A 72089-nucleotide genomic window follows, 5' to 3' on the forward strand; every position below is an offset into this window, starting at 1 on the left:
GTATTGGAAGAAGCCAAGAATGGCAGATGCAACATGGAGTTTGTTACGGGATCCGAAGAGCTAGACAAGATACGGTTTCGAGAAGCCTTGCTAGAGTAGGAGCTTGGAGGGCTTAGGTACATCAAGTAGATTAGGCTTAGAGGGTCTCTTACTAACCCATGTATCCCAACTGATTGTCTAGTGGATCGATTACCACTTGGAGGGTGGCAGAGAGGTTTTTCGCCGAGTTCTTTGGTTTCCTCTTTGATAACACATCAGCGTGTTATCTTGTGTTTGCATCTCTCTTCCCTACTCTTTTACATTCCTTTTTACTGCTGAGTTGTCTTGATTATGGATTAGAGTAGCTTGTTTGTTTATCCGCTCGCATTTACACTATTTCGCACTTAGAATTAAGTTAGTGTAAAATCTATCAAACCGTAACTTTAATTTGGGGGTTTAAACAGCTCTTGTGTTTTTAACACATTTTCGAGCTTTCAATTGGTATCAAAGTGGGTACACTTGATTTGGTTCATTACTTAAATATGATCCTTGACCCCTTGTGTGTTTTGCCATGGATAATGCTTTGTATGCTTCTATGGATGTTGTTGATTGTAACATGCCACGTGTTTGTGAAAATGCCTCTATGAGTGTTTATCCTCATGATTGTGATGCCATGTTACATGAATCTATGGGTGTTGTTGATATTTCTAACATCAAACTCTTGAAGAAAGATGATAAGATGTTTCAAAAGAAGTTGAGCAAGTTATTATATGAAAATGATGATTTGATTGCTAAGCTCAATGAATCCAACAAATTGGTTGAGATATATAAGAATTAGAGTGGGCACACTTGATTTGAATCCAACAAAGGATGATTTGACTGTTAAGCTCTTGTGTTTTTAACACATTTTTGAGCTTTCAATTGGTATCAGAGATAGTACACTTGATTTGGCTTCATTACCTAAGTGTGATCCTCGACCCCTTGTGTGTTTTGCTATGGATAATGCTTTGTATGCTTCTATAGATGTTGTTGATTGTAACATGCCATGTGTTTGTGAAAATGCCTCTATGAGTGTTTATCCTCATGATTGTGATGCCATGTTACATGAATCTATAGGTATTGTTGATATTCCTAACATGAAACTCTTGAAGAAAGATGCTAAAAAGTTTCAAAAGAAGTTGAGCAAATTATTTTGTGAAAATGATGATTTAATTACTAAGCTTAATGAATCCAACAAATTGGTTGAGAAATATAAGAATCTTGTTGAAATTTCTTTTGAAAAGCTAAAAGAGTTTGAATGTTTGAATATGGACTTGGATGCTAAATTTGTTTTGTCTAACAAACTTGTTGATGATCTTAAATCTGAAAATAAATCTCTTAAGATGCATGCCAAGTGTTTGATTGCTGACCCTGTTGCTAAAATAGAAGAAAATATATGTTGCAATCATGTTGTGGTACCCGATTTTGTGTCTATTGTGTGTTCTACCTCAAAGGACAAATCGGCGTACATTCCTCCACACAAAAGAAATAAAAAAGTGGAGAGAAAGGCTCTTAAGCCTAAGCCTCTGTTTAGGTCCCATCCTAGGGAATTGAGTGAATCTAAGTTTGTTCCTACTTGCCACTATTGCGGTGTGATCGGTCACATAAGACCTCAATGCTCCATGTTAAAGAAAGAACAAAAGCATGGTGTTAGATCCCTCCCTAAAAAGCCTAGTAGACCTAAATACATTTTTTGTCACCATTGTGGTGCCTTTAATCATCTAAGACCTCATTGCTCTAAGTTTCATGCTCTTAAAAGAATCAAAAGAAAAGAGAAACTTGAGCTTCTTGGAAGTTGTACTAAAATGGGTAAACCAGATTTGAGTGAAAATAGCATGTTGCTTAAGAAAGTATTTAATGCTCTTAACTCCTTGTCTATGTGTATCTTCGGTTCTCATTCTTCCAACTCTCGTCTCACTTCTCATTAGACACTCATTTCAAACAATTGTTCCGTTTGGATGAGGAAGGGTTCTTATGGTTGAGCTTTTGCTCTCTTGGTCCTTGATCTATGTTGGACCCCTCATGCATTAGATGCTTCATTGTCATGCATTTGTGCATCTTGCATTTCTTTATATGCATTGTTTTTTGTTGTTGTTGTTGTTGTTTTTTTTTTTTTTTTTTTTTTTTTTTTTTTGCATTTGATCTTACTTTTATGCTTTTGTTTTGTGTTAAAAAATTAAAAAACCCATAAAAATTGAAAAATCTTCAAAAAGTTTGATCGCTTGTGTTGTGTATATCACACGTGAGTTTGGCCTAGTACCTTCGTACTAATGGTGTAGTGCATTTATGAGCTTAGCTTGTTATATATTCACATATATCTTTATGGAGAAAATCTTAAAAACTATGTGTGATTACTGTAAATAGATCTTCAAGCTTATCATGAATGATTGGTCAATAGTCTTGATGGTCTTGATACTTGCATAGACTTGAGCCTATATCTCTTCCCACTTTATTTTTTATGTTTTTGCTATAGAGCTCACCAAATGTAAATCTCCAAATGAAAAGAGATAATGAGCTGCAAAAACTTGTCGCACATACTAATATTTGACTACGAAAAAGGGAAAGCAACTTTTGTATCAAAATGTATGGTGCTTAAAAAAGCAAAAGGCTAAATCTAAAAGTTGAAATATCAAAAATTTCAAGCACCGATCTCAAAAAGAGATGTATTATCCAAAAAGGACCAGATGTTATGATTTATGCAGAAGCCACATGAAAAGCTTCTATGATTTGTAATCATTCTCTTGATGGAGGTCATATATGCTCATTTCTATAATTGAGATAGTCCACTTGATTTGGTACTAGTTGTGTATGACTTGATTGAATTGATCATTGAAACTTCACTTTGGTCTAAGGACTATTCCACATTTGATACTCACCCACAACACACAAGATTTCAATTCAATTAATGCTTTTCTCATTTGTGTGATTGTATATGTTCACATGTGATGTGTATGCTCAAGTACTTACTGATCAAACCCAAAAAGACTTTTTAGTGTTTTATATGTTTTTGAAAGTGATTTTATACTTTCGTGCTTTTAGTTTTTGTTCAAAATGCATTTTTGTGTTTTTCTTCAAAAAACTGGTTCAGAGGTATTTTCATGAGAAGCTCGCGATTTAGAGCTTCCCGCGAAATGTGCTTAAGGGAAATTACAAAGTCACATTTTCATACAAAAAGTCTCGCTATTGCCTCGCGAGTATTTCGCAACTAAACTCTTCTCGCGAAATGTTTTTAGGCAAAAACTAGAAAATTTTCAAGTTCATACAGAAGGTATCGCGACTGTTTTGTGACTAAGATCTTCTCACGAAAGCTTTAGTGTGTCTCGCGACTAATCTCGCGACTTTCTAACCCGTGAAAAACGCGTGTTTTTAGTTTTATAAGGCAGATGTGACAGGTTTTCAAACCACTCTCATTTCCCTCGCTTAGACTCTCTCAAACCCCCTTCAACCTAAAACCATTTTTCACTCAAACCCCATCACTCTCAAGTTTATTTTCTACATTTCCAACTTCAAGGTATGTTTTCTAAAACATTTTCTTCATGTTTTTCTGAGATTATGCAGAAATTTAAGTTAGGATTCAAAAATTGGGGATTTTTCGAAAATGGTTTGGGGTTTTGAGTTTTTGTGAAAATTTTTCAAAATCCTTGATTGGCTGAGTCCCATTTGATGTTTGTGTATCTGTATTGGCCCCTTGAGGCATTCTAAGCATGTATTGAGGCAGATTTCTCCATGTTCATGCATTGTTCATAGTTGGAATTCAGTGTTACATGTTAGGTGTTTGACAGAATGTCCTAGTGACATTCTTGTGTTGAATTGGACTAAACTGAGTTCCAATACTTGGTTTTTATCTTGATTGATCATGTTTATCTTGTTTTGGTCAATGTTTGTGTGTTTTACACTCTATGTCCATTTTGTGCCTCAATGCCATGCCATGCATCACTAGGCATACCTCATGCATCTCATGCTGCATCCCCATGCATCACATGTTGCACACACATGCATCAGCACATACTCAGCATAGACACACACATGCACAGTAATTCATTTTATGCATTTTGCTTTTGTTTACATTGTTAAACACTTATAGCATGTTGTTTTTTGTCTGTTTGCTCTGTTTTGAGTTGTTTTTGCTTTGTTTTTAAGTTGTTTTACTTTTGTTTTGAACTAACTTGAATTTAATCAAGTTTTGTGTTCTATGTTTGTGTTTTTGCACTTGTTTTTTTTCTATTCTGTGTTCCTTTGTGCAGATATCTCCTACTAAGCATACAGCTCCTAAAAGATCATCCTCCAAACGTGCACGCACTGATTCTGATAAATTTAGGTTTGCTGAGGCTGATATGAAGTATAATGACTGCTATAAGGATAAAACAATCATCATGGAAAGGGTCGTACAAATGGAATCACTTGAGGACACTTTCATACCTGAAGTGTTCAAGGACAGGACATGGACAAAGCTCTTGAACCCAAGTGGAGTTGTGTACTTGGAGATCATCAAAGAGTTCTTCCCCAATGCCAGTGTAGAAGAAAATCAAATAAACTGCTGGGTGAGAGACAAAGAGTTTGTCATTACTAGGGAAAGTATTCAGGATTTCCTAGAAGTTCGTCCTCCCTCACAGCCAATTACAGTGCAATATGATGATAGATTGGGTTCTACTGAAGAGATGATAAGGATACTTGGTGGCACACCTAAGAAATCATCCACGAACACAATACCATTTTCACCGGAGATGAGGGCTTTGGCATATGTGATCATCCATAACCTATATCTAGTCACCAACCTTACCACTTTATCTGCTCCAAGGACAAAATTTTTGTATGATCTATTTACTCATAAAGAGATAGATTTTTTTGGACATATCTTCCATTTGTTGAAAAAGAGCATTAAGAAGCAAAATTCAAGGACTGTAATGCCCTTCCCCACTCTCATTATGGGCCTAATTGTAAAGGAGCAGCTCAAACTTCCAAGTGGCCTAACTGTGATTCAGAGGGACTATCCTATTGGTGCACACATAGTCACTAGGAGCACAGCTCACATCAAGGGCTCCAAAACAGGTGTGCATACGATACCACAGGATTGTGTTGAGGACGAGGGTGGAGATATAGAGGAGGAGATTGATAGATTCACTTCTGCTCTAGAGACTTCAATACAGCCACCCTCTTCTGCACCAGCATGAAGACCAGACAGACTCAATCGCCTCCTGGATAGAGTGGACCAGATGTTTACAGTGCTTACCTCCCACGTGCAGCACACCGCGGACCAGTTTGCATACGTCCAGGGACAGATCACTACATTGTCTTCACAAATCAACAACTTGTCCATGGCGCAGGATCAGATTCAGAGTCTGATCAGTTCTAGCCTCTTTGGCCATTCCGGTCAAAAAGGGGGAGAAAATTTTGAGGGGGAACCTATACATTTGAGGGGGAGCAGAGCATAGACCATAGCCTAGGCATAGAATCTTTGGTTCATATAGGCGGTTTAGCTTTATTTATGTTTTGGTTTAAACTGTTTCAGTTTTTATAACTCTTGAATAGTTGTGTTTACTGCTTTCATTAATTTCAGTTTATATTCAATATGTTATGTTTACCTTATTGCTTTGTAGCATTTTTTTTGTACTATTAAGATATTGCCAATATGTCTTGAGTACCTCACTTTTGTGCCCTTAGTAGGACTTCGTATCCTAGATGCAAATACTTTGTGTATTTTGCATTGGTTGAGTGTTGGACATGCAATTGATCCGTGGGATTGCTCTTAATTGCATTGCGTTTCCGGATGTGCATTTACTTGCTAAATGTTCATTATAGTCATTCTTTAAAGATTGATCTTGTTTGATCAAGATATGCTTACATGTTCTATTGTGTTTACAAACTTGATCGCATTTTACTTGGTCATTACGTACCATGTATTCAACTTGCCATAAGCTTAATGAAAGTTTTGTTTATGTGCAAGCGTTTCAAGTTACAGGTACATACATGCAAGTGTTTCATAACTTCTAGATTAGGTGTGAGTGAGTTTTGCCACTATTCCCAAACTCATGTTTAAGTCTAGAGTCTGTTTTAGGGGTTTTGTCACGGAATAGCCAAAGGGGGAGATTGTAAAGTTGTAATTTACAACTATGTGTTTTGTTGGCTTTAATTCCGTGCCAAATTTGATTGTAATTTTATTCAATCTTTTGTACCTTGTATTTATTGTGGGATTTGATTGTAAGGGTTGTGTGATAGAGAGAGAGAGTGTGAAGACTTAAGCAATTGAAGACTGAAGAGTTTTCGCGACTAAGCATCCCGCGAAGTGACCCATGTGACTTGCACATGCTGGAATGTGAAGAGTCAGGACAGGATAGAGACAGCTGTGTCTCACGAGTATATCACGGGTAAGGCCTTCCCGCGAGACACCTACAAGACATTTTGTTTTGCCAAACTGTCAATTCTGATACACACTTTCTATGCCTACACTATTTATACCCACATTACCTACAAATGTTGAGGAGTGCTTCTGAGAGAAAACCCTAGCCAAATACCTTGAGACTTAGAGATTGTTATACCCACAATTCTCTACACAATTGCTTGTGGATTTTCCTCAACTCCTACCTCTCCCTTTCCATACCATTGAGAGGTTGATAACCCAAACACTTACCACACTTTTTCAGAGTGTCAAGTGAGGTTTTGGTGATGTTGGGAAGCATTGGAAGAAGCCAAGGATGGCAGATACAACATAGAGCTTGTTGTGGGATCCGGAGAGTTAGATAAGACACGGTTCCGGAAGCCTTGTTGGAGTAGGAGCATGGAGGGCTTAGGTATATTGAGTAGATTAAGTTTGGAGGGTCTTTTGCTAACCCATGTATCCCAACTGATTGTCTAGTGGATCGATTACCGCTTGGAGGGTGGCGGAGAGGTTTTTTGCCGAGTTCTTCGGTTTCCTTTTTGATAACACATTGGCATGTTATCTTGTATTTGCATCTCTCTTCCCTACTCTTTTACATTCTTTTTTACTACTGTGTTGTCTTGATTATGGATTGGAGTAGTTTGTTTGTTTATCCACTCGCATTTACACTATTCCGCACTTAGAATTAAGTTAGTGTAAAATCTATTGAACCGTAACTTTAATTTGAGGGTCTAAACGGCTCTTGTGTTTTTAGCACATTTTCGAGCTTTCAAAACTAGTACTACCTTTAGAATTTTTTCCAAAACATTATTAATGCACTTCTTAAAGTATTTTGGCCGGCAATCAAGGTCAAGGTCAATTAATTATTTAAATTCAAGTTTTTGTAGTTTAAAATAACCCATAAAAGATAAGTTTAAAGATCAAATGGTAAATTACACCAATATGTCACCATACTCTTTAATCCTAATGATCAAGATTTGAATATGAATTTCACCAAGTCTAGTGGTATCGAGACCATCTATTAAGTTTGATCGGGTTTGACCAACTTTGACCATGCCTTTCTCTAAATCCAACCGTTTAATTGTGACCATAATTTACTAGAATGAACCTTTCATTACACTCTTCAAATCCAACGGTTAGATTTCAAATTTAAGAATGGCATGTGATGGACATATGGTGTGTACTTATATGGCTATATATATTCTCTTAATCTGACCATCCAATTAATCATATTTTTTTTTTAAAGTAAACATAGTTTTTTTTTTTTTTCTTTTTTCTTTTTTTGATGGGAAAAGTAAACTTACTTAGTCCCATATAGGCTAAGTTTATAAAATATTAAATATTACTCTTTATAAAATATTTATGTATATGGATATTTATGTACAAGTACACTAGTTTTTTTTTTTTTTTTTTTGAGAAAGAACAAGTACACTAGTTTAGTGGGAAGACACACACGTGATAATATTTTACCCAGGTTTGAACCATAATAAGAGCTTTTTTTTATTACTATCTCTAAATTAGATATTAAATATTATTTTGTACAAATCATGTCAAGAATGTTCTTGGTGGCCAAGCGGCTAGGATACACGCGCATTCTCACCGGTCAGCCCAGGTTCGACCCATAGTAAAAGCTCCAGATTATTCTTCAATTTGTATTTGATTTTCATTTCGAATTGCAAAAGTTTCTTTCGGATTTTTTATTTATTTAAATCTAATGGAAAAAAGGTTTGGATTAATTTCATTTTGAACCGCAGAAGTTTCTTTCGGATTTTTGTTTGTTTGTTTGTTTTTGTTTTTGAATTTGTTGGATTTTTGGGTGCAATGAGACTTCGTGGATATTGTCTGTTCTGAAGTGAGAAACAGAAAGGGCTTACATGTTCCATATAGAGCTGGTCATAAAGGTATTGCACTTACTTTATAAAACAACTTCTTTCTTATATTTGGTCGATCTTTATTTTTATTTTTACTCTTTTTAGTCTCTCAGTTTGTTGGGATTCGATTCAGATCTCTGAAATTCTATAATTTTGGTTTTTTACAGTGAAACCCATCTGGGATGTTTCTCAGTTGGCGTTTTGGATTTCTATTCTTGGTGGTTTTTTTTTTTTTTTTTCAATTGCAATGAATTAGATCTAGTCAGAGCTTTCAGACAAAAAGACGGTGGGAATTTCGTAGAGCTAGTGTCATACTCCTTTTCAAAGATAATCCTTTATTATTAAAAAATAAGAATTGGGTTATGATTTTGCTGCTGAAATTTTACAGAAGCTTTCTAAAAGTTTTTAACTTTTCCTTGTCTTTTTTAGTATATTGAAAACGGGCCCTAGATTCCTACTTATTTATTTTATTTTTGGTAAATTTTTTGAAAAGGAACAAAGTTAGCCAATAGTTTTTTTTCCCTGTGCCATGGAATCATTTAATTGTTCTATTACTGTTAACACTTAATTTATTGGAAACGTGTTTGTTTTTGTGGAGAATTTTTTTGTTACAGTTCATTGGATGCAGTACACTTAATTTCATTTAACTTCTCCCCCACCAAAAATAAAAAGATTTGAAACTAATTACATAACAAAAGTGATTGACTATTTCATTGTTTCAAATGTAGTCACTATTTTGCCAGGATGGTTTCAATAGATATAAGGTTTTGACTAAATAGATAATTAATAGATTAATTGCTAGTAAGATTCAAACGATTTTGATTTTGATTTTGATTTTAGGTCTTGCCTAAATTGTTGATTAATGTATAATTGACTGAAAACTTTTGAGTGTTATGTGCTTGCTTATTGGCTCAACATAGTGCTGGAGTATCTCAAATTGTAATCAAGTTAAAATGTTTTGTTTGCAGTAGAACTCAGACAACTTATAGTAGCAAAAATTAATCTCTATTGTTTCAATGTGAGAGCATGTAACCAAACTAAAGCAACTATGTTAATGTTTCATATTTATATTGTTATAGTTATCACTTCATCATTGATTTCATTGGGCATTTTGAATTGAATTGGTTGATTTATCTTGTTGGAAAAGATTGGAATAGTGTATGTTGGATTAATTGGATCAATGGTTTAATTTTGTTTTATTAACTAAAAATGGGTTTGTTTTAACCTAACTAATATAGCAAATTTCGTACGCCGCTTTTGTGTTTCTTTGGTTCAATTTTTTTAGGTTCTTGCAAGAAGAGCCAAGAATCAATATACCTGGAAAGGGTTTGGTGCAATCCCTATAGCCATAAAGGAACTCAAGTTTTTTTTTTTAATTATTTTTTTTAATGTAAGTTATAGTTGGAAGCTTAAATATTTGGAATAGAATTGTGATTTTTGTGTTTGATACTGTTTCAGGAAGAGGGTGTGAGAGAAAATACCAATGGCTTTGATGGCAATGACTATGCCAAAGTATGTGAATTTATAGGGTTTTAAGTGCTTTTCCTTCTCTATAATTATTTAGGTTTTGAAAATTGTTTTGGGCAATTTTAATTTTAATTGTTGTTTGTATTTTGGGTTTGGTCCTTGCAGTGTCTGTACACTCGACTTAATAATATATCTTTTTTCTTCCACTATTCTATTCCTCCTATCAACAGGTACGGTTGAAAATAAATGTCTCACTTTGACCAACTCCTCATATAAATGGAGTGCTATATGTGTCTTGCAGTATTGCCGACCTTGAAAATGAGCCTGGCCTATTTATATCAAACAAAGAGGTGCTTATATTGTTAATCTTTTTCTCAAAATTGAGGTTTATTATATGGCCTATGTGTTGCTTCCATCCAATTTCCTTAACAGAAAAATTCATTCCTTTTGGCAGAAAGTATTTGCTGAGGCTGATGCAATGGCAAGGAAGAACAGGGAAAAGCTACCTTCTGGTTTGCCCCTCATAAATCGGGACTCCCTCCAACCAATGCTTTACCCTTTGAGAATGAGGTAAGAATGTATGCAGATTGGAAGTGGTTCAAATTTGAAAGAGAATATGAACCAGCGTGACCCTTAAGGTTGCCCTGTGACACCATCAAATTAGAAAAAAAGGGAGGGCTCAGACCTTGCTATCCTCCCCTAATCCATACACACCCCATAATGAAAAAAAGTAAATATCTCTCAAGTCTCAACAAGGCCATTATACTCTTGAATTCACAAATATCAAGTTATTTAGCATGTATTGCACTTAGATCACAAGCCATTGAAAATCTATGGAGACATGAGCATATGTTCTTGCTGTTGACATAGTTTTCCACTTTATTATTCCATACAAATATGTAATATGATGATCGGTTGTAGTTGCAAACCTTGTCCTTAGTGTTGTTTTTGTTTTCCTATGGAAATGATTAGATTCAGTTTCTTCTGATTTAGTTTGTAGTTGTATATAGAAAGCATCGTTCTCCATTGTATACCCAAACAATGTATGATTTTGTTCTCCGTTGTATACCCAAACAATGTATGATTTATTTCAAGGCCGTTGTTTGACTGGAATTAGGCTGCTACTTACTATTTGGCCTACCCAAAAAAGAAAAAAAAAAAAAAAAAATTCATTTTGATCCTAACTAATTGGGTTGAGTCTATGTTGAATTGAATTTATTATTTGGTATTATTTGCTGTTCAAGATAAATTTTAGTCAAGTCCATTGCCATATATTTTTAGTATATCGAAACAACGGTTTCTTTGTCATTCAACACAATAGAGATGGCAAAGACAATAGTTTAGTGACATCTTTTGCATTATCTTCTAAGCAATAAGCCCATAGTTCGCAAAGTGTGGCCTCCCTTTTGTAGAAATAGGCTCCACCTTCAACTCAGAGCAGTACTAGGGGGTATGAATATGATTTCTAACATCAGTCTTATATCTCAATTAAAGCCAAAAGTGTTTTTTTTTGTCTTATTCCATAACTATTAGAAGATGATCTTACTATTGCAAATCCTTAAGGAATTAAACCTTCAAATCAGCAACTATATCACCTATGCCATGAGCCTCCTTTACGTATCTCTCTCTCTCACTCTCTCTCTCTCTCTCTCTCTCTCTCTCTATTTTTTTAATGTATTTTTTGCATGGTAGTGTTGCCAAAACCCTAGGTAAATCTCTGTTTGGTTGCCGAGAAAGTGAAAGTAAAGTAAAAGATTTTATTGTTGGGACTTTTTTTTTTTTTTTTTGTTTTGTTTCTTAAGAAAGTCAAAATCTCAAGTAGATAATATATAGACAGATAAAAGTGGAGAATATTCGTGTGGAGAAGAAAAAAAAAAGTTTTCTATTTCAGATTAATAATAGTGAAAAATTCAGTTAGTTTTATTTATTTTTGCTATCAGTTTTTGTAAATTTTCTGGGTGACCAAACGTGGAGGATCTGATTTGGTTTGTGAATTTGGTCCCATTTCTAAGGTACTCACATGTTACGGTGTGATTGGGTACTTTTTATTTATTTATTTATTATTTGATTCTTCTCTATGTTCTTTATTTTGGAATTTTACGTTTTGGTTGGTTCCATTTTGAAATCTTTTGATTTTGCAATTGGTGTTTGGCGGATGAATTGGGAAAGGCATGTGGAGAATAAGCAAGATTGAGGGAAAGGAAACTTTAAAGCAAGATTGGTGAGGGCATTTCTTCCTCTTCTTCCATTATTTGAAGTTGAATTGTGTGTTTATGCCTTTTCACAGCAGAGAGGTGTGGAGGAGCTGAGGGGGATGAGCTTTTTGAGACACTTTTCTTTTGCTTTACCTTGTGTTATATGCTTTTGTGTTTTGCTTTTGATTGTTTTGCCTTTGATAAATTATTTGGCTTGGATTGATAGAATCATAGAATATGTATTTATGGTTGAAAATGGGGAGTGATGGGTTTATAAGTTACAAGCATCATCACTCTTATTTATTGTTTATGATGGTATGATTCATTGTCAAGAAAAACATTAGCATCTGACATTGTAGTATGACAGCTAAATTTGCATACTACTACAGGCATATGATTGTAGAAAACCATGTGATTATCTTTTATTTTTTAAAGTTTTGAGCTTTATAACTTTGACCAAGTAGTTGATACAATTATTGAGAATGTGAATATGGTAAAATTGTGTGTCATTAATTTTTCACCAAAAAGTAATTGGAGTCCTATAGCGGCGTTTATAGTCCACCGCTAAAGCTTCCAACATATAGCGGTGGGTGAAACTGCCATTAAAAGGCTTGTAGAGTCTGCTTTTTGATAAACCCTATAGTGGCGCTTATTGACCGCTACTATAGGTGACAACCTATAGCGGCGGGCCTATCTTGCCGCTAAAAGGCCACTTGATCCAAGTGGCAAACCTCATATGACGACGGTTTTTAGCTCATCGCAATAGACCAAAAGCGTCACTAAATGGCAGATTTATGGTGCTTTTTGTGACCGTCGCAATCGACCTATAGCGGCACTGCAACTCTGACGGGACGGCCCGCCGCAATAGCACCCATTGCTATAGGTCAAATGTACCTTTAGCGGCGCTTTTGGCCCGTCACAATAGACCGTTTTTCTTGTAGTGTTAGGGGTAGTTGGGCATGGAATTATGGTTCTGAGGAAGGGGTTAATGTGATTGACTGAGGTTGTTGATGCGGTGTAAGTTGAGTGTGTAGAAGACACTTTTGGATGGGTCGGTGAGGATTTTTAATGGCGCTGGGTTGAGTAATCAATGGCATGGTGATCCGTTGTGAGGGAGAGACCTTTGACTATGGTCAGATGGGTCGGTGAGGGGAGTTATGGCGGTGGGTGAGATTAATGCCACTTGGTTAAGCTCTGATTGTGTGGGTGAGATGAGATCTTGGTAGGTGCAGATGGATTCGGCATGAAGAGATGAGAGGAAGAGAGGAGATAATACACTGAGATGTCTGACCAAGTGGGCCCATATAATGTTCAAAATAATTACCCAATTGCCACTGAACACTAGTGTTTGTTGTTTAAAAACAGGCCGGAGGTGATTTCAAAACCATCATTTTGAAAATGGGTTTTTAAACAATGTTTTCCAAACAACCCTGAATAAGAATGGATGACCAAATGTGTTTTTTGGTTTTTGGACACTAGTGTTCAGTGTTTAAACACTGAACACTAAATGTTTAAAATGGATGACCAAACACGCTCTTAGTTACTAACATAATAAATTGTGATTAAAATAATGTCATTTTCATGTGGATTTATCACTAATAATTACTTTTATTAATGTTGTAGACGTATACTTTTCTTAGAATTAATCATAAACATTTTATCTCACATTTACTACCATTGATGACAAATATCACTTCACTAGCATTAATAATTTTTTTTCTTATCAATAAAAATTGAGAAGTGCTATGTCCATAACATCTTCACAATATTTTTATAACATGTTCCTAAGTGGTAAGTTGTTACTAGTTCTAATTTAAACCTACCTTCGAAATTACTTTTTTACTCACTAGTAAAGCCAATAATAACCTGTTATTTAAGATTTATTATAAAAATATTGTGGACATAGTATTTCTTATAAAAATTTTGCTATTCACTTTTTAAAAAATTGTAAAACAAATGATAAGAGCTTTCTTTATTATGATTATGATCAATATCAATATTAGGCCTAAAGATATGCCATAGTTTTGGTCAAAAATAAGTTCTTCATGCAATTTTGTAGAGAGAGAATTATCTACCAAATCTAAAATTTGAGACTCTCTCTGCCGCTTAGAGATAGAGGTTTTTCTCTCTTGTCTAAGGCAATAGAAGTGTGTTGGTCCCTTCTTTGAGAGGAGAGTTTGTTCTTAGTAGGTAACAAGTGTACCTTTTGAGCTGGTGGTATTTTGGTTCTTTCGGGGTTGTGGGGAGACTTTATTTCTTGGTCCTTTTCCAATTCTCATTCTCAATGAGGAGTTAGCAAATCAATTGACCAACTTTTCCCTTTCAGAAAAGGAAACCGTTGGATTCACCCTGTCCAAGGAACAAAGATCTGGTGAATATTTGCTAGCTACTCGATTCTTTACCCCATGTTTCCTAAATATGGAAGCCATGGTGCGAACTTCCAAATAGTTGTGGAGATCTACAAACGGGTTCACAATCCGTAACCAAAATGAACACCGAGTGTTGTTTGTTTTTGATAATCCCAATGATATTGAAAGAATCCTTAAAAACCAACCTTGGAGTTTTGATAAACATCTAGTGATGTTACAAAGGTACAGTACAGATTGTCCAGTGCGCGATCTGGTTTTTTCAAAAACCTTATTCTAGGTTCAGGTTCATGATATACCAATTTGATATATGATGAAGGAAGTGGCAGAGAACATCTGGGACATTGTTAGGGAAGTTCAGAAATCAGCAGGAGCAGTAACTGATGAGGACATTTCATTTGGGTTTGAGTAATGATTGATATTACACTGCCTTTATGTCGAGGTAGGGTGATTACACCAGAGAATGGGTCAAAACATTGGGTCCGATTCTGATACGAGCGCTTACCAAATCTCTGTTTCTGGTGTGGGTGCTTGAACCATGCTGACAAAAGTTGCGAGCTTGCAGAGTAAGGGCACGCTTAAAATGGAACAACAGCAGTATAATTCCACTCTAAAGGCTGCCCCGTACATGTCTAGTGGAAGAGATGTTATCGTGGTACCTGGTTTCTGACACCCATTCACGAGAAAAGAATTCCAAGAGGAAAGGGAGAGGGCAGAGATAAGGGTGAACAATCCAATGGAATCGGAAAACCAACCGGCAATGGAAACTCAAGCGGAGACAAATCAGGCAAATATGGTAACCAATGAAGGAGTTATTCCGGTAATCAATATCAATGAATTACCTGTTACAAATGAGCTTGCCATTAATGCCACATTACTCCCTGATGAGGATATTGATTCAATTCCTCCAACGGCTGTCACGGTGTTAACGGATGCAAACAATAATGGAGAGCCAAAAACTAAGGAAATAGAGTTAATTCCGGACTCAATAACTCCCGAGAATTTATTTGATATTCAAATCAAACAGATTGATACAGATTTGGCTCGATATGATAAGGATTAGACTATTAGGGGTAATTCGGTAAGGGCCATTAATGGGAGAAGTAATTCTGAGGTTTCCAATTTTGTTCCACCTGTTAGAAACAGGGGCATATGGAAGTTGGCTGGAAACCAAGGAAAAATTTTCTTTGCCGTAGAGGCAGCTTCTATCCATACCCAAAGCTCGACAAACCCTAATCCAAAGTGTTCTAAAAAACCAACAACGTGGACTAAGCAAGCTCATAGACCTACACAGGGCCCAGGTTTCTCCTCCTTCTCTTCGGGGGGGAAAAGAAGATAAGGGTCTAGGTAAAAGAGCAATGGATGACAACACAATTCTCCCCGAGCTACCAAATAAGAGGCAGCAAGTTTCCAAGGAGGATGTCTTTCAATCACAAATATTGGCGGAGGTTGTCCCACAGCCCCGCCAGATGCAATGATCCCTTTAGTAATGATCTGCCATGGGCTTGGGAACCCATGGACAGAGACAAAGCCTGGTGAAATATTATGGGCAAAAGATCCCTCTGTCATGTTCATAGCCAAAACATGGGCAGACAAAGCAAGGCAAGAGCACATCCTCAGTACGACTAAGTCTTTGATTAACAGCAATTCTATTATAGAAGCAGCTTTCATGGATTTCAAAGCGTTGCTATCGTGGATGATCAGAAGGAAACAAAATAAAAAGTCATTCTCGGTCATGTTTTGGATATTAGGGACACATCGGAATCGAGTTAGAACTAACCAACCTTGTTGCATTTCGAAGCAACTTGTCAACATGGCCAACGAAATCCCGCCGGATTTCCAGGCAGTGCAACTACTTCCCCAACGACAGTCCACCCTAATCCGAGTTCATTGGAGAGCTCCTATCCTGGACATGGTTGAGCTTAATCTTGAGGATGCACTATTCAGTTGGAAGCAAAAACTAGGGTTGGGTGTGGTTTTGGCAAGATCTTTAAGTAAATTACACTACTCTTATGTTAAGAGAGAGGGTAATATGGTTGCTTTTGTTTTAGCTCTTTTTGTTTTAATTGTTTTAGATTATAGGGCGTGGATGGAGGATGCTCCCCCACAGTTCCTTTCTTTGTTTCTAGCAGACTCTGATGTTTTTCTTTGAATAAAAGGCACTTCGTTGATTCTCAAAAAAAAAAAAAATATATATATATATATATCAGGCCTAAAGGTGAAAAATTTTAGTGAATTAATACTAAATATCAATTACATACAATTTACAGCATTTGACTTTCTATTTTATATCCATTTTTACTATTAAAACAGTTCTATTTTTTAAGATGTAAAATTGCTAATTAATTTTTTGCATTTAGATTTTATTTACATCTCTTTCATAAGTTGTTAGAAAAATTTTGTCAATGATTATTCAGTTTTATAGTTTCAATTGGGTTGGATTTCTTTTGGCTCAATATTTCAGGGGCCTTCTTTGAGGTGGGAAGGAAAAATGCACAACCAACCTATATTTTTTTCTTTAACAAAATTATTATTTTACAATTTTAAGACATTTTAATACAATTTTGGAAGCATTTTACTTATACAAATTGTGGGCCTTAAGACCCTTTAAAAATATTTTTGTACAAGTGGGGCCTTAAGTCTAGGCCTAAGTGGCCTAGGCCTTGAGCCGACCCTGATTAATATGAACAAATCCAAAATAGATTGGTTATGTGTTTAATGATTCTCATAGATCAATGACCTATAAGTAGAAATGACCAAGCCCAAAAGGTAAAGGGTACCCTACCCGACCCGTCCCGAAAATATTGGGTATTACCATATTACCTAGTTCATCATAGGCAAATTGGGTTGAATTTTGTTCGAACCCAAAATTTGTGGGTCGGGTTAGGATATTACCCAAACCCGATCCATACTATTAAAAAGCAAATCCCTAAAACAACCTGTTTTTGGCCTTCTCCCTTCAAGTTCTCTCTTCAACCTCTCCACAGGACAATAAAGCAAAAAAAAAAAAAAATTCAAAGCATTAAGGAGAAGCAGGAAAAAAAAAAAAAAAAAACAAAGAAAATTCAAGTAGAAAGGAGGAGTAGAACAAACCCAAAAATTATTTTCTCTAAAAAAAACCCAAGAAAATTCAAGTAGAACACTAATAAAAGGGTAATATCTATTTCCCTTGCTCGTCTCACCTGTGATGCTCCTTGATGCATGTTGGTTTACGTTGACACAGACAATCATTTTCATACTCATACACATGGTAACATGCACTTAATACTTGTTTTACATATATTTTTGCTTGGACACATCACACACGACCACGAAATCACATGCTCATACAATCTGATCTCTTCACATTTACGTAATCTGAAAGAGAGCGGGTGGCTGGATAGAAATGTCTAGAAGTTGATGTGAGATACGTGGGTCGCCCAACCCAATTAGTTAAGGATCTAAACCCTACCCAGTTTGTTAGGTCTAACCCAAGATAGCTTTATGCTGAACCCAAAACTAAGTCCAACCCACTCCTTTTGCATAAAAGCCCAGATTTCCAAACTTATCTCTTACACTCACAACACTCAACCCAAGTTAATTTCAAACTCCCTTAAGCCCAATCCAAATACAATTCCTAGATGAAAGCTCAATTAGTGTGAAAACACTGAAGCTTGTTCAGACCCCCAATTTTAAAATTACGTCTAGATTACTTTTACTCTAACTTATTTAAGTCTGGAATAAGAGTAAATGAGCGTAATAAACCAATAACACTACTCTAAGCTATATGCAACCACAATGAGTAATAAAGGTAAAGCTTAAAGAGTAGGGAAGAGAGATGCAAACACAAGATAATATCGAGACATGTTATTGAAGAGGAAACCTAAGAACTCGATGAAAAACCTCTCCACGACCCTCCAAGTCAAAATCGATCCATTAGTGAATAAGTTGGAGTACACGAATATCAAAAAAACCCTCCAAACCTAATCTATCCAATGTACTTGAGTCTTCTACTCGGAGTCTTGTCTTCATTAGTTTTTTGGATCCCGCAATTCAACCAGATTGCATCTGCCACTCAATGGCTTCTTCCAATGCTTCCTAAAGGTACCAAAACTTCTCTCAACACTCAGAATGGGCGAGGTAAGTGTTTGGGCTAAGAACCTCTCAAGGATGTATAGATGGAGAGGTAGGAGTAGAGGAAAACCAAGAGAAAATGCGTAGATGATTGTGGGTATGAAAATCTTTAACTCTTAAGTGTTTTGCTAGGGTTTTCTCTCTGAAAAGAACTCCTTACAGTTTCATGGGTAATGAGGGTATATATAATGTGGGTAAAGGATTTGGTAAAACACTTTTTCATTTTGCCAAACAGAGAGTTTCGTGGGTATCTCACGAGATGGCATTTCTCACAAAGTACTTTTGAATTGGACAAGCTAGCATGACTCTTCAGCTTCTAGTCATGTGATTCACATGTGGCCTTTTGCGGGTTGTTTTACTTGCGAGTTTTTCGAGAGCTAGTCGCAAACTGCATTGATTCTTTTTTTGAAGCTGGATTCTTTACCAATCTCTCACACTTATCCCTTATAAATAAACCCACATAAATATAGGGAAATGATTGAATGAATTACAACCAAATTTGGCACGGAATTAAAGCCAACAAAGGCTAGTTGGTAATCACAACTTTACACTAGAAAATCATGTTGTTAACTATTTTTATTTTATAAAAAAAGCTATTAAAATAAACTAGGTTCGAGTCAGGTTTGGGTATCCATGGATAAAATATTTTGGTTGGGTTTGAGTATGACCGAGACAAACTTGGTCATTAGCCATCCCTACCTATAAGATATAATTTTCCTCCCTTCAAACGAAGTTTCGAGTCATACTCATAATTAAAGAGTATCTTTGTCTATTTGAGGAAGAAAAACTCGTAATGCACTAAATATCACATAAATAATAATGAGACGGATAACACGATTGACTCACTTTTAAAGTAGCTTCTAACGAGGACCAAAGTCTTCTAATCATGCCATATTTAAAAAAGAAAAGAAAAAGGAAAAGTAATACATGCTATGGGTACTTTAAAGTAGCTTCCAACGGGGACCAAAGTATTTTAGTCATGCCAAATATTTAAAAAAAGAAAAAAGAAAAAAGAAAAAGAAAATGTGATACATACTAGGGGTATTTTTAAAGTAGCTTCCAACAAGGACCAAAGTCCTTTAATCTTGCCAAATATTTTAAAAAAGAAAAAAGAAAAAGTAATACATGCTTTGGGTACTTTAAAGTAGCTTCCAACGTAGACCATAGTCGACCAAATATTTAAAAAAAGAAAAAGTAATACATGCTTTGGGTACTAGTTACAAGTTTTACTATATACAACTTACAAATTATAAAGAGGTAATTTAAATATTCATTTATGTGCTTATTGAAGCCCATAATCATATTTATTGTGACATCAATTTGTAGGACAAAATGGGCTCTTGTTCTTTTTGGGCAAATTAATTAGCTTTATACCCTCTTTCTCAAACTAAGTAGGGAAATACCCTTCTTTTAAAACTCGATTTATGATAAATTGAGTTAGAATTTTTTTTAAGCCCTATAGTGGCGTTTTAATGAGCCTATAGTGACGTTTTTTAACTCGACTTCAATGAAATCGAGTTATAGGCAATTTTTTTACCTATAACTCGATTTCATTGAGATCGAGTTAAAAAACGTCACTATAGGTCTTTAAAAACGTCACTGCTCCTTAAAACTCTACTATAGGGCCTAACTCGATTTATCATAAATCGAGTTTTAAAAGAGAGGCATTTTCCTACTTAGTTTGGGAAATGGGGTATAAAGCTAATTAATTTGCCCAAAAAGGATAGAAGCCCATTTTGTCCTCAATTTGTATGTTTGATGTGGTACAACTTGTAATACTTTTCGAGAGTGTTTGGTTTGCCGTAATGTTACATTGCATTATAATATTACGTTATTGTAATCTTATATTAATGTAATTTCAATACAAAAATACAGTATTACATTATTTAGGAAGATGGTGAGATTAAAATGATGTGATATATTTTGTAATTTTAAATTGTAGAAATGGTAGAAAAAATAAAATAAACAAAAAATCTTAATGTCACATTATCATATTGTGCATCATATTAATGACACATCACAGTGAACTAAACACCGTCTTTAACATTTTTTGCCAAAACATTATTAAAGCACTTTTTGGGCCGGCAATCAAGGTCATGGCCCCTGGCATAATGACATATGTAAATAACAAATATATACTTATGCCATCTCCATCCTTATCTCTTTCTTGCATCGATTAAAAATAATAATAAAAAATAAAATAAAAACTCCTCAATGTCTCTTAATGAAAGAAATATGGGGACGCTCCTTATGGCTATACTAAGGCCACTTTCTTCTTTCTTACTCTTGCTTTCTAATCTTTTTCTTCCTTTTCTTATGACTTCACTTGCTCCTCTTCTTTTTCTTCTCCTTCATCGATGCCATTATCATTATGGCATCCAAAGTTCTGCTTTACTCCAATTCAAGAATTCATTTTTACTTCTCCATGACAAATCAACTTCATTTCATTGTGATTTTTTTCAGAAAAATTTCATTTTTAATTCTATTTCATGGAATTTAATCATATGCCAAGATAGATTCCTGGATAAATGGTACAAATTGTTGTCCACGGAATAGGGTCACTTGTGATAAATGTGACCATCGTGTCATTGCACTCCCAAAAAAAAAAAAAAAAAATACAATATGTATAAAATAAATAAATTATAACTAGTTATGTATAGAAAATATTAAATTATATGTATAAATAATTTAAATAATATATATATGCACACAAATTTGGGATCAGGGTGAGAAAAACTTGTCCCTGTCCTATTATCTCTTTGGGGTGGAAAAAAATTGTGCAAGACATGATAGGCTAGGCGGGGCAAGATGTTAATTCCAAGTTCCAACCCTAATCCAAGTGCACACTAAATGAAATAATTTGAAACTAAATTGGTTTTAAAAAATACCATTGAATATGACCGGTGGCCTTCATATTAAATTTAAATTTTAAAATGTTTTTTTTTTTTTTTACATTTTCGTGAAAGAAAATTAATTTTTTCTTCTTACGGTCAGATACAGAAAAAAAGAAAAAAAGAAAAAAAGAAAAAAAACAAATATGTTGTTTCCAAGTTAATTTATCTAAGTTCCACTTGTATATTCCCTTTTTCTTTTATTACTTACTGACATATTTTGTTCCAGTGGCAAAATTTGCAACGGTCACTGTATTGACCAAAAGGCTTAGGTTTAAATTGAAATAGATTTAAAACTTTAGGGTTTAATTAGAATTTGTAAAACTATAAAGTTTAATTTGGAATATCCCTTAAAAGTGTAGAGTTGATTTATATATAACTTGCGAAAGTACACGGTTTAATACTGAACGTCATTCTTAACGTGGCAAGGGAGAGAGAATAAAAAAACGCTGATAAAGATATTTTAAAATGTATACTTTGCTTCAACAAAAAAAAAAAAAAAAATGTACACTTTGCTTCATCAAAAAGAAAATGTATACTTTGCTTAGAAAATTTGTAAAGCAATGTGCGCGTCAAATAATATCTTTGCCACTCCTATCCAAAACTACTACAAAAGAAACCGGGAACATTCACAAGCGCACTTGCTAAACACTTTCTGTTTCTTTCTTGTGTTGTTCAATCCAACTCTACTTTCATTCTCCATTAGCTATGGCTGATGCAATACTCATTGAACTCTTCAAGGAGGTGGGTTCATTCGTTTTTCAGGTTGCTAAGCAAGAGATCGAGTCGCTAGTTGGCTTTGATGAAGAAGTCCAAAAGCTTCAAGGCAATCTCAGAATGATCAAGGCAAAGCTGGACGATGCTGAGGAAAGACATGCTGTGAAGCAGCGTACTGAGAAGCTTTGGTTAGAGCAGCTCCAAAATCAGTACTATGAGATGGATGACATCTTGGACACCTGGAACACTGCAAGGATCAGAGCAGAGATTGAGAAAGAAGAAGGAAAACCAGCTGATACTAACGCTTCTGCTGTTGTCAAGAAGAAGGTATGCTCCTTCATCCCATCTCCATCATGTTGTTTTAACCTTCCTCTGCGTCATGATGTTGGTCACAAGATAAGAAAACTGAATGAAAAGTTAGATATGGTTTTCAAAGACAAAGCAACCTATGGGATTGACTTTAATAGGCAACCTGATGTAGTTGAGAGACCAACAACTACGTCCTTTGTGGATGTGTCCCAAATAATTGGCCGTGATATTTATAGGGATTATCTACTAAAAAACCTGTTAGGTGAGGGTAGTCAAGAAGAAACAAATTCTTATTGTGTCATTTCCTTAGTGGGTTTGGGCGGTATTGGAAAAACAGCTCTTGCCCAATTAGCCTACAATCATCCTGATGTGCAAGCCCATTTTCAAAAAAGAATGTGGATTTGTGTTTCTGATCCATTCGATCAGTGCAATGTTGCCAAAGCAATCATTAAGGAGGTTGACCCTAGACATGAACCCCTCAATGATACTAAATTGCAAACTCTCTTGTGTAAAATTCAAGATTTGATTAAGGACAAGAAGTATTTTCTTGTCTTAGATGATGTGTGGACTGAAGACTTCCAAAAATGGGAGCCTTTCAAAATTGCTCTAAAAAGTGATGTTCATGGTAGTAGAATTCTAGTAACCACACGTAAACAAAGAGCTGCAGAGGTGATGGGGAGTGTCCTCACAATAAATTTGAAGGTATTGTCTGATGAAGATTGCTGGTCGATTTTTAGTAAAATAGCATTTTCTAATGAGGAGCAACTAAAGTATCTAGAAGATCTTGGTAGAAAACTAGCAATTAAGTGTAAAGGTTTACCATTGGCTGCAAAGACTCTAGGTAGCCTAATGCAAAACAAGAGAAGTAGAGAACAATGGAATAAGATTTTGGATAGTCATATGTGGGAATTAGAAGATATTGAAAAAGGCCTTTTGGCACCATTGTTATTGAGTTATTATGAACTACCCTCAACAATGAGACGTTGTTTCTCATATTGTGCTGTCTTTGCAAAAGATTATCGCTTTTCTAGAGATCAATTGGTCCTCCAGTGGATAGCTCAAGGATATATCGAGTCAAAGGCAAATATGGAGTTGGAAGACATAGCGGAAGAATATTTTGAAAAGTTAGCCATGCACTCTTTCTTCCAAGATTTTTGGCCTGATGAAGTTAATGATGACAAGATAAAAAGTTGCAAAATGCATGATATAGTGCATGACTTTGCCCAATTTATGTCCAAAAATGAATCCTTCGTAATTGACAGTGATAAGAAGCTGGAGACAGATTGTCAAATTGCTCGTCATTTACACTTAGAAATTTCTAAAGAAATGCAACACCTTGAATCCATCTATCATGCAAAATGTCTACGCACTCTCTTTCTTCTTTCGCATGACATGGATTATGAGTTTGAGATGCTCCTATCAAACTCATTCCATCATTTTAAATGTTTACGAACATTAATTTTGGATTGTCCAATTAAGAAACTTCCAGATGCCGTGGAAAATTTGATACATTTAAGGTGTCTCTTTATATCTGAGAATGTTAAAATAGTAAAATTGCCTGAAACCTTTTGCAATCTATGTAATTTACAGACTTTGAAAATTGAGAATCACGGTTGTTTCAAGAAATTACCACAAGGGATGAGTAAGCAAATTAATTTAAGACATCTTATATTTAATGATGATATTTATTCGAACCTTGTGGTATTTCCAAAAGGGATTGGGAAATTAATTGGTCTTAGAACATTAAGTGAATTCAACATAGGTGATAAGAATGATAGAGAAGGATGTAAACTTGGAGAGTTAAAAAATTTGAATCAACTTCGAGGGACTCTTAAAATATATGGGATGGGAAATGTGGTAAATGTGGATGAGGCTCATAATGCACAATTGAAAGATAAAATACATCTCCGTGGATTGGTGCTAATGTTTGAAGGACTAGGTTTCGACGAAGGTGAAGAAAGAATGGAGAATGACGTAAGAGTATTGACTGCCTTAGGGCTACCACCAAACTTGCAATGTTTAACAATTTGGCACTACCAGGGCAACACAATTTATCCTACTTTGCCTTCTTTGGGGCAGTTGCCATTCCTTGAAGTATTAGATATACAAGGGCTTGATAATGTGAAGAAGGTGGGAGATGAATTTCTGGGAATAGAAGATTCCAAAAACAAGAAAGACTACGGCATCATATTCCCAAACCTGAAATCTCTCGAATTTGGGGAGATGAACAACTGGGAAGAATGGATTGGAATGGAAGTAACGGGAGAAGAAGAAGAAGAAAATGATAATGGTATTGTTACAAATCCGATTATAATAAAAATAATGCCACGTCTTCAGACCTTGACAATTTATTTCTGCAACAAGCTAAAGTCTCTGCCGAACTACTTGCTTACTGCTCCATTATTGAAGGAATTGAGGATTTCTGGTTCACGGCTTCTTCAAGAACGTTACCAAAGAGGGACCAGAGAGAACTGGCACAAGATTTCTCATATCTCTAACATCATGTTTGATTGGAAGTCGGTGCAAAGAAACGGTGAAGCCCAGTTTGATTCAGAGGTAACTCTGCTTCCTTTCTTCTTCTTCCTTTATTTTTTTTTTCATTCCAAATATATCAATTAAATATAAATATATGGATCAGATTGTGAAAACAGTCCGGAAGTTTAGTTTACTCCAACCCTCCTCCACTCAATGCCAACTTCTACGCATGCATTTTTTATTTATTTATTAAATATATCAATTTAATCTATAAATATATGGGTTTTGATTAAATTTTATATTTCTTGTTAATTTTTTAGTTTAATATTATATGGGGTCGTCGTGGGTTTTGTCGATTTTCGGTATTTTAAACTAAACCTAATAGAAATCACTCTCACTCTCACTCTCTCAGATTCACAACATTCCGAAACAGCGTCTTCAACGACATTTTAGGCGGAGCACTCCGAAACAGAATCGTCAACGTCGTTTTGTGAGACATACACATAATTGGATGTTATTTACTATTTCAATCACAAAATCATGCATTTTTTTGGGTTACTCATATGCTTTTATTTTGGACATGCATGTAGAGCACAAATCAACAAAATGAATTTGGATCAGAAATCAGTGACAAAGATGATGTTGGGGCTGCCTCGGCTGAGTGTGTGGTGGATGAACTAGTGGAAGTAGACAATGATCAGGGTCTGGAGATCTGTGATGCAGACAGATAATAAGAGCAAGGTGTTGAACTTGAAGTGGACAAGATTTTTGTTGTAGTCGTTAAAACTATAGTAACTTTTTATTGATTGGTTTTATTGAATTTTTGTGTGTGCGCGTGTGATCAAGCTTTAGGCACATGTAAAATTTGTTTGAATGAATGATGGTGAGAGAGAAGAAGGATATCAAGCCTCTGTTGTAAATCACATTACACACTGCCACCAAACATTCTATCTCCTATGCCCACTATTTGCAAATCTAAAATACATTTTCTTCTTTCTAGGTATTCATAACCGTTAATGACCATAAACTGATTTTTTTTTTTTAAATTTTGGTCGTGATCCTTTTTGGTCTAATATGTTAATGGTTATAAGTAAGAGTGTTCTGATTTTTTGGGCATGTAATTCCACATTAACTGGTATCCAGTAAGTGTTATGCCTATATTTGATTCTTCTTATTCATTTATGTCTTAATATGATATATCAATATGGATCTTGCGGATTACATTGACTTCGGGTATTTGGACTAATCTGACATAACTCATTATATTTTGTTCTTTTGGGCATGTAGCTGGTGGACGACCGAAATTGAGGACCTGGTTTTTTTAGTAATCACCGTGAGAGAGAAAAGGACATTAAAAGTCTCTTTTGTGGATGTTTGAGGGTGGCTTTAGCTCTCTCTCTTTTGCTTCATGCCTCTGAATCAAAACAAATAAACCCTCCCTCCAACCATCTCCATTGCGACACTCTTCAGGTATTTGATCTTCATATCTTAATGACAACATCAAGATGATCATGGCCGTGAAGTGAAATTAAATGGTGGAAGAGCTTGGCATAAAGATGATCTTAATGACAACATCAAGTCCCTAAAATACTGTTTTTGTTGCAGTTAAAAAATATACAAGTGATTGAATCTTAAACCCATTCAAACACGATGAATTTTTGAAACTTAATAGTTGTCAATTCAATTTTTTAATGAAAATTTTGTACAGGTGAAGTGAATGTTGGTTCTTTTTGAATTAATCTCTTGTTGTTGTGATTTTGTTGGTAAAACTAAGTGCTTTTTTTCACATATTAATGAACAGAATGATTATCCCAAATCTGTTTAATAAAACAATCCTATCACAGTTTTTTTGTGCCTAACTGCAATGAACTTATGAGATTGTCTATAACACTGGCTAGTACTCAAATTTTATATCACATAATGCCCTGCTAGTTTATAAAATCTTTAACACTACATGGGAATGATATATTGGTGTTTTTGACTAGAGAAGATTTTGAACTTGTAGGGAAGGTTTTGATGGAGTATGGGAATGGGATTTGCCCATTACAAGCCTGCCCTGTATTGAGCAGCAAGCAGACTGTTTGAACTAGTCTAAAAAGGTTAAGAAAAGATGTGTTGGCCAAGGATGAAGCAGAAAGTCAGAAACCTCTTTGGCTATTAATGGTACTATAAAGTTTGTTCTTAAGTATTTAAATCTTTCAGTTGTAACTTCTTCCACTGTTCTCTTTGGCATTGTATACTTTTAAGTTATTCCACAGTTCTATTTGGCCTCGTATACTTATAAGTTATATTGAACAAATGTCAAGAATCCTTAATTGACCATCATTCGTCTGTCCAGGGTGTTACATGGGGCACAACCATCTGGCAACTAAGAATCTAGTCAATTAGATTTCTCATTAATGGTCTTATATCTTTCCAGCACATTTTTCTTCCATTAATATGTGAGAACTTAAATTAGCTTCACCTAAATCTTGTGGCTAAATTAAATTCATGCTGGATTTATAGCATTTTATGCTAATTTTGATTAGGACTTGTGCCTGAAGGAGAGTGGAGGATTTGGAAATAAGCTACTGTAGGATGTGAGTCTGTATATCTCAAAAATCGAGGTATGGATGTTAGGGTGTATTCTCTCACTTCGGTGCTAAATGAGTTGTTTGTCATGCTTGGCAATTGTGAGTGATCACCTTTGAAAGTTAGTAGAGGAAGAACTTGAAGAGCAGTATTTGTGTAGTAACTAATTCAACTTTAAGGCTTGGCTTTGCAGTTGGCATTATGCATGCCTGTAAGTACTAATTTCTAATCTTTTCATGTTTGGTCATCAATGACTGGTTATCAAGTTTATCATTATAGGGACAGGTTGTGGTTTCAAATGTAATAGAAAATTTTGTTTTTACATGTGCGTGCTTTTGTTAAATTTCAATTTTCTGATCATTAATCACCTAAGTTAATATTGCAGGTGAAGGAAGTGCTGGAGTGTTAATAATGTTCGATCAGCCAGCGGTATATGAATGCTTTTGTTCATCATCCCTTGGTGATTCTCCTCACAGCTCTGGAGGCTTTTAGCTATATGATGGCATGTGAAATGACAATATCAATTGGTGCATCTGGTGCACTTTTTGTACTATTGGGAGCCATGGTTTGTAAGATTTTCACTAATTGGACAATCTATGCAAAGAAGGTAGCATTTTTGTTTTGCTCTTTATTGCCTAGTAACAATGACAGTCCGATACTCAAAGCTAAGGTTTTATCAGATTAACCTTCATGGGCAAAACAATTTATGCTAATTGGATGATGCCGTGTACCACATTGAAAACGCTTCAACTTATTATGTGCAAAAATTTAGAGCATTTGCCTTCTTTGGGGCAGTTGCCATTCCTTGAAGTATTGAGCATATCGCTCTTTAATTTGAATAGGGTGGGAGATGAATTTCTGGGAATAGAAGATTCCAAAAACAAGGACCATGACATCATATTCCCAAACCTGAAATCTCTCCAATTTGTGTATTTGAGAAACTGGGAAGAATGGATTGGGATGGGAGGAACAGGAGAAGAAGAAGAAGAAAATGATAATGGTATTGTTACTATTCCGATAATAATAAAAATAATGCCACGTCTTCAGTCCTTGAAAATTTTTTACTGCTACAATCTAAAGCTTCTGCCAGACTACTTGTGTACTGCTCCATTATTGAAGGAATTGGAGATTTTTGGATCCCTACTTCTTGAAGAAAGTTACAAAACAGGGACGGGAGAGAACTCGCCCAGGATTTCTCACATCCCAAACATCATATTGGGTTGGGTGTATGTGCAAATAGACGGTGAACCCCAGAATTGATTCAGACAGTCATTCAGAGGTAACTCTCCTACCTTTCTTCCTTCTTCTTTTATTTTATTTTTGCATTACAAATATATCAATTAAATATAAATATATGGATTGGATTGTGAAAAAAGTCTTGATGATTAGTTTACTCCAACTCTCCTTCACTCGATGCCAACTTCTACGCATGCATTTTTTTATTTATTAAATATATCAATTTAATATATAAATATATGGGTTTTGATTAAATTTTATATTTCTTGTTCATTTTTTGGTTTAATATTATGTGGGTTGTTGTGGGTTTTGTTGATTTTCGGTATTTTAAATTAAATCTAACATAACTCGTTACTCATATACTTTTCTTTTGGACATGCATGTAGACTGATGATAGTCAACACAATGAATTTGGACTAGAAATCAATGACAAAGATGATGTAGAAGAAGTTAATGAGGAAGTTGGGGCTGACTCAGCTGAGTTTGTGTGGATGAACAAGTGGAAGTAGGCAATGATGATGGAGATCTGTGAAGTAGACAGTACATATTATGAGATTGGATAATAATAGCAAGGTGTTGAAGTGGACAAAATTTTTTAAGACCGCAAAGGAGGAGGTAAGTAATAATTATAGAGTCATTCAGCAAAAAAGAAAAAAGAAAAATACTAATGATGTAGTTGTTAAAACTATAGTAACATTTATTGATTGGTGTTATTGAATTTTTGTGTGCGCGTGTGTGATCGTGCTTTAGCCACTCATAAAATTTGTTTGAATGATGATGGTGAGAGAGAAGAAGGATATCAAGCCTCTGTTATAAATCACATACACACTCCCACCCAACATTCTATCTCCTATGCCCATTATTTGCAAATCTAAAATACATTTTCTTCTTTCAAGGTAATCTCCACAAACTGAATTTTGTTTGGTTGTGACCCTTTCTGGTCTAATATGTTATTTGTTTTGAATAAGTCCTTTGATTTTCAGGCATGTAATTCCACATTAACTAGTAACCAGTAAGTGTTATGACTATATTTGATTCTTCTTATTCATTTATGTTTTAATATTATATCAATATGGGTCCGGTGAGTTTTATTGATTTTGGTTGTTAGACTTAATTTGACATAACTCATTATATTATGTTCTTTTGGTCATGTAGCTGGAGGATGACAGAAATTGAGGACTTGGTTTTTTGAATAATCACTATGAGAGAGAGGAGGAATTTAAAAGCCTCTTTTGTGGATGTTTGAGGGTGGCTTTGGCTCACTCTTTTGTTTCATTTCTTCACTCTTGCCTCTGAATCAAAACAAATAAACCCTCACTCCCACCATCTCCATTTCCACACTCTTCGGGTTTGTGTTTTTTACTTATTCCAGATCCTCTTGTTGTAATTGATCTGATCCTAATTTCAAGTCCATGTTTTCATCACACCCAGCATATTACTTGATCATGGCAGTGAAGTGAAATTAAATGGTGGAAGAGCTTGGCATAAAGATGATCTTCATATATTAATGACAACATCCAATCCCTCCAATACTGTTTCTGTTGCAGTTGAAAAATATGTAAATGATTGAATCTTAAACCCATTCAAACGTGATGAATTTTTGAATCTTAGTAGTTGTCAATTCAATTTTTTAATGAAAACTAGGACATACAAGTGAGGTGAATGTTGATTCTTTTTTAATTAATCTCATATTCTTGTGATAACGTTTGACTAGTTTTGATGAAATTTCTCGGTTTGGTTGGTAAAACAAAGTGCTTATTTTCACATATGAGTGAATAGAGTGAACAACCCAAATTTTTTCAGCAAAATAATCCTATCACTGTTTCTTTGTGCCTAACTGCAATGAAATTTTGAGATTTTTTATAACACCTTGTTAGTACTCAAATTCTATAACACTTAATGCCCTGCTAGTTTATAATATCTTTAGCACTACAAGGGGATGATAAATATTTTACCAGAGAAGATGTTGCACTTGTAGGGAAGGTTTTGATGGAGTATGCAAGTGTGATTTTTCTGGGTTGGTGATTTGCCCATTACAAGCCAGCCTACCCATTAAGCAGCAAGCAGACTGTTTGAACCTTGTCCAAAAAGGTTGAAAAGAGATGTGTTGGCCAAGGATGAAGCAGAAAGTAAGAAACCCAATTGGCTATTAATGGTACTATAAAGTTAGTTCTTTAATATTAAATCTTTCAATTGTAACATCTTTCATTGCTCTCTATGGCCTTGTATACTTATATGTTATATCTGAACAAATGTCAGGACTCCGTAAATGACCACCATTGGTCAATCCAGGGTGCTACATGGGGCACAACCATCTGGCAGTTCAGAACCTAGTCAATTAATATTCTCATTAATGGTCTTATATCTTTCCGACACATTTCTCTTCCATTAATAAGTCTTAATCAAATCAGCCAATTTATAAAGAGAAGTTAAATTATCTTCACCTAAATCAAGATTGATAGCATTGTATGCTAATTGTGATAAGGACTTGTGCTTGATTCCCGTGTCATCCTTTTACCTTGAAAGAGATGGTCTAGAATTTGGAAATAAGCTACTTGAGGATGTGAGTCTATATCTCAAAAATCAAGATATGGATTCTAGGGCGTATTCTCTTGCTTCAGTGTTAAATGTGTTGTTTGTCAAACCTAGCAATTGTGAGTAGATCACCTTTGAAAGTTAGTAGAGAACTTGAAGAGGAGTATTTGTGTGGTAACTAATTCAACTTTAAGGCCAAACTTTGCAGTTGGCATTATGCATACCTGTAAGTACTTCTTTCTAATCTTTTCATATTTGATCATCAATGACTGGTTATAAGGTTTATCATTATAGGGACAGGTTATGGTTTCAAATGCGATAGAAACATTTGTTTTTACAAGTGCTTGCTTTTGTTAAATTTCAATTTTCTGATCATTAATCACCTAAGTTAATATTGCAGGTGAAAGAAGTGCTAGAGTGTTAATAATGCTCAATCAGCCGGTGGTCTATGAAAGCTTTTATTCATCATCCCTTGGTGATTCTCCTAACAGCTCTGGAGGCTTTTGGCTATATGATGACATGTGAAATTAAAATGTGTATTGCTGCATCTGGTGCACCTTTTGTACTATTGGGAGCCATGGTTTCTAAGCTTTTCACTAATCGGACAATCTATGCAAATAAGGTAACATTTCTTTTTGCTCTTTATGTCTTTGGCTAGTAACAGTGACAGTCCGAGACTCAAAGCTAAGGTCTTATCAGATTAACCTAAACTTATATACTCTTAATTTGTGAGAATAGGTCTTGACTCCTATATGTTGTGTGCAGCACTTGTAACGCTCATGCTCATTATAGCCATAAATTTGCCCCTCAGATTTCTACCTCATGTGGACAATTCAGCTCAAATTGAAGGATTCCAGTCAGGATTTCCCCTTGGCTTGGATATGTAAGCCACAAATAAATTCCTCCAAGATATGAAATGAAGCAGAAATCCAAGCACAAATGCTATCAATACCTTTTATAGCATTACTGCTTTACTCCTCTAAATTCTTGGGTAATTAACTTGAACTTTCTCTGCATTCTCAACTTCTAGTTTAAGTATCTACCATGGAAATGTGATCCAACCTTGACTAAGCTTATTCTTTTCTTTTGTTTTATCTACCCAGAAGAAATTGGCAGATATGCATATGGATGTATTGAGCTATTTAATGGTCAGAAGCCATATTGCTGTATATTCTGCCCTTCTAGAGCATCAATCAGTTGAATGATTATGTCAGTCTATTTGCCTATTCTTCAAGCTTTGCAAGTATAACAAAACTACTCTTGTATGGATGTGCACTGTGACAAAGGATCTTGGCAGTTTACGCCTCCCATTGTCGGCTTTTGAAGCTAGCCAGCTTGCAGATTGTGCAGCCACTTCTTTTATGCTCATCACTTGGGTACCTAAGCAAGAGATTTGGAAACTAAGAAATCATAAAGTGCATAATAGAGGTTCTGTCGGTATTCTGATGGCAGGCAAGCATATTCAAGCCTAATCTATGGAGTTTCAGTCCTTAATGTCTGTTGAGAACAGTAAAGTAACAAGCTTAGCCCACTTGTCCTGGGAATCTCCTTGAGTGATCAAGATCGATATTGATGCAGCAGTCTCGGACTCAGTCACCACCTTGGCTGTCTTGGCTCGAGACTCTGATGGTAAGGTTATGAAGGTTTGAACTAAATTGCATGGAAGTGCTCCCCTCTCCAAGCTGAAGCGCTGTTCAGATTGCTACTAGCAAGCTACAGAGCTGTCATTTTTTAGGGTGACTCTAAAGTTTGTTTTGAGCCCTTAATTTCCAGAGACCTCCCATCTGATTGATCCATAAGTAACATCATTTGTAATATTATTAGTATCTCCGAGTCTTGTCTTTGTTTTAGTTTTCGTTGGGTTATGCAGGTATGCAACTTTGTGGCTCATACAGCAGCAAAGCTTGCTATATGCTCCAACATGTCTTTTTATTTCAATAACGATAATCTGCCTGTAGAACTTGTTTCTGCTTGTAAGGTAGACTATCCTCTTGTTTCCCTTGTTTAATGTTAAGAGAAGATTATCAAAAAAAAAAAAAAAAAAGTCCTGGGTACCTAAACATTAGTATTGCACAACTGCATTGTACAAAGCGAAGTACTGAAGTGGTAAACACAATCAAAATATATAAAGGAAAATCCAATTAGGGATTGTACATTTTATTTACATTTTTTATGCCTTTATCATAGTACTCATTTGCATCATTTTCATTCCTAAGATCCATTGTATTTCTACAAAACTTAATGCAAGACAAGCTGTGACATTGATCTACAGCTGTATATGTAAGCACACCCTGAACGTGTGTTAATGGTCTCTTTTAGATTTCTACAACCTATTGCTTCCATGCTCTAGAAACCTTAAGATCCTAAATATTTTCAATCTGATTGCTAAGTAGGGAATAATACACATTTTATAGCTCATTCAGAGTCCACACAACACAGGCTTAATTAATGCAATAATCTTCTAAAATCTTCTAATCAAAAGTAAGAGTTGACATAAGAACATAACCATTAGTAGAGAAAGTTAGTTACAAATGAAACTAATAGTAGTATAGAATATGGTTAAAATTATTTAAGTAGGCTTTGACTAGTGATGTTATAGTTAATCACAGGCTAGAAAATAGCAATGCAGGATTTGGGGTTCTATATGTATATATTTAAATTGTTCTTTTAAACCCAACGTGAAATTCCATGCTTAACTGATTGTATAATTGAAGATAAGGTCACTCCACAAGAATGGATGTCTCTGTTAAGAAGTTTGTATGAGTTAATTGGGTTTAAATTATTGTTTTTTCATATCTAACTTGTCAAAATATATAGTATTTTAACTTTGGATCAGTTTATGTTTCCCTTAATATTGATATCTTTTGTACACTGCACCAACCCTTATAAAACGATTCCCATCCCCCCACTGACTAATACCTGCCTTGAAGACATATCTGTTCCTAATGCTTCATCTATTAGTTTGTTCATTAAGATGAAGTGCTCCAAAATTAGGTACTTCAGGTGCAGTTATAATCTGGGCATTCCACATGAATACTTGTGAATCCGTTTGTAGAACTTCAAAAGAAATTAATATCTGAGTATCTTAACATGTGTTAGATTTTTAGACCCGGTTGGTTGATTTTAATCAAATCAACCCAATTTAATTTATTAATCAATTATGATCTTGGATGCAGGTTTGATTAACTAGTGCGCATAACCAATATTGGAATATATGCCATGTCGCAATACCATTGTTTTTTTGTTGTAGTGGGTCTTGATTTGATATTTATTATTTTATTTTGATTTATAAGGAATTAACACCTCACCAATTATGAAAATATTGTGACATTAACAAGATGTCACAACATTTTGACAATACCTTTTATTTTTAGTTGTAGTTGATCCCGTTCTTTTTATTTTTTTATTTGTTATATTTTGATCTATAAGAAACTAACACCTTAGAAGTTATGAAAACTTTGTGACATTAACAAGATGTCACAATGTTTTGAAAACACATTTTACTTTTAGTTGTGGTTGGTCCCAATCTTTTTTTTATTTTTTAAAATTTTATTTTGAACTATAAAGAAGTGACATCTTAATAATTGTGAAAATATCAGGACAATTTATAATGTAAGTAACTAAGTATAACATAGTCTTAGCGCATAGAAATATATTTTTAAAAAGAGGCTAGCTCAAGCAAAATTGGTGAGTTTTGCCTCACCAAATTGACCAAACGAAATGTGTAATGTAGATAGAGCTATTTACTGTTTTTATATAGTTAGTACTTAGTAGAAATAAACTAATATTTAAACTAAAGAAAACAAAACCTGAACTAACCACACTCCAATGGACGTGTAACTTCAACTAGCCCAAAAACTTATAAAAGTCCACCATTCTAGGCAAAAGGGCAATAGAAAACCCTATTTATAGGAGGCAAATATTAGAGATACAAACTTTTTTGCAAAGTTTTTTACATATTGGTGAGTGGTTATTGATAAATATGTTGTAAAATAATTTATGATTATAGCGTTACTTATTAACGGAAGCATATTTTTTGTTTGTGAAGATTCCTTTAACCAATGCAAAAGATCTGTAGAGGAGGAAGTAAAAGATCCGTAGAGAAGGAAATGAGCAGAAGGCAAAACTCACCTACACATATTATTGCAACCTTAATTCTCCATCTTAGGCAAACATATTAGGCCGTAACACTTGAACAAGTCCTTGATTACTCCCTTACTAACCTTTCATACTATCTCTAACTTACTATTTATTATTAGCATAAATGCATGCATGTGTGGTTTTTCTTTGCTCTTTATGCTGTTTTCATTTTTATTTTTTAGAGTTTGAACTGTTCTGGTATCTCTCTTTCCTGTTAAGAATTTGCAAGTTTCAAAAGTAAAAAAGTTTCTATGCATTGCACATGTTCTATCAATTTATCATTATTCATTAGACGACTAGTCAATGGATAGTTTAAAATGAGTCCATTTTCAAATTCATAGAATCTATTTCTCACACATTGGGACCAAAGACTTGTGGCGTGCCAATTGAGCAAAACACAAATGAGTCATGCAGCTGAGCAATGATAAAGATTTTACAAACCCACAAACGTTGTGTTTGGGATTTGAGAAAAAGTTAATTTATTTTACTTTTTAGCTTGACAAGCGCCCCTTCTCTTCTAAGCCCCCAAGCCCATATTAGTGTTAGGCCCACCAATCATTAGACCCCCTCCAATTAAGCCATTCAAACCCAACTCTCTTAAGCCCACATAAATAACCCATTAACCCATGCACTTAGGCCCAAAACACCACACACACACACTAACCCACCAATGCACCAGCCCCATTTAGCCCATTTAAATCTCAAACCCAAGTGTTCATTTAGACTCATGCAAAATAAACCCACATCACACTAGGCTCAATCCGAAAATACATCAAATAAGCCCACTCACATAAAAACCTAAAACAAATAAACTTAAGCCCAGACACATTTTAAACCCAATTCCAGTGGTATCTTCTTGGCTATATAAGCTCATTGGGTTGCAGGGTGGTACAACAGGCGGGATATGTTTCTTTGACAATATTTTTCCTGTCAGATGATGATCTTCACCATTTAACCTTGGGGCATTTCTTCCTTATACAGTTTCATGCACCTGCACAAGAATACGTCGATGTTTTCTCAGTAATCCAATTAGCCTATCTTCAATTCCAACCTCAACCAAAATAAGCTTAATCCGGATGTTAAACAAGCAATCCTGGGACATATAACTAAGAAAGTTCTTCCAGCAATACGAAATCTGTCCAATAAAAGCTGCAAGTACCATCTCATTGCATCAGATTTTGTGGCAATTAGAAGCTACTATAACATACAAAGCAAATAATGTGAAAGCCTCTAGCATACTTTTGAAATGCATGAAACTGCCATAATCTGAATTAGAGCTTCTAATTAATTTCTTTATGTATTTATATGTTTAATAATTTCTTATAGTATGTAGACATAAAATGTGGCAGGGAAGTTACTCGTTCTGATTTAAATTGCAGCAGGACCTTTTTTTCCTTTTGGGCAATACAACCATTGTCTTTGCAATCATCTAACCCCATTAGTCCAAGATTCCAAACTAACCCAAACTAAGCAAGTACTTAAGAAATTAGGAACAAATAATAAGAATTGAAATCCAACAAAACCAGAAGGGATTAGAAGATGAAAACCATGGAGAAAAGTCCAAATAAAATAAATGCCGAAGAAACCCAACAAGTATTCATACCAAAAACAAAAGCTGAAGAAAATGGGTCTTTTTCCAAGTTGATTCACACCCAAGCTCAGCATTTTAAAAAAGGGGGAAAAATTAAGGACTTAATTGCATGAGTTAAGCCTATCAATTTCAACTCCCATTTACATATATTGTTAGAGTATGTTAGAATAGAGAGGTTTTTCAGAATTGAGACAGAGGAAGAGAGCATAAGCAAATATTTTCATGGTTCAGCTTGACAGCCTACTCCTATAATGGAAAGCCTTTCACTACCTACATCTTTATTGTGTTAACTTGTAGTTTACAAAGAATTTAACAAAAGGTATAAATAGGAATACATTACGTCCATTATGAACACCTTAAAATCATGGTAGCTAGTGGTATTGCAAAATTATAGTAATCTTCAGAATTATGATCTACTCTATTTATGATATTAGCCAAATTGTATTCGAACATATATGTCTTCAACTCATTACATCAAACACAGAAATATCATTCAATGAAAAGAAATCCCAAGAAAAACAAATGGGATAACGATGATGCATTGGGCTATGAGACCAAAAAAAAAAAAAACACACCTTTAACGGACAGTGGTTCTGCCACTGCTTTATGTTTTTGATTTAGGCAGAGACAACACTGCTAGCGACCACATGAGGAGCCACTGACCATGAATGAGAGATTGAAGAGTGAGAAACCACTGGCGACTGGTGAGTGCACGTATGGAGGGAATGAGGCCGATATACTCAACAAAAAAAATACAATGGTTGATTTGCATTAAATTTCTGTCAAAAAAAAAAAAAAAAAAAAAAAAAAGTTAACAAGAATTTGGCACAAATAACTAAAAAAAATTACAATCAAACAAGTAAATGATATATATATGGTTGATTTACATTAAATTTCCTTTTACCTTTTTCCCAATATAAGTTTATCAAAAGTGCAACTAAAATTTTTACAAGGTGGCAAAATGAAAATGGCATAGTAAGCTTCCACACTTGCACGTTTAAGAATCTAGTAACAGCAATGACATTTTGACCAAAAAAAAACTATGGCTGTCCTGTAAACAATCTTGTGGACAGGGAAGATTCATTTGTATCATGGGCAAACTTCTCAGACCAAAAATAAAAATCAAGGTTACCACAGGCCTAATAGGAAACTACAGAGTCTATGTATTAAGGGCTGCACTTAACGTAAACTATAAAGTTTAAATTGAAAAAAAAAAAAAAGTATATGTATGCCAAAGAAATGAATATATATATAGCAACAAACATGACCACCAATCCCAGGCCACCATCATTAGAATCCTTGCAATCAGAGTTACCAACTTACCATGAGCTATACATTCTCTATCCTTCAATCCTCAAAAGCTGTCCAACAAAAGCTGCAAGTATCAAATTGCATCATATTTTGTGACATTTAGAACTTAGAAACTACCATAACATACAAAACAAATAATGTGAAAGCCTCTAGCATGCCTTCAACATGCATGAACTGGCCATAATCTGAATAGGAGTCTGAGTTTCTAATTTATTCATCTGTTTAATGATTGTTATGGTAAATAGACATAAAATTTAGCAGGGCAGTTACACTTTAGGATTCAAATTGCAGCAGGACCTTTGTTTTTTAAAGCCAAGTTTTCAAACTAACCCAAACTAAGCAAACTGCTTCAACAATTAAAGAAGGAAAAAAAATTGAAATCCAACAAAACCAAAGATGAAATATCATGGATAAAAATCCAAAAATAAACATAAAAGCTGAAGAAACACAATAAATATTCATAGCAAAAACAAAAGCTGAAGAAAATGGGTCTCTTTCCAAATTGACTCACTCCCAAGTAAAGCAAAAAAGAAAAAGAAAAACACATTTCAAAAAAAGAACATACCATTTCAGAAAAAGAAGTAGACTAAACAGAGAAAGCTCAAATAAAAAAGCCAAACTTCATTAAAACAATTTATACTGAAACATCTTCACAAGCACCTTGTAGGCAATCTGTCAAAAACAAAATTGCATGATTTAAGCCTATCAATTCCAATCCTATATTGTTAGAATATGTTTAACTAGAATGAAACTAGTAATGGGGCATTTCTTATGAAACTAATAATGGTAATGAAATTTTGACAAAAAACTCACATATCATCGGGGTCCTGTAAAAAATCTTGTGGACAAGGAAGAATGGAAGATTCATTTGCATCATGTCCTACTTTCTCTGACAAAAGAAATCAAGGTTACCACAGGCCCAATAGGAAGTTAACACCCATCAACTAAGCTTTTAGCAGCACTGTGAGATACCATTTTTAAGCTTGTTTCCAACTTTGTACCAATCCTGGAAGGCCATATGTGAAACAAAAGGAAGATATATTTAGAGTGTAGAAGCTGTCAGCCTATATATCAAGGGCTGCACTAAAGTAAATTTTGAAGGCAAAATTGAAAATAAAAAAGACTTGTAAGAAAGAGAGACGATGTTTACATGTACCTAGGAGCAAAATAATTGGAAACTCCCAGAGCTACAATGAGCCAAACATCCTTTTATCTTTGAATCCTCTTTGAGTGTGGTACATCATTAGAGCTGCCTTCACCACTAGGCCCAGCCCCATTGTAGTTATCACAAATTCGCTTAATTTTGCTACCTTCTTTTACCACCATTGAATTGTCAAAATCATGTTGAGCATCTAAACCCTCATAAGGACTGATGCTGCAGCTTTTGCTGTGGGGAGCCATCATTTCTCTGATATCTTCAATGTCTTGCTCGTATACCATTCGAAATCCACATTTCTTAACCTCTAAGCATGGGTTGTCACAATCTTCAAATCTAACTTCCATCTGAATGATCTTATTCTCTTCAATTTGACTCAAAACTGCTCTAGCATTCTCATCAAAACATTCAGGGTGAAAATAGAGCAGCCAAAGGTGATGTGATCCAATCCGAGCAAACTTATAGCTAAAAATTGCAGATTCCTCTACACTTACATGTTTATTGACTTCAATATAGCAACGAAGAAAACATAATTCCATGGAACAATTTTTTCTTGAATGAAGAAAGTGGCAAGAAAAAACAGCACACGCAGCCATTCCCATCCACTTGTTACACAAATGAGAAGGCACAACCTGTGCAATCGCCATCGTCCCTACATTCTGAGGTTTAAACCATCTTGGAATTTCACTACCAGGAATAACAATACTGAGGGTAGCCACAGAATGTCTTTCGGGTTCCTCATAGATTCCCTAGACATAAACAAAGAATGATGTTTAGAGTTTAGCCAGATAGAAATGCATACAGAGAGTGAGAGAGAGAGAGAGAGAGACACCTGAGTATCTCTTGTTAGCATTCCAAAAAACATGTCACTCCAGCCTTGATTGCCAGCCAATTTGGAGCAATTGAAGAGATAAAGCGGTGGCTGGCGTAATTTGTCTAATATTAATCTATTTGGTATTGTTTCCAATGAGTTACAATCTGCTACACCAACAAGTGAAGTGCTAGATGGAAGCTGTGGCAATGAACGAAGCCTCTTGCAATCATTCAAATCAATAGTATTCAATTTAGATAATTGAATGATGCTTTCAGGAAGGCACTCAAAATTATTTCCCCCTAGATATAAACCATCTAAAGAGGATAAGAAACCTAACGTACTAGGGATTGATTGAAGATGGCAGTCTCTCAGATCCAATACCGATAAAAACTCCGGACTTCGAAATATGAGTTTTGGGATTGTGGAAAGCTGATTCTCAGAGATTGATTGAAGATTGCCGTCTCTCAAATCCAATAGATCTGAAGAACAATTTCTTTCAAGTGATGGGCTTAAGGAAAGCTGCTTCCATATTTCAGGTGATGGGCTTAAAGGCCACTCAACAAGATTTTTACAATCACTTAAATTCAATTGTGCCTCTTTGGATATATGCTGATCACCCAATTCAAAGACAAGTCCTTCAATTGCTTCACATTCCTATTAATAAAGAAAAAAGGGATGAGTAAGTCACATAATATATGATTTTTAGAGTTGTTTAGATATTAACTTTGTCAAAATAAGGTACATGCTCAAGTTCTCTGAATGTTCTCTTACCATATTTTTCTTCAACGCATTGTGACTGTCGTTATATGGCAAAAATTTGCTCCACTTTTGAGGTTCTTGACGAACTATGTCTTTACCCATTATTTGCAATAGCTCATGCATATAAAATGTATTTTCACAATGTTTCAAGAGAGACTTTTCAATGAGAACCCTTAATCCAATTTTAGGATAAAGGCCAAGACGATCCAGTACTTTTACTACATAATCTTTGTCCTTCATATTAAAGAAATATGCTATATAAAGAAATATTCCTTTCTCATTTTCCTGAAGTCCATCAAAACTTATTTGAAGTATTTTCATAATATCTTTTTCGGGAAATTTTTTGAGCCTATCTAATACACTTTCCCATTCCTCCTTTCTTCTATTGTACAAAAAAGAACCCAAAACATCAATGGCTAAAGGAAGGCCTTTAGCATAATTTACAAAATGTTTGGACATCTCTAGATAATTTTTGACAGGATGATCTTTATTAAAAGCCTTCAAACTAAACAAACGTAGAGCGTCATCATCATCTAATTCTGGAGCCTCATATATATCATATACTTTATGTCTTATCAACAAATGCTCATCTCTTGTTGTTATGATAACTCTACTGCCTTGACCAAACCAATTTGGCTTCCCAGCTAAATTTTCTAACTGTTTAAATTGGTTTACATCATCAAGAACAAGAAGAACCCTTTTATGACATAACCTATTCTTGATCATATGAACTCCATCATCAACATCTCTTATATTCACATTTTCCTCCATCAAAATATCACAAATAAGTTTTTGCTGTAATGGAAGTAAACCAAAATTTTCAGATACTTCTCTAATATTAGTGATAAAACAACCACCTTCAAATTCACTAAAAACTTTCCAATAAATTGCTTTAGCAAGAGTTGTTTTACCAATTCCTCCCATCCCCAAAATCCCAATAATGCGAACATCATTCGATCCTATAGCTAAAAGCGACATCAGTTCCTTCAATTGAGAATCTACTCCCACTAAGCCTTTGGTATCTCTTGGAAATGCATAACTCAATTTTTGTGATATCATTTTCACAATATCTTGGATAAATTCTGACTCAGGCCTACAAATAAGAAAGACAGTTAAGCAGTGTGACCATCCAATATATCCTCATCCAATAAGTAAATGCAATAATTTCTACAAAAGAATAATTTTTAAAATGATCATGTCAGCCATTAAATTGTATGGAGATAGCACTGTCAAAGGACAAGTACACAAACATAAATGGATGCATTTGTCATGCTAAATGCATTAGAATCACATCCTAACTACTAGATGCAAAATAAATCTCGTATAGGTCCATACAGACGGTTATTTGATATGTTCAATCGAAATTATGTTGTTAACAGGAATTACCTATCTTTTAACGACCATCCAGAGAGATTGGCGACGTCTTCCAAAGCTACTCTCCACATGTGAACTTTCTCTATATTCTCTTGAAAACGTATTTCATGTTCATCAAATGCTTGTGCATAAGTTCCAGTCTGTTTCCGTACCACGGATGGATCCACATCATAAAAAATGGGTAGAACTATTCGCCCCATCTTTTCTCTACATTCCATGATTTTCACAAGTTCATCCAAACACCATGTCGAGGATGCATAGTTTTTAGAAAGAATAACAATAGCAAACAATGATTCTTCTATTGCTTTTGAAAGCTCAGGTGAAATAGGTTTTCCTTTCTCCAGTTTTTTATCATCTCTGAAGGCGAAGACACCCTTCTGCTTCAAAGTAGCGAATAAATGGTCTGTAAAACTCTTGCGAGTATCCTCACCTCTAAAACTTAGAAATACATGGTAGTTCCACTGATGGCTAGATGAAGCAGAAGAAGACGGGTTTCTTGTATCCATGAAAGCAAATCAATCTAAGCTTACAAGTAAACCTTGAAAGTTGAATCACACAATATAGAATTAATGATACTGGTAAAAAATTTCATTCAATTAAATTTTAAGTAAAAATTAATAAATAAGGAGTAAAAGGAAGCGATTTAGAAATAAAAGAGAGAGATGCGTAGTGACAAGTGAAAACTTACAGATTATGGAGAAATGCAATGGTGTCCGTGAAGCTCCTATCGTGTAATTGCTGGTTCCAAAGGAATGTGCAACGTTTTGTGCAGAGAGTGAGGAATTTTTTTTTAAAATAACAATAAATATTAAAAAATTTAGTTAATTGTCATATTTCAAAACAATTTTGAAAAATAACATCTCGAGTATCTAAAACTCGAGTTCCAGATGGAACTCGAGTTTTTAAGTCTCGATATGGAGAAAAAAAATCGCGCTGAAAATCGAGTTTTAAAGACTCAATTTCCATAAATTGCAAAAAACGCCGCTATATGGTTTTAAAACGTCACTATAGGAATTAAAAACGCCACTATAGGGCACCCTAAACCTGGTACTTACAAAATTTTTTTGCAAGAAAACGCCACTATAGGGCTTTAAAACGTCACTGTAAGGCTTAAAAACGCCACTATAGGTGAAATTTTTTGCATAAAACTCAAGTCTTAAAGACTTGAGATCTACGTGGGATTTTCCCACTCAGAACGCGAGTCTTTAGCACTCGAGTTCTAATATGGATCTCGAGTTTTAAAAACTCGAGATGCTACTTTTCTAAATTCTTTCATACCGTTCCTAACTTACTATTTTGAATCACCCTCTGAATCTATTTTGCACAAAACCTCGAGAGTGAGAGAGAGAGAGAGAGTCTTCCATTGTTTTAGTCAAGTCAAGAACGTGTAGTTTTTTTTTTTGATTTTAAGAACGTGTAGTTCTAAAGTGTCTTTAGAATAAAGTAAATATCTTCGAACTTAAACATATCAAACTCCATGTTGTTTTGTTTTCCACATTTTCTGATCACGCGGACTGAAGGTGGGATCCACGCGATGATTCCTGCAGCTAGTGCAAAGGCAAAGCTAAATAAAATGCAAATGTGAGCAAAATGAAAGTGAAATGTGACCATTTCTATAGTTTTTTTTTTTTACTTTGCTCATCTAATTTAAACAAATGTATGCTTTTATTTTTTTTAAAGAATTTATAAATATTTTTCACATAAAATAAATAAATAGAGTAATTTCTATTTTGTTGATAAATAAGGATTCGAACTCAAAATTAAGTATGACTTTGGTGATTGTTTACTTGTTTTATTTCGAGGGTATTTTCTGTGAAGTTTTCTCGAACCTTCTTGTATAAGTTTATTATAAATAGTCTATTTTAATTGTAATGATTATATAGAATCTTTAATTATAAAATTTTAATATAAATCTAATTTTTATGAGTTCATTAACAATGACCATTCTATTTAATTAACTGAAATAACATGATTTTAACTATTATTCAGTCAATAATTATTAGCATAGATTTCTAAAAGGCTAAAAAAATTTAGTTGTTGTGTTTACTATATAAGAAAAGCATAAGTTAATCAAATAAGTGAATAAATTCAACCTTATTTGAAAAGAAAATGATAGATTTCTCAGCTTTAGCTCAACATTTTATTTATTTTTTAGAAGAAACTTTAGCTCAGCATGATTGCACATTAAGGGTGTGTTTGGATATCGTTTATTTTGCTAAAAACTGAAAGCTAAAAACACTATAGTAAAATAATTTTTAAATGTGTGAATAGTGTCATGAGACTCATTTTTAATGAAAGTTTTGTTGAAAAAAGAGCTTTGTAAGTCCTGTAAACAGTGCACGAGACCCACTAAAAAAAGCAAAAAAACGTAAGTACACATTCTGGTGTACCCATATGGGTACTAAGGGTATGTTTGGATAGAACTTATTTTGCTGAAACTAAAAACTGAAAATTGAAAGTACTGTAGCAAAATAATTTTTAAATGTGTGAATAGTACTGTGGAACCTATTTTTAATGAAAAAATTGTTAAAAAGTGATATTTGTAGATCCGTGAACAGTGCACAGATCACTATTTACTGTTGAAAAGTCAACATTTATGGTTACTATTCATAAACAGTAACCACAAACATCCTAAAACATGTGCAAAAAAAAAAAAAAAAAAAAAAAAAAAAGGCTAAAACGCGGACATGAGACGTGAACGTGTATCCATTATTCAAGCTCTCTATATTAATGTTAAACAAATAATGTTTTTGTACAATATTAATTTAGCATTTCGTTGGGTCATACCCAACATTTATTTAGCATTTTGTGCAGAGAGAGAGTCTTCCATTGTTATTCAAGCCAAGAACTCATTATAGTGTAGTTCTAAAGTATCTTTAGAATAAAACTTTAAACATTTTCTGATCACGAGGACTGAAGGTGGGATCCACACGTTAGCTCCTGCTGCTGGTGCCTAGCTAGTGCTAAGGCAAAGGTAAATAAAATGCAAATGTGAGCAAAATGAAAGTGAAATGTGACCATTTCTTTTTTCTTTTTTTACTTTACTTATCTAATATAAACAAATGTATGCTTTTATTTTTTTAAAGAATTTATAAATATTTTTCACATAAAATAAATAAATTGAGTAATTTCTTTTTTGTCAATAAATAGGGATTCGAACTCAATAAAATTAGGGGCTGTTTGGTAGCATTGTTCTAGTAACGTTATTTGTATTTTTTGAAAATATGTGTGGATGAAAAAATGTGTGAATATACGTGTAATGTTGTTTAAAAACTAAAAATTGTTGCTTAAACTATCATACCAAACGGCCCCTAAGCATGACTTTGTCTACTGTCTTCTTCTGATAGTATTTTCTATGAAGTTCCTTGAACCTTTTAAATTAAACCCATGTTTCAAATTTCAAACCCAAGCCAATATCATCACCTTCAACCCACCACCACCACCACCATCAACCTTCATCGGTACTTGGTTGATGGGTTTGAAAGGAACGGTGGGGATGGGGTTGGATTTAATGGTTTATGTTTGTTATTGTGTTCTTTGTGTTTGTGATCTTGTGTTAATGTTTAAATTTGAGTTTGTGTTTTTTGTGTTTGGTTTTGGATTTGTGCTTTATGTTCTTGTGTTGATGTTTAGATCAGTGACTGTGTTTTTGTTCAAAATAAATTAAATTTGAATTGATGTATTTTATTATTTTTAATTTTTTTTTTCTTTTTTAATTTCGTTGAAATTGATTAATAAATTTTTTAAAATTTAGAAGCTGACATGGCATTTTTTTAAATGCCATTAAAATTTTTTATTATTTTTTAATTGACTACATCAACATCATTTTGCCATTTAAGCAATTTCTGTTGGTGAGCTAACGAAAAATGACCAAAATAAAACGCATTAATTGATTTAAAGACTAAAAATGATAGAATTAAAATATAGAGACTAAAATGAAAAAAAATGCAACATATAAAAGCTAAAAGTGCATTTAGTTCGTTATAATATTAGATAGAAAAAAAAGTACTGTTAGATATTGTCTTTGTCCAGTCAGATCTGAGCGGATCTCCAAATTTTCAAATTATTTATAGTGCTATTAAAAGCTGGTACATGAATAGTGCTACAATAATTCTCTAGATGCTTGTTTTCGTAAAATTCTCAGTATTCTTAGTGCAATAAATGCATATTTTCTCTTTCACATAAATAATAGATTACATCGTGAATTTAATTAGTGAAATTTATTATTTATATAAAAGGAAGTAATATACATTTATAGTATTTCTAAAATACATAATAATTTCTCATTTTTTCAATTAGCTAAGATGAGAACAGTTATGGGTCCGTTTGGATTAAGCTTATTTTTGCTGAAACTGAAAACTGAAACTGAAAACACTGTAGTAAAATAATTTTTAAATATGTAAATAGTATCGTGGGACCCATTTTTAATGAAAAAGTTGCTGAAAAATAGAATTTATGGGTTCATAAGCAGTGCATAAATACACTGTTCACAGTTGATTTAGTCCAAATGTACGGCTAAAGTAAAAAAAAAAAAAAAAAAAAAAAAATTTCAGAAAACGCAGCTTGGATTCAGCGGAAAACGCTGAATCCAAACGGCCTCTATGTAGATACTCTTGATATTTTCTATTGTTTTGTAACGTCAGCTACAGTAAATTCGTCAAAAACAAAGCAAAATACAAACTCAAATTGATAAGATTTTTAAACTACGTGTGCTTCTCTCACTGGTGGGAAATCCCACACCTTATCTTCAAATCTTTTTTTTTTATCCCATCGTTAGTTTCTAGGCAACCAATACTTTATAATTGAGAAACTTGCGGACTCGATAGGAAGTCAAGCCGTTTATCATTTCTCAGCTATAGTACGGTCATTTGAGACAGCTCAATTGGCACGCACCAAATATTTGGTACATCTCACTCCCAAAGATATGATTTAACAGAGAGTAGTTTTGGACAGGAGTGGCAAAGATATGATTTGACGCGCACATTGCTTTACAAATTTTCTAAGCAAAGTGGGGTCACGCGGTAACGTTGATTACATAAATCACGGACCTTTCGCGTGGCCCAAGAAACAAAAGTAATCTTTTTTTTTTTTTCTTTATGAGAAAAGTAATCTTGTTGAATTTATACTAAAATCAAAATTAAAGGGGAAATTAAAATTTACAGTTTATATCTTTATGAGGGTTTTTTTTTTTTTTCTTTTTTTCCTTCTCTTTTGCCACATTAAGAATAACGTTTAATAAACCGTGTAGTTTCCCAAGTTATAAATAAACTCAATTCAGCAAAAATAAATAAACTCAGTTTAAGGGATATTCAAAAATTTTGTTTTTTTTTTAAGGAATATTCAAAATTAAACTTTATAGTTTTACAAATTTTAATGAAACCCTAAAGTTTTATATCTTTTTCAACTTAAACCTAAGCCTTCTGGTCATAACAGTGACCGTTGCAAATTGCCACTGAAATAGAATGTTTCAGTAAGTAATAAAAGAAAAAGGGAATATATGTGTAAGTGGAACATAGAGAAATTAACGAGGAAATAACTTTTTTCTTTTTTCTTTTTGCAACTGATTGTAAGAAGAAAAAATTATTTTTCTTTCAAAAAATGTAAACATATACATTTAAAATATAAAATTTAATATGAAAGGCCAACAGTAAAATTCAATGGTATTTTTTTAAAACCAATTTAGTTTCAAATTATTTCATTTAATGTGCACATGAATTAGGGTTGGAACTAACATCGTGCCCCGCCTAACTAACTTATCATGTCTTGCACAATTATTTTCCACCTCAAAGAGAAAATAGGACAGGGACAAGTTTTTCTCATTCTGCCTGATCCTAAGTGTGTGTATATATATATAATTTATATTTAAATTATTTATGCATATAATTTAATATTTTCTATAAATAACTAGTTATGTTTTTATTTTATTTTATACATATTGTATTACTATTTCCAAACATTTGCCTCTCCTTCTCTCTAAGTATTATCATTATAGCCCTTTTCATATCTGTTTTCATCTTTTTCTCATCAACATTAGAGCAATCTTATTAGAATTAATAAAATTCCTCAAATCAGAATTTCCTTGTCTTGAAGAGGAAATGAGGGATCCATGGTATGACTCTATCTTGCTCCATTGTCATCCATAATTTGGATATGTTTTCCTGATTACTTTTTTTTTTTTTTTTTGGATGAGATCCTGATTACTTATTTATTGAAAGTAATTTAAATATTGTAAAAAATTAGTGAAATATTTTTCCTTTGTTTGGGCTGTCAAAATAAGCTCAAAAAATCCTCCCAAAACTTTTTTTTTATATAGCTTACCAAAGGAAATTCTCCTTTTCTTTTATTATTAATAATTTCACAGGTTGCATGGGTTAAAATCTAGTTTATCATTATGTGAAAATTGTTACGCAAATTCCTGAGTCACTTCAATAATCCAACAGGAAATATGCAAATTTTATATGCAAGTTGACTAAACAGCGATTGAACCCAACTGAAAGTAAAGTTGGATTTGACAACACAAGAAAGAAACAGCAAAGTGTTTAGCAAGTGCGCATGTGAAGGTTACCCGGTTTCTTTTGTAGTAGTTTTGGACAGGATGGCAAAGATATGATTTTGTCCTTTGATAATATTAGATGGTCCAGTTAATATGTGTCTTAGGGTATGTATTAAATTTTTTATTTTTAGAAATATTTTTTTGAAAATTAAAAAAATTGTCATTACTTTTTTAATTTTTAATAAAATTTTTTTCAAAAATAAAAATTAATATATACTTTTAGAACACATATTAATAAAATCCATATTAAATAGAAAAAAAAAAAAAAGCACTGTTAGGTATTGTCTTTGTCAAGTCAGATCTGAGCGAGTCTCACAGTTTTCCTTATCATCAAAAATATTTTTTTTATCCCATCGTTGGTTTCTAGGCAACCAGTAATTTGACTGGCAGACTCAATAAGAAGTTAAGCTATTTATCATTACTAAGCTGTCGCACATTCATTTGAGACAGCCCAATTGGCACCTATCAAGTATTTGGTAAGTCTCACTCCCAATACAATGCTCCTATACATTAATTAACTTCCTTGAATTTAGAAATAGATTCTACGAATTTGTAAAGAGGCTCGTTAAAAAGTGAAACTACCCATTTACTAGTCTTCTACTCATCTTAATGATCTATATTGATTGCACATGTGAAATGCACATAAAATTTGGACCATGAGACTTAGAAATTTTTATAAGGAAATAAACGGATACCCAAAAAGTTGAAACTTGAAACTCTAAAACAAATTAAAAAAAAAAAAAAAAAAGCATAAAGGTAAAAGAAAAACCACGTGCATGCATAGTAAGATAAAAATAGTCTAAAACATTAGGATTAGGAAGGAAGTAATTCAGGACTTCATCAAGTGGTACTACCAAATATGTTTGTCTATTACCTTTATCGTGAATGAATGAATTAAGGAAAATTGGGGGTGTTTGGTAAAGGAGTTTGAATAATGTTGTTTGGATATTTTTTATATACGTGAAGGTAAAAAAATGTGTAAAAATGTACATAAATGTATTTAAAATACTCAAAAATATGTTTGAAATGCCCTACCAAACGGGCTACAGATCTTTTACATTGGTTTAAGGAGAGATCTTAAAATATGAAAATAGATGTAGTCAAAAAAATAATAAGAATAAGAATAATGTCGTCAAACACTCCACTTTTTTTTTTTTTTTTTTTTTTTTTTTTTTGCTGAATTGTCAAACACCCCACTTACTCACAAAGTACACACACTCACCCATCCCCATTTTAATTCAAAAATCTAAGCATGTATACTGTGTAAGTGAGTACATGCAATAAACATTTCTCAAAAAGAAATTGTAAAGAGAAGTTTATGCCAATGGGGTATTCTATTGCCCTTTAGGCTGTGTTTGAATCGACTGAAAATCATTTCCGGAAATGATTTTCCATAAAACTCACGCGTTTGGCAGCGACGGAAAATAGATTTTCCGAAAAATCATTTCCGTTTGACCAAAATTTACACTTGTTGACCCGGAAATCATTTTACATACTTGTTTTACCTTCAAATGATTTCCGTAGCATGCGCAAAAGAGAGAAACACACTCAGCCAAAACGCAACAAAACACAAGAGGCGAACAAACGCAGAGAGAGAGAGAGAGAACAATCCAGACACGTCGATTGCGATCGGCGATCGAGATCGCGATCTTGATCGCCGATGACGATCGCACCTCACCGATCGCGATCTCGCCTTCATTTGTCCGGATTTGATGATTTTTTTCTGGGTTTTGTTTGTGTTTTGAGGAATGAATGATATTATGTATTCGTTTGGTAACCGAGAAAATGTGAGCAACAGGTATAAAATGTGTTTTCTAAGGTATTTTCAAGAACACAACCAAACATCAGAAAATATTTTCTGAAACAATTTTTGAAATGCAACCAAACACATGAAAATATTTTCTTTTTCGGAAAATATTTTCTTTTTCGGAAAATAGCATTTCCGGAAAATATCCATTTTCCGGAAATACTTTTACACGAACCAAACGCAGCCTTAGCCAATAATAGCAAACTTCTACGGAAATATACACCCTGTTACGGTAACAGGGTGTATATTTCCTCACTCTCATAGCTGGTGCAACCCACCAGCTGTGGGACCCACACAGTAGTGAGTGGGAGGAAGTATACACCCGTAACAGGGTATACTTCCTCAACTTCTACAGGTTCTTGGAATAGTTTAGGGTCAGTTTAATACATGTGTTTAAAAATTGAAAATTGTTATTTGAAAACATTTATGGAAATATGTATAACATTGTTTAACAACCGAAAATTGTTGTTTGAAAACACAAACCAAACACCCCCATAGGGTTCGTGTGTTTGTTTTAGTTTATTTTCTACTTAGGGTCCGTTTGGATACAACTGAAAATTGAAAATTGAAAAATACTGTATCAAAATAATTTTTAAATGTGTGAATAGTACCGTGAGACCTATTTTTAATGAAAAAGTTGTTGAAAAGTGAAATTTGTGGGTCAGTAAACAGTGCATATCTTACATTGTTCACAAAAAAGTTAAATATTTTTGCTCAAAAAAAAAAAAAAAAAAAAAAAACTGAAACGCAAAACGTGCATTTGGAAAGCGCAAACACACACTTACCTAACCCAAAAAATATTAGTTTATTTTTTCTTTATTTATAGTTTTTTTTTTTTTTTTGAATTCGAATTTTTTAACAAGGGTGATTTCACAAGAAGTTTGGGTGGTCACAAATTTTGGATAAAGTTTGACCACAAACTTGATTAAAGTTTTGTAAACTCAGGTTACAACTCTACCCAATATTTTGTATTGGATGCAAATTTCGAAAAATCTACTATTAAATTACATTTTTATTTATTTATATATCTTTCAAATTTACAAAATTTCAAAAGTATAAAAGATTAATAACTATGTTATTAACTAAATGTTTAAATTTTAAATTTTTATAGTCTAAAATTAATTTATTACTAAGAGTAATAAAGTAACTGATTTTATTACATATAAACTATTTAAGATCAATATTTAGGTTCAAATCATGCTCAATGGAAGTGTTTGAATTAATCTTGATTTTGCTAGTTATTCCCATCTAAATATATGATTCAATGAAAAAAGGTAAGCATCTATTTCTAATGAATCCAATGAAAACCAAAGCTTACCGGTAACAAAAGAAGGCACTCTCATGTTAACATTATCCTTATTCTTCTTATCATCTGTCACAGTCGAATGGATCTATTTGTCCCATTAGGACATTGGCATTGAGGGTGATTGGGTCCTACAATTTAGATTTGCTTGCCAGAAGATCTTCTAGATTGTATCATTACATTGCTTAACGATGGGATGGATTGAATGGTGCAGATTAATTCCAATCACACCTTTGCTAAGTTAAAAATAACATAATAAGACATAAGATTTTGGGCCATTTGGTATTTTCTGTTGTTTTGTATAGCTAGCTACAGTAAATTCGTCATAAACACAGCAAAGTGCAAACTCAATATTGATAAGATTTTTAACTACACGTCCTTCTCTCACCGGTGAGAAATCCCATGCCTTGTCTTCAAAAATATGTTTTTTATCCCCTCGTTAGTTTATAGGCAACCAGTACTTTATAATTGAGACACCGATTGAATGCGAAGTCAAGCTCTTTCTCCTGTAGACAAAGGATTTAACTGCAAATTAAGGGAGTGTTTGGTCGTGATGTTTAAATAATAGTTTTTTTGTGTTTAAAAAGCTGTTTGATAGCGTAACTAGAAGTATAAAACAACAGCTTTTAGTATTTAAATAATATTATATGTATTTTCATACTTTTTCACCTACACATATTTTCAAAAAATACAAACAACATTATTAGAATAACATTACCAAACACCGCCTAAATATTATAACATTTATTTTCATAACATTTTTTAACCACACCTATTTCCACACCACCTAAACAATGATACTAAAAACCTAATTTTTACATCTTATTTTCATATATCAACTTTTAGGGGCCATTTATATAACGTATAGGAGTTTAAACACTTTTTTTTTTATTTTTAAATAACATTACATACATTTTCACATACTTTTCCACTCACACGTATTTTAAAAAAATACAAAAATATTACTAGAACGTAACCAAACGGCCCCTAAGATTTTCTATTTTAACACGTTATGAATTCTGACAAGGGCTGTCTCTATTTGCAACCCAAACTATAGTCTTAATTGGGATATTCTAGTACCATATTCCTAAATATAGATCACCAGAACCTCCAGCACTGAAGAAGCCAAGTTCAAATTTTTGGCCTCATGAAACCAATGTTTGGCCATCATTCATGGACCGTGTTGCAGTTATGCTGTCAGCTGCAATTGAACTTTTTGGAAACAAGTAATATCAAAGTGAAAGAAATAGTGAGATTAACCAAAAAAAAATAGTGAGAAAAAGAGGCCGCCTTTTTGCTTCTCCATCAGTTTCTTGATCTTTCATTTTACTTGCTCAAATAAATCTCATGCCTCAACTTTTTCTTCTGATTCAAAGTGTAAAGTTGAATGCTTTTAAGGCATGTAATAGACTTGCTAAAGAATGCAAAGACTCTGTCAAGTGCAGAATAGTTGTATGTCATGGGCCCGGCCTTCCATATAATGGAAGTCTCAATCGCCTTCCACTTCAATTGCCAAGAAGATCAATTAGAAAACAGAAAACTCTACATATAATAATAATTTGTTAATAAAATTCCTGAGTCACTTCAATAATTCAACAGGAAATATGCAAATTTTATACGCAAGTTGACTGAGCAGCGATTGAACCCAACTGCTTGAAGAGATCAATGAGTGGTGTATCAGCCATAGTTAATGGAGACTCAAAAGTAAAGTTGAATTTGACAACACAAGACAGAAACAGAAAGTGTTTAGCAAGTGCCCATGTGAAGGTTACCCGGTTTCTTTTGTAGTAGTTTTGGACAGGAGTGGTAAAGATACTATTTTGTCCTTTGATAATATTAGATAGAGAAAAAAGCACTGTTAGGTACTGTCTTTGTCAAGTCAGATCTGAGCAGGTCTCACAGTTTTCAAATTATTTACAATAGTGCTATTAAAAGCTGTTACTTGAATAGTGCTACAAAAATTCTCTAGATGCATGTTTTCAATCAGCTAAGATGAGAACAATTATGTAGATACTCTTGATATTTTCTATTGTTTTGTAACGCCAGCTACAATAAATTCGTCAGAAACACAGCAAAGTACAAACTCAAATTGATAAAAATTGATAAGATTTTTAAACCACGTGTACTTCTCTAACTGGTGGGAAATCCCACACGTTATCTTCAAAAATATTTTTTAATCTCATTATTAGTTTCTAGGCAACCAGTACTTTATAATTGAGAGACTGTCAGATTCAATAGGAATTCAAGGTCTTTATCATTGCTCAGCTGTCAGACAGCTCAATTGGCACTACTTTTTTTTTTGATGAATAATTGGCACTGCCAAGTATTCGGTACATCTCTTTTTTTTTGGTAAAAAAACGGAATGTATTAAACAACTAAGAAGAACAAAACAACTCAGGACAAAGCCTGTTCAGGTACAACCCTTTAAAGTCAGAATCTAAAAGCTTAACAACACCCACAGGCGGGCACATTAACATAACAAAATCTGTGGCTTGAAGACCACCTAAACAAGCAAGTTCATCAGCGCACCTATTGGCTTCGCGATAACAATGCCTAAGACGAATCTGGGGGATCCGAGACAGCAAGAGTCTACAGTCATCCATGAGAGAAGAGACGAAAACATTAGAGTAATTCGGGTTGGAAATGGCCTCCACAATAGCTTTAGCATCTAATTCTACTTCTACGGCAGCAAACTTGTAACTGAGACACAGATTTAGCCCATCACGAAGGGCCCAAAGCTCCGCAAGAAAACTGGTAGTTGAACCAATCTTTCGTGCAAAGCCCACAATCCAGTTCCCTTCTTCATCACGGATTAAACCTCCTCCCCCTGCTCGACCCGGGTTACCAATAGAGGATCCATCTGTGTTCAATTTAACCCACCCATTAGCTGGTTTACACCAACAGATTGGTTTATATATACGGGTGGCAGCTTCCTTATGAGAGCTAGCAAGGAAATAAAACTCCACAGCCCGTCTAGAAATTTCCTTAGCTAAGTTATGGTTCGGCCTTTGCTCCTTGAACACTACCTGGTTTCTATGCTTCCAAATAAGCCAAATAGCAAAGAGAAACATTATACTCCAAGGAATAGCATGACTACCAATGACCTGATGCTTGGTTCCATTCTCCTCCAACCACTCCTGAAGGTTGCTGCTAAAGAAGACCCTATTAACCCGAATTCCATCCAGCTGGTTCCATATATGCTTGACCACATAACAATCACGAAGAGCATGGAGAATAGATTCGCTAGCTAAATGACAGAGAGGGCAGTGGGTGTCAAGAAGCATACCCCTATGATTAAGACACTCCTTCACTCCGATACTGTCCTGGTAGCACAGCCACACAAAAGATTGAATTCTCGGTAGCACCTTAGCCTTCCAAATCCACATACCCCTAAAAGGATCAGCATTAACTTGGTCAGTAGCTATTCTGTAAGCTGACCCGAGATTAAACAAGCCATTATCCAAATCTTTCCAAGTCAACCTGTCCTCCCCACGGGATGCCATAGCAAACGGAATGGCTTGAAACACTTGCCTAATTGGATCAGGGAACTCAAAGGAAGTAGCAGGCCAATCCCACCCATTAGCGGAAACAACATCTTTAACTTTCTGATCCATTAGATCACAAGGTATGGGGCCGTGAATGATCTGCCTCACAGCACCAAACTTTGACCAATTGTCAAACCAAAAGTTAAGATTACTCTCTCTACCACAAGTCCACCTAACCCCCTTCTGGAAGATTTCTTTCCCCTTTTTCATAGCAGTCCAAACTCTAGAGCACGGGAGCTTATCTCTATTCCTCGACATCACTCTCCGAGTACTACAATATTTTCCTTTCAGCACTTTCACCCATAGAGACTCCCCTTCTGTTTGGAATCTCCAATTTAACTTCGCTAGAAGGGCTAGATTCCTTCCCTTGGCAGATTGGATACCCAATCCCCCCTCTTCCTTCGGTCTAGTGACTTTACTCCAACCCACCCAATGCATTTTTTTCACTGAGTCAGTTGATCCCCATAAGAAATTTCTATTAAATCGATCAATGCCTTCTATGATCTTGCTAGGAAGATGAGAACACTGCATAACATAGTTCGGCATGGTGGACGACACATGCTTAACCAGGACAGATCTACCCGCAAGAGACAAGAGATTCGCCTTCCAACCAGCCAGCTTCTGTTTAACTCGCTCAAGAACAAAATTAAAGTCCTGAGAAGAGGGCCTCGGATGCTTGATGGGAATGCCTAGGTACTTTCCTAGATTGGGCGTGGATTGGAAGCCCAAAATATCACAAAGCTCTTCCCTCTTATCCCTATCAACATTCAGGGAGAAATAGACCCTAGATTTGGCCCCGCTAACCGAATGGCCAGATCTACTACAGAACAAATCTAGCACCTCCCTTATAACAGCACAATTCCTCTGATCAGCTTTAGCAAAAAGAACCAAGTCGTCCGCAAAGAAGAGATGAGAGAAAGCCATGCCACTTTTCGATGCCTTCACCGGCATCCAGCTCTTGGTACTACACTTTTCTTCAATGAGTTGGCTAAGAAAGTCCATACAAAGGATGAAAATATAAGGGGAAAGAGGATCCCCTTGTCTAAGGCCCCTTGAAGGCGAAATTTGATCTAGAGCTCCCCCATTCACCACAATGGAGGTAGAAACCGTCGACACACAGCTCATCATTAACTGAATAATATTCTGAGGAAGATTAACTCTGATAAGCATTTCTCTAATAAAACTCCACTCAAGCTTATCGTAAGCTTTTTCCAAATCAATTTTAATTGCCATGAAACCAATCCTTCCCTTCTTCCTACTAATAGTGTGAACAAGTTCTTGAACAATAATGGCGTTGTCCGTTCCTCTTCTACCAGGCACGAAGGCAGATTGGTAAGGAGATATAAGTTTACCAAGAAGAGGCCTAAGGCGGGAAACCAAGATTTTGGAAACAATCTTGTATACTGTGTTACACAGACTAATAGGGCGGTAATTACTAAGCGTTTCCGGGCCAGGTACTTTAGGAATAAGAGTGATGGAAGTCCTATTTAACTCCTCAGGGACTTCCTTGGTAACAAAAATCCTCTTCACTTCTTCTATCACTAAGCTGCCCACTAAAAGCCAGAAGCGCTGAAAAAAACCTGCATAGAGGCCATCAGGGCCAAGGGCTTTAAAGGCTTTCAGAGACCACAAACCCGCCTTAATCTCATCATCCGAGGCACCTCTATCAATACTATCCCGCTCTTCATTGGATAACTGAGCTTGCCAGGCAGAGCCAGCCGGGACCATAAGGGCAGAGAGTCTATGGGAAGTGGTATAAAGATCAGAAAAACCCTTTCGAATAACCTCCTTAACTGCCACTTCATCATGCACCCACTCCCCAGTATTGGACATAATCGCCGTAATGGAATTCCTCTTTCTTCTAACCAGCGTAGAAATATGGTAGAAGGATGTATTCCTATCTCCCAGCAACATCCAATTCACTCTGGATTTAAGCGCCCATAATTCTTCCTCTTGATCCAGAACTCTACATAAATCTTCCTGGAGCTTCCTCTCCAACTCCACCAGAGAAACCGAAGGACAATTGGCTAAATCTCTCTGGATACCTCCTAATCTTGCCATAATTCTTTTCTTCTTATCGAAAATGTTGCCAAAATGCTCCTTATTCCAATCTGAAGCAACATGAGTGAACTTATTGATGGCTCCCTGAAGGCTAGGGGCTCCTGCCCAGGCTTTCTGGACAACTTGGGGAAAAGAAGGATCTGATAGCCAGTAGCTTTGAAACCTGAAGAGCCTATTCTGCCTTTTCCAGCTACTGGGAGTTGTATCAAGTAAAACTGGACAGTGATCGGAATGGCATCTAGTTAGGTGAGTCACTCTGGCATCAGGATACATGGTACACCAATCTGTGTTGACAAAGAACCTATCAATGCGTTCTTGGACTAGAACATGAGCATCTCTCTTATTAGTCCACGTGAACCTAGAACCCGAAAACCCCAAGTCCACCATATTACATTTATCTAGGCAATCTTTCATAAGGAGAGACCTACTGATACTGACCTCTCTTCCCCCCAACTTATCCACACTATTGAGAGGCTCATTAAAGTCCCCTGCAATAACCCAGGGCATACTATGCAACTCCGCAGTGTACATCAAATTATTCCATAAGATTGTTCTCTCATCAAGTCTAAGACTAGCATATATAGCTAAAAATAGCCAGGAAAGGTTAGAATCTCGTACCTTTACAGTGACATGGATTTCTTGTTCAGTTTTGGCCAATGTAGCAACCTCCACCTGATCAGCATTCCACATCAACCATAAACCCCCAGAATATCCAACTGTATCCGCATGAATCGCACCATCAAACGGCAAACGATCCGTAATATTCTTAGCTTTGTCCCCTCCCAGACGAGTTTCCATCACCACAAACACAGCTGGATCATGAACACGCACTAACTCCCTTACATGCTTCTGAAAATTGGGCTTCAGGGCGCCCCTACTATTCCAGATAATTATCTTCATCACACGGATAAGAAAAAAAAAAGAAGAACAAAATCAGCAGGAAGGTAAGGAATTGCCTCCTCCTTCCAGCTCCATCCCATCCACTTCCACAGTTCCATCAATTGACCTTTCCCCACAAAAAGAGTCGGGCAATACCTGAATATCCCCATCTCCAACTTGCTGATTTGGTAGCGACTGAGTTACTTCACCGTGACTTGAATCACCGGTTCGTGGAACCTACTGCGGATGGTTCTCGTTTGGAACCCCAACCACTTCCTCTCCAATAACCTTTCCACCCAAATCCTCCAAACGGCTAGGCATAAATCCTCCGGCGACAGCCCCTTGATCGGAGTTTCCCACAATGGGGTTCGATACTTTTCCCAAGGTGGAGCGCTCTTTGGCCGTTGCATCTTCTTGAGAGGACAAAGCAGCTCCCAAGGTTTGAGTATCAACGCTTGCCGTAGCTGTGAACAAAAAACTGGAATCATCTCGTGAACTGGTACCGTAGCTGGGTTTTAAGATAGAGGTGAAAGATATATGTTCTAGAATGTTTGTGGAACTTGCGGCAACTCTTACTGACTGTATATGAGCCCTATTACGGGCAAAATCCTTTTTCCCTTTTACTGAAGCACGCTGGGCCTGTGTAGTGGCTAGACCATTATTAAATTGGCCCATATTACCAGCATCCGTTAGCCCAGTAGGTCCATTGGAGTGGCCCATATCTTTCCCTTCATTCTCCTTAAACGCCGTGGCCTTAGGCTCTTGAACCCGACCTTCTGGAATAGCCTCACCAGCCTTCCTCTTATTAAACTCCATATTACTGCTCTTGGACCCCACCCTCAAATAGGCTATCCCACCACTCACTCTGAGGTAACCAACTCCACTACCCTCTGGCGTGTTCCTTACCCCTCTGTTTCCTTGTCGTTTTCTGGTGACCACTACCCACGGACCATAGGCGTCCTCTTGCTAAGGAGACCGAGGCGCCTCGCCTATAGTGGGGTCCCCCAAATCACACCGAACGTGTGAGCTGCTGACCTGGCCGTCCACACTGTCTCCATTAACGGTATCTGTCATGGGCGTGCTCCGGATCGTGTAAGGACAAGCCTCCTTCCGGTGACCAATCCGGCCACATGAAAAACAAAGCCTATGAATCCCTTCATAGTTAACCGGTTGATAGATGCCTCCGATAAGGATGTTCGTCACCAATGGCTTGTCTAAGTCCACCTGAATGCATAACCGGGCGAAGCGACCTCTTGCCTCAGCAGCTGTGTGAGTATCAATCCGAAGAACCTTGCCTACCAAGTTACCAATCTGTTTTAAAACCTCCACTTCGTAATACTCAATGGGCAGCTCATTTAGTCTAATCCATACTGCGATGGATGACACATTCGTAGTGGAAGGTTTAAAATTTGGTTCCCAAGGACGAATCGAGAGGAAATGCTCCCCTATGAACCACGGGCCATTCCTGAGTACCTTATCATGATCTTCCTTGCAGCTGAACCGAGTTAAGAAGAAATCCTTACCTAAGTCGATAACATCCAATCTACCATTGGGCTTCCAAAGAGCATTAAGCTTGTTCTGGATATAACTGAAACCTACGGACCTCCCATAGACTTTGACGATGAGTGAGCTAGCCCAGACCGCTCTGATGCGATGCTTCACCCCAATATAATTGACCCCTGTACATTAATTAACTTCCTTGAATTTTTAACATGTAAAAAATGGATTTTATGAATTTGAAAAGAGACTTGTTGAAAAGTAAAACTATTCATTTACTCGTCATCTTATGATCTATTGATGGCACATGTGCAATGCACCTAAAATTTGGACAATGAGACTTGAAAATCTAAAAAAATAATAAAAAAAGCATAAAGGTAAAACAAAAACAACGTGTATGCATTTAAAGTTAATAAACAGTAAGATAAAAATAGTCTAAAACGTTAGGAAGGGAGTAATTCAGCACTTCATCAAGTGGTATTGCATCACTCCATAAATATAAGTATTTATGAGATGTGGGAGTGAGGGTCGGGGTTCAAGTCTCCAGAAAGAAATTTCATACACATATGTATTTAGATTAGGTTAGAGTAAAAATTCTATCTTGTAAAAAAAAAAAAAAAAAAAAAATCTTTTACATTGGTTCAAGGAGACATCTTAAAATATGAAAATAGATGTAGGCAAAAAAAACAAAAAAAGAGTAATGTCGTCAAACACTCCACTCACTCACAAAGTATACCCACTCACCCATCACCATTTTAATTAAAAAACTTAAGCATATATACTGTGTAAGTGAGTATTTGCAATAAACATTTCTAAAAAAAAAATTGTAAAGAGAGGTTTATGTCAAAAGTCCGGTTAATGGGCACACATTAAACTTTCTATTTTTGGAAATATTTTCTCGAAAATTAAAAAAGCTGTCATTACTTTTTCAATTTTCGAGAAAACTTTTTCCAAAAATGGAAATTAATGTGTGCCCTAAGGGCACACATTAATAAAATCATTATGTCAATAGGGTATTCTATTTCCCTTTTGCCAATAATAGTATACTTCTACAGGTTTTTGGGATAGTTTAGGGTTTGTGTGTTTCTTTTAGTTTATTTTCTACTTACCTAACCAAAAAATATATTAGTTTATCTTCACTTTATTTATAGTTTTTTTTTTTTGAAATCAAATTTTTTAACAAGGGTGACTTCACAATAAGTTTAGGGCGGTCACAGATTTTGGATAAAGTTTAACTACAAACTTGATTATAGTTTTGTAGATTCAAGCTACAACTCCACTCAAAAATCAATAACTACGTCATTAATTAAATATTTAAATTTTAACTTTTTATAGTCTAAAATTAATTTATTACTAAGAGTAATAAAGAAACTAATTTTATTACATATAAACTATTTAAGATCAATATTAGGTTCAAGTCATGCTCAAGTCTAACTTCTACGAAATCTTTTCACTTTCCTCTAAGTTTTTCTATATTAAATAAAGATTTTGTTTGCATGACTAAAATGGAACAATGGAAGTGTTTGAATTAATCTTGATTTTGCTAGTTATTCCCATCTAAATAAATGATTCAATGAAAAAAAGTAAGTATCTATTTCTAATGAATCCAATAAAAACCAAAGCTTTTTTTTTTGGCTGAATAAGAGCAATTATATCAGTTGATGTAAAATTGTGCAAAATGAAAAAGGTGCTCATTTTACACAATATGAGGAAAAAAAACACCCATATCAATTTGGGTAAACTCGTGTATAAATGCAAGTTGCTATAGTACCCGTGCATATTTGCACGGGTACTGTAGCATGTGCATATATTTTTTTAACAATTTTTTTTTCTCTCTCTTTGTACCTGACTCTTATCTCTCTCTCTCTCCCTCTCAGGCGCACAACTCTCTTTTTCTTCATCAATCTTTCTTCCTCTTCCGTCGATTGCCACCGCCGCCGATCGTTCTTTCTTCCTTTGTTTCTCGTTGTTTTCGGGTTGAATGGGCTTCATCAATGGGTTTTGGGTTGAATGTCTCTCACCATCGCCATCGCCATCGCCGCTGTTTGCCTTTAGAGGCGTTGATCTTGTTTCTCGTTCTCGCCATCGCCACCGGAGGCGTCGATCTTGTTGCTCAAGGCGAGACGTCGATCTTGATAAGTGGGTTTTGATCCATTTTGCTGGGTTTGTTTTTCTGGTTTTCTGCCAGTGGGTTGTGTGGATTTCGGTGCGATACCGGTGTGGATTGTGGGTGTGGGTCGGTGGCTGTGTGGGTAAAGAAATTTCTTCCGGTGGGTTGTGTGGATTCCAGTGTGATACCGGTGTGGATTGTGGGTGTAGGTCGGTGGCTATGTGGGTAAAGAAATGAATATTTTATTTGAATAAATGTGTATAATAGACCAACTAATATGGGTGTTTTGTAAAAATAAGTGTGTAAAATAGAAAAAGTAGGTTTTAGATTTATAAATTGGAAAAATTTATGCATAAGTTGATGTAATTGCTCTAATGAAAACCAAAGCTTACTGGTAATAAAAGAGGGCACCCTTATGGAAACATTATCCTTATTCTTCTATCATCTGTCACGGTCGAACTGGATCTATTTGTCCCATTAGGAAGTTGGCATTGAGGGTGATTAGGTCCTACAATTTAGATATGCTTGCCAGAAGATCTTCTAGATTGTATCATTACATTCTGCTTAACGATGGGATGGATTGAACACCAACGATGAAGATTAATTCCAATCACACCTTTGCTAAGTTTGTAAGGTTGAATTTAATCAACCATGTGTTGGCTTTATTCCGTGACAAATTTGCTTGTAATACAGCACTTAGAAACCCTGTATTTAGGTGGGAATCATGTAAGGGTAGTGTGTGAGAGAGTGTGAAGAAATGCTCAAGACTATGCAGTGAAGCAGGGACTCGCGGCTTGATCTCGCGGGAGGCTCGCAGCTTGCAAGCCGCCAAAAGTTGCACACGCGCAGAGCATGCAGGGGATCTAAACAGTCATGCCACCTGGAGCACTACAAGACAAAAAATCCAGACTGGCCATTAAGTTAGCTCGCGGCTTGAACTCGCGACTCAGTCAAGTCGCGAGGTCAAGTTACCAGCCAACCCTGTTTTTGGAAAAACTGACTCTTTGCATTCTATTCTCACACCAGTATAAATACCCCCCATTCCCACAAAATATGTGTGGCCATTCAGAGAGAAAAACCCTAAGAGAGGTTTCTTCAAAACACCCACCCAATTGGAGAGAGTTGTAGTCTCTTCTCATTCCCTCTCTTATTGTCATACCTATTGAGAGGAGATTTCTATCCAAACACTACCTACACCCATTTAGAGTGTTGAGTGTTTTTGGAGTTTTGGGAAGCATTGGAAGATGCCAAGGATGGCGGATGCTATGGTCAAATAGCGGAATCCGGTAAGCTAGAAAAGAAAAAGGTTCGGTGCAACCTCGTTGGAGCAAGAAGCTTGGAGGGCTTAGGTACATCGGGTAGATTAGGCTTGGAGGGTCTATTGCTGTTCATGTATCCCAACTACATTTTCTAGTGGATTATTGACCGCTTGGAGGGTGGCGGAGAGGTTTTACGCTGAGGGCTTCGGTTTCCTCTTCGATAACACATCGCGTGTTGTCCTTGTGTTTGCATCTCTCTTCTCTTTATCTTTGTCTCTTATTTTCTGCTGTGGATGTAATTTTAATTGGCTTAGATTGTTTACCAATTCTATATTAAGCTTTTGTTCATGTTCCGCACATTAATTGTTTGATATAAAGCTTGAATTGGTTAATTTGTAATTTGGGGGTCTAAACGTTCAAGGGTGTTTATACACATATTTGAACTTTCAAAGTTAAAAATAACAAAATAAACATTTGGTATTTTCAGTTGTTTTGTAATGCTAGCTACAGTAAATTCATCAGAAATGTAGCAAAGTACAAACTCAATATTGATAAGATTTTAAACTACATGTCCTCCTCTCACTGGTGGGAAATCCCATGCTTTATCTTCAAAAATATTTTTTTTATCCTCTCGTTAGTTTCTAGGCAACCAATACTTTATAATTGAGACACTGACTGAATACGAAGTCAAGCTCTTTATCGTTGCTCAACTGTCATAGGTTCATTTGTGATTTCTTAATTGTTACATACTAAGTATGTGGTATATCTGACCCCTAAATCACAAAGGGAAAGAATTTACTTCAAATTACGGGGTGTTTGGTTGTGATGTTTAAATAATAATTTTTAATGTTTAATAAGTTATTTGGTAGTATAACTTAAACAATAATTTTTAGTGTTTAAACAGTATTATTCATATTTTCACATATGAATAATATGAATAACTAGAAGTATTATAGTCAAGGAGGGCTTAAAAGCTAATGAGGAGGAGACTTCAAAAGTGGGTCAGCCCGTGAAGCCCAACAAGAGGCTGATTGGGTCCTACAATTTAGATATGCTTGCCAGAAGATCTTCTGCATTGTATCGTTACATGGGTTGAGATCAGCTGCAACACATATACAATTCACCAATTTTCTCTCACAAATTTTTTTACTTTTTAATTTTTACTTTTTTACTTTTTATTATTATATTTTATTTAATAATTGAGATTGAAAGTTGTTTTTTTAACTTTTAATCTCAGTCATAGATTACAATTGCATAAGGTGTAATACCCTAGATATTGCACCTAATCTGAATCCTTATTACATTCTTGCTTAACGATGGGATGGATTGAACGACAACGGTGAAGATTAATTCCAATCACAAGATTTTGGGCCATTTGGTATTTTCAATTGTTTTGTAACGCTAACTATAGTAAATTCATCAGAAACGTAACAAAGTACAAACTCAATATTGATAAGATTTTTAACTACATATCCTCCTCTCACTAGTGGGAAATCCCATGCCTTATCTTCAAAAACGTTTTTTTTTATCCCCTCGTTAGTTTCTAGGCAACCAGTACTTTATAATTGAGACACTGACTGAATACGAAGTTAAGCTCTTTATCATTGCTCAACTGTCATACATTCATTTGTGACTTTTCAATTAGCACATATCAAGTACTTGGTACATCTTACCTCTAAATCCTAAATGGAAAGGATTTACTTCAAATTAAGTGGGTGTTTGGTCGTGATGTTTAAACAATAGTTTTTAGTGTTTAAGAGGTTGTTTGAAAGTGTAACTAGAACAATAATTTTCAGTGTTTAAACAACATTACATATATTTTTACACATTTTTTTACCCACACGTATTTCCAAAAAATACAAACAACGTTATTAGAATAATGTTAGCAAACACCCCCTTAATATTATGACATATATTTTTGTAACATTTTTTAACCACACGTATTTCCATAACACTTAAACAACAATACTAGAAATCTCTAACCAAATGGGCCTTAAGTTGCAGCAACTTCCATAAAAATATACACATGTTAATGCCTAAAATAAACACCTGTTAGCCTATTTGGTAAGCATACTCAAACACATGTTTTTAGTTTTTAAACAACATTACACGTATTTTCACACACTTTTTCACCCACACATATATCAAAAAAATACAAACAACAGTACTCAAACTCCTCTACCAAACAGGCTAAGTATCCATTATTCAAGCTTTGTATATTAATGCACAAATAATGTTGTTGTACAATATTAATTTAGCATTTCGTTGGGTCGTACCCAACATTTATTTAGCATTTTGTGCAGAGAGAGAGTCTTCCATTGCTATTCAAGTCAAGAACTCATTAAAGTGTAGTTCTAAAGTATCTTTAGAATAAAACTTTAAGGGCCTGTTCGGTAAGCATACTCAAACACATGTTTTCAGATTTTAAACAATATTACACATATTTTTACATACTTTTTCACTCAAACGTATATCAAAAAAATACAAACAACATTACTCAAACTCTTTTACCAAACAGACCCTAAACATTTTCTGATCATGCGGACTGAAGGTGGGATCCACACGTTGGCTCCTGCTACTGGTGCCTAGCTAGTGCTAAGGCAAAGGTAAATAAAATGCAAATGTGAGCAAAATGAAAGTGAAATGTGACCATTTCTATAATTTTTTTTTTTTACTCATCTAATATAAACAAATGTATGCTTTTATTTTTTTAAAGAATTTATAAATATATTTCACATAAAATAAAATAAATTTAGTAATTTCTTTTTTGTCAATAAATAGGGATTCGAACTCAATAAAATTAAGGGGCCGTTTGGTAACGTTGTTCTAATAACGTTTTTTGTATTTGTCTATTTGTCTTCTTCTGATAGTATTTTCTATGAAGTTTCCTTGAACCCTTTAAATCAAACCCATGTTTCAAAGTTCAAACCCAAGCCAATATCATCACCTTCAACCCACCACCACCACCATCACCATCAACCTTCATTGGTACCTGGTTGATGGGTTTGAAAGGAACGGTGGGGATGGGGTTGGATTTAATGGTTTATGTTTGTTATTGTGTTCTTTGTATTTGTGATCTTGTGTTAATGTTTAAATTTGAGTTTGTGTTTTTTGTGTTTGGTTATGGGTTTGTGCTTTATGTTCTTGTGTTGATGTTTAAATCTGTGATTGTGTTCTTGTGTGTTCTTGTTCAAAATGAATTAGATCTGAATTGATGTATTTTATTGTTTTTAATTTTGTTTTTTCTTTTTTAATTTCATTAAAATTGATTAATAAATTTTTTTATATTTAGAAGCTGACATGACACTTTTTTAAATGCTAATTGTAAGGTTGGATTTAATCAATCATTTTGTTGGCTTTATTTCGTGCCAATTTTCTTGTAATTCAGCATTTAGAAACCTTGTATTTATGTGAGAATTATATAAGAGTAGTGTGTGAGAGAGTGTGAAGAAAAGCTCAAGAGTGTGCAATCAACAGGGCATTGCGACCGGATCTCACGGCTGGCAAGTCGCCAAAGGAGGCACACGTGTGAAGCATGCAAGGGAGCTGAAAAGTCACGCCAGTTGGAGCACTATAGGACAAAACTTCCAATCTAGCTAGGCAGTTAGCTCGCGGCTCAGACTCGTGACTCAGTTAAGTCGTGAGGCCAAGCCGCTAGACCACCCTATTTGTTACAAACCTAACCTTTCGCATTCCAAACACACGCCAATATAAATACTCCTTATACCCACCTATTGTAGAGAGTTTCCAGAGAGAATTTTGAGAGAAAAACTCTAGAGAAAAACAAGATTGACTCATCCATAATCTTTACACTTTGATTCTCCAAATTCCTCTACTCTCACTCTCTCCATTGTTACATCCTTGAGAGGTACACTTAGCCAAATCCTTTTCTCATCATACTCATATCTGTGAGAATGTTATTTGGTACTTGGGAAGCAGTTAGGAAGGGATCAATTGATATTGGTTGATGCTATGGCCTATAACGGAATCCGGTAAGTTAGAAAAGACAAAGGTTCGGCGTAACCTTGTTGGAGCAAGAAGCTTGGAGGGCTTAGGTACACTGGGTAGATTATACTTGGAGGGTCTTCTGCTGTTCATGTATCCCAACTTCATTCTCTAGTGGATTATTGACCGCTTGGAGGGCGGCGGAAAGGTTTACGCTGAGAACTTCGGTTTCCTCTTCGATAACATATCGCTGTGTTATCTTTGTGTTTGCATCTCTCTTCCCTTAATTTTTGTCATTTAATTATTGCTGTGGTTGTGATTATTTATGGTTTAGATTATTTTATCAATTCTGTTTTAGCTAATGTTCATGTTCTGCACATACATTGTTTGGTAATAAGTTTGAATTGATAATTTGTAATTTGGGGGTCTAAACGTTCAAGGTGTTTTACACATTATTTGAACTTTCAATTGGTATCAAAGCGGGTACACTTGTTGTGCTTTAAATACCTAAGTGTGATCCTTGACCCCTTGTGTTTAATTGCCATGGATAATGCTTTGTATGCCTTTATGCATGTTTTGGTTGATGATGAATGTAACATGCCATGTCTTTATGAAAATGCATCTATGAGTGATAATTCTCATGATTGTGATGCTATGTTACTTGAATCTATGGATGTTGTTGATATTCCTAACATCAAACTCTTGAAGAAAAAGGCTAAGAAGTTTAATAAGGATTTGAGCAAGTTATTTTGTGAAAAGGATGATTTGATTGCTAAGCTCAATGAATCCAACAAATTGGTTGAAAAATATAATAAACTTGCTGAAAATTCTCTTGAAAAGCTGAAAGAGTTTGAATGTTTGAATATGGACTTGGATGCTAAACTTGTTTTGTCTATCAAACTTGTTGATGAGCTAAAATGTGAAAATGAATCTCTTAAGATGCATGCCAAGTGTTTGATTGCTAAACCTATTTCTAAAAATGATGGAAATATTTGTTGTAATCATGTTGTAGTACCTAATTTTGTGCCTATTGTGTGTTTTACCCCAAAAGACAAATCGGTGTACATTTCTCCATATAAAAGAAATCAAAAGGTGAAGAGAAAGACTGTTAAGTCAAAACCTCCTTTTAGGTCTCAACCTAAGGTTTTGGATGGATCTAAATTTATTCCAACTTGCCACCATTGTGGTGTGATTGGTCATATAAGATCTCAATGTCATAAGTTGAAGAGAGAACAAAACTATGTTACTAGATCCCTTTCCAAAAAGCCTAGTGGACCTAAACACATTGTGTGTCACCATTGTGGTGCTTCTGGTCAACTAAGACCTCATTGCTCTAAGTTTCATACTCTTGAAAGAATCAAAAGAAAAGAGAAACTTGAGCTTCATGGAAATTGTGCTAAAAAGGGTAAACCGGATTTGAGTGAAAATAGCATGTTGTTAAAGAAAGTGTTTAATGCTCTTAACTCCTTATCTATGTGCATCTTCAGTTCTCATTCTTTCAACCCTTGTCTCACTTCTCATGAGACACTCATTCCAAATAATCGTTCCGTTTGGATGAGGAAGGCTTCTTATGGTTAAGTTTTTGCTCTTTTGGTCTTTGATCTAATTCTTTCGATTTTTGTAGGACCCTTCATGCATTAGATGCTATATATTCATGCATTTTTGCATCTTGCATTTATTTGTATACATTGCTTTTGTCTTTGATTTTACTTTTATGTTTTAGTTTTGTGTGAGTAAGAAATCCAAAACCATATAAAAAGTGAAAAACTTAAAAAGTTTGATCGTATATGTTTGAGCGCATATCACATGTGAGTTTGGCCTAGTACCTCCGTACAAATGACTTAGTTCATTTATAAATTTAGCTTATTATGTATGCACATCTATCTTTGTGGGAAAAATCTTAACATCTATGTGTGATTGTTGTAAATCAATCTTCAAGCTTGTCATGAATGATTAGTTAATAGTCATGTTAGTTTTGATACATGTGTAGACTTGTGCCTATATCTCTTCCCACTCTTTTTTTTTTTTTTTTTTTTTTTTTAAAGAGTTTAACCAATGTAAATCTCAAAATAAAAAGAGATAATGAGCTGTAAAAGCTGTCACACATACTAGTATTTGTCTAGGAAAAAGGGAAAGCGACTTATATGAAAATGTATGATGCTCAAAAAGCTAAAGACTTGTTCATCAAATTGAAATATCAAAAATTTTAGGCATTGATCTCAAAAAGAGATGTAAAGATAAATTAAAAAAAAAAGATCAAATGTTATGAATTGTAAAGAAGCCAAATGAAAAGTTTCAAAAATATGTAATTATTTTCTTGTGGGAGGTCATATATGTTCATTTCTATAATTGAGATAGACCACTTAACTTAGTACTAGTTGTGTATGATTTGATTGAATTGATCATTGAAACTTCACTCTAGACTAAGGACTATTCCACATTTGATACACACATACAACACATATGCCTAATGTTCAGTGATTGTCTTATTCATTTGTTCGATTGTACTTGTTTAAATGTGATGTATGTGTGTTCAACTATATATGGATCAATCCAAAAATATTTTTTTTGATAATTTTATATGTTTTTGGTAGTGATTTTTATTACTCTTTGTGTTCACGTTTAGTGTTTACTTTGTTTTTCATTGTTTAAACATGTTTTGTATTAAAAAACAGGTGTTAGAGTTTTTCGCGACTTGCGAAAATTTTCGTGACTCATCCTGCGACTCGTCAGTCACGCAACTCAAGTCGCGAGTTCATCCAAAAGCTTTCGCGACTCATCTCGTGACTCACGAAAATTTTCGCGAATCGTCTCATGACTCGCCTAGTCACGAAACGCTCAGAAACAGCTTTTTAAAGAGTTTTTCGTGGGAAATTTGTTTTAAACCTCTCACATCCTCTCTCAAACCCCTCTTTCAATATTTTTACATCAAAACCCAATCAATTTGAATGGTTTTTCATTCCATTAACATCTCTAAGGTAATTCTAAACTCTTTTCATTGATTTTGATCCTTAAATTATGTTTTAGAGAGTTTTGTGCTATTGGTTGAGATTTTCATCATAGGGGTTGGGAAAACTTAATTTTTGTCAAATGTTTGTATGGGATTGGTTTCTTTTGATGATTTTCTTTGGATATTGAGTCCTTGTGGCAAACAGAACATGTATTAAGGGTGGATTTCATGATGTTCATGCATTGTTTCACATTGTTATTCATAATGTGCACGCTAAGTGTTTGATAAAATGCCTCTTAAGCATTTTCTCACTTGTTTGGACTCCAATGAGTACCAAACTTTGGGGTTTTTCATGTTTCTTCACTAGGATCATGTTTGTCACATTGGTTGTGTATTTAACACACCTTGTCCCACATGTGCATTTTCAATACTTTGGTTATGCATTGCACATAGCCACCTCTTGCACACACATTTGCTACCCTTGTCATGCATTGGTCTATACCTTGTTTCTTCATCCTAGCATGTCACGTTTACCATATGTTTTGTAGTATTTTGTTTTGTCTTTTGTTTGAGCTTCATTTTCTCATTCATCTTGTACCCCTCATGCATTATTATCATTGTTCGTACCTTCATCTTTTGCCCTCGTTTCTCCTTGACCCTTTGTCTATTCGTGACAAAAAATGGGGAAAGTATACTCTAGAGAGGATACCGGAGAGTTTTGTCACTTCTATATGACTCTTGTGCACACTCCTAGAGGGAAAAAATTCTATTTCTCATGCACATTTGTAGGGGAAAAGATATTCCATGGGGGAGATGCATATACAAAGTGGGAGAAGACATTGTGTTAATAAGAAAAATCTGTTCTGTTTGTTTTCTTGTTTGCTTTTTGGTGCTTTGAGTTATGTTTAGTTTCTATGCTTTGTTGTTCTCATAGCATCATGTTTGTGTTAGACATGCATACATCCTTATGCTATTGTGCTTTATTGGTTGCGTGTTTGGATGATCATTTGCTTTGCAATATGATCATTGTAGTCATTTCCATATGACTATCATGTGTTTGATCAAGTTGTTCATATGTTTCACAACATGTTTACTTGATTTCTTTTTACTTGTTAAATTATACTTGTCCTTTTATTACTTGCTTTACCTTGAGGGTTTAATGTGTTTTGTGCAAGTATTTCAGGTTACAGGTATATATGTTCCAAGTTCATCATAGTTCCTATGATTCATGATAGGGGGAGAAAAAGAGAGAAACAGACTTATGTTATATTAACTATGTTTTGCTTTACTCGTAGTTCATAATTATGTTTAGCTGTTTAAATTATATATTGTTTTGTACCCATGCTTTGTAGCCTAGTACTTATTGTTAAATGTTATGCATTTTTTTTAAGTACATCACTCTTGTGCCATTGTTGGATTTTATATTCTTGATGCAATTACTTTGAGTTTTTGTATCGGTTGTGTGTTGGACATGCAAATGATACTTTGCATTAAGCATATTAGCCTGCATGTTCGGATGTTCATTCCTTGTGTGAATAAGCATTGTAGTCGCTATTTATAGTGATTGTTCATTTTTGGTCAAGCCATGGTTTATTGCCTAATTCCATTTTACTTGATCGCATTGTGCTTGCTCCATATGCATTACAAGTTTTTTGCATACAATGATCATATTGTATTGTTGTTTTTCAGGAGATACTTGTTCTTATGGTTCAAGAGTTACACAGACTCTAGAGTTAGGTGTGAGTAAGTTTTGTTCAATTATTCCTAACTCACACGTTAAGTCTAGAGTTTGTTTTAGGGTTTTGTCACGGAATAGCCAAAAGGGGAGATTGTAAGGTTGAATTTAATCAATCATTTTGTTGGCTTTATTTCGTACCAATTTGCTTGTAATTCAG

The 72089-nt window shown here is 34.9% G+C and overlaps 3 protein-coding genes and 2 long non-coding RNA genes across 7 annotated transcripts; 4 read left to right on the top strand and 1 right to left on the bottom strand.

Moving 5' to 3' along the window:
• The first annotated feature begins 7941 nt into the window (after window positions 1-7941).
• Window positions 7942-12228, top strand: LOC115986158. The gene is made up of 7 exons (XM_031109011.1): window positions 7942-8006; window positions 9345-9423; window positions 9724-9777; window positions 9898-9962; window positions 10034-10082; window positions 10187-10302; window positions 11902-12228. Exons 1-7 carry the CDS (start codon window positions 7942-7944, stop codon window positions 11924-11926), a joined length of 453 nt encoding a protein of 150 aa, XP_030964871.1. The 3' UTR covers window positions 11927-12228.
• A 9777-nt stretch (window positions 12229-22005) lies between these two features.
• Window positions 22006-25529, top strand: LOC115986159 (putative disease resistance protein RGA3). The gene is made up of 2 exons (XM_031109012.1): window positions 22006-24879; window positions 25389-25529. The coding sequence occupies exons 1-2, from the start codon at window positions 22006-22008 to the stop codon at window positions 25527-25529; spliced, it is 3015 nt and encodes a 1004-aa protein (XP_030964872.1).
• A 377-nt stretch (window positions 25530-25906) lies between these two features.
• Window positions 25907-29073, top strand: LOC115987925. Of its 3 annotated transcripts, XR_004091253.1 has the most exons (5): window positions 25907-26268; window positions 26804-26961; window positions 27327-27580; window positions 27755-28648; window positions 28992-29073. It is a non-coding gene; the product is annotated as an uncharacterized LOC115987925 (long non-coding RNA). The 3 variants fall into 3 exon arrangements; XR_004091251.1 differs by lacking the exon at window positions 25907-26268 and having other exon boundaries at window positions 26695-26961; XR_004091252.1 differs by lacking the exons at window positions 25907-26268; window positions 27327-27580 and having other exon boundaries at window positions 26695-26961.
• Window positions 29074-31288: 2215 nt separating this feature from the next.
• LOC115987927 lies at window positions 31289-33184 on the top strand. The gene is made up of 4 exons (XR_004091254.1): window positions 31289-31366; window positions 31541-31762; window positions 31879-32131; window positions 32244-33184. It is a non-coding gene; the product is annotated as an uncharacterized LOC115987927 (long non-coding RNA).
• Window positions 33185-41071: 7887 nt separating this feature from the next.
• Window positions 41072-42791, bottom strand: LOC115986160 (TMV resistance protein N-like). Its single transcript, XM_031109013.1, has 3 exons — window positions 42298-42791; window positions 41125-42004; window positions 41072-41083 (listed from the first exon to the last, which is right to left on the bottom strand). The coding sequence occupies exons 1-3, from the start codon at window positions 42789-42791 to the stop codon at window positions 41072-41074; spliced, it is 1386 nt and encodes a 461-aa protein (XP_030964873.1).
• Between the last annotated feature and the right edge of the window lie 29298 nt (window positions 42792-72089).

The sequence above is a fragment of the Quercus lobata genome, chromosome 4 (assembly GCF_001633185.2).
Source record: "Quercus lobata isolate SW786 chromosome 4, ValleyOak3.0 Primary Assembly, whole genome shotgun sequence".
Taxonomy (NCBI): Eukaryota; Viridiplantae; Streptophyta; class Magnoliopsida; order Fagales; family Fagaceae; genus Quercus; species Quercus lobata.

Bases quoted from the DNA above. Each gene is read 5' to 3' on its own strand.
- LOC115986158 (XM_031109011.1), top strand. From the start codon at position 7,942: ATGTCAAGAATGTTCTTGGTGGCCAAGCGGCTAGGATACACGCGCATT. The intron at 8,007-9,344 runs GTTCGACCCATA...ATATTGTTATAG, and splicing joins ATTCTCACCGGTCAGCCCAG to TTATCACTTCATCATTGATT. The intron at 10,083-10,186 runs GTGCTTATATTG...TCCTTTTGGCAG, and splicing joins TATTTATATCAAACAAAGAG to AAAGTATTTGCTGAGGCTGA.
- LOC115986159 (XM_031109012.1), top strand. From the start codon at position 22,006: ATGGCTGATGCAATACTCATTGAACTCTTCAAGGAGGTGGGTTCATTC. The intron at 24,880-25,388 runs GTAACTCTGCTT...ACATGCATGTAG, and splicing joins AAGCCCAGTTTGATTCAGAG to AGCACAAATCAACAAAATGA.
- LOC115986160 (XM_031109013.1), bottom strand. From the start codon at position 42,791: ATGGATACAAGAAACCCGTCTTCTTCTGCTTCATCTAGCCATCAGTGG. The intron at 42,005-42,297 runs GTAATTCCTGTT...TCTTATTTGTAG, and splicing joins GGATGGTCGTTAAAAGATAG to GCCTGAGTCAGAATTTATCC.